At 45.5% G+C, this 71,595-nt stretch overlaps 3 protein-coding genes across 4 annotated transcripts; all 3 read left to right on the top strand.

The window, feature by feature from the left end:
* The first annotated feature begins 11,795 nt into the window (after positions 1-11,795).
* LOC119654142 lies at positions 11,796-38,280 on the top strand. Its single transcript, XM_038059306.1, is given in 7 exon segments — positions 11,796-12,025; positions 12,142-12,218; positions 28,624-29,008; positions 29,119-29,985; positions 36,968-37,104; positions 37,160-37,349; positions 37,408-38,280. Coding segments are annotated over 6 exon segments (2,439 nt in total). The 5' UTR covers positions 11,796-12,025; positions 12,142-12,207; the 3' UTR covers positions 38,257-38,280.
* Positions 38,281-42,349: 4,069 nt separating this feature from the next.
* On the top strand, positions 42,350-51,047 carry LOC119655985 (phenoloxidase-activating factor 2-like). Its single transcript, XM_038062223.1, has 3 exons — positions 42,350-42,454; positions 49,794-50,097; positions 50,178-51,047. Exons 2-3 carry the CDS (start codon positions 49,801-49,803, stop codon positions 51,000-51,002), a joined length of 1,122 nt encoding a protein of 373 aa, XP_037918151.1. The 5' UTR covers positions 42,350-42,454; positions 49,794-49,800; the 3' UTR covers positions 51,003-51,047.
* A 10,272-nt stretch (positions 51,048-61,319) lies between these two features.
* Positions 61,320-69,879, top strand: LOC119655224 (phenoloxidase-activating factor 2-like). Of its 2 annotated transcripts, none has more exons than XM_038061003.1 (3): positions 61,320-61,456; positions 68,560-68,872; positions 68,970-69,879. In XM_038061003.1, exons 2-3 carry the CDS (start codon positions 68,570-68,572, stop codon positions 69,843-69,845), a joined length of 1,179 nt encoding a protein of 392 aa, XP_037916931.1. In that variant the 5' UTR covers positions 61,320-61,456; positions 68,560-68,569; the 3' UTR covers positions 69,846-69,879. The 2 variants fall into 2 exon arrangements, with proteins under 2 accessions (XP_037916931.1, XP_037916932.1); XM_038061004.1 differs by lacking the exon at positions 61,320-61,456 and adding an exon at positions 61,638-61,776.
* Positions 69,880-71,595: the final 1,716 nt, after the last annotated feature.

Genomic DNA, 71,595 nt, shown 5'->3' with positions numbered 1-71,595 from the left:
GACCTAAAAAAATTCATGCGTGGATAGCGTTTTTCATAAGATGATGAGGTCATAACATTGAGGAAGCGTATTTTTCAGCCCTTACAGATTATCACTTCTGGGATGGAATTCATAAATTGAAATCTCGTTGGAACAAGTGCATTAATATTCCCTCTGTCAGCACTCCTCAGCATCTCCTCGAAAATGTTGTCTGGAGAGAAATTCCCTGTGTTTAAATAGAGCTGCTGACGAATTCCATCCCATCTTCCACAAGAAAAAAAGTGTGATGGGCGTCGTCCACAACTCCATTGCAAAACACATAATCCGGAGAGATGGTGCCTTTCCAATCTTGTGCAGGTAAGACTGAAAACCTCCATCCCCACTTAAGAACTGGGTAAGGAAATAGCCAGTCTCACCATGCTTCCGATTCAGTCACGCACCTAAGTTGCCGATGAGCCACGCAGTTCATCTGCCTCTAGTTTCATTTTGACAAGAGAGTTGCCAATTATCTAGGGTGCATTGCCGTTCTTTACCAGTCACCACTTCCCTTGGCTCGTATTCCTTGCGTATTGTATGTATTCCTTAGCAAGAAGGGTAACGGGGATCACTCCAGCAATCGCCATCACGGCCAGTTCAGAGATAGTGGGGTACACAGGCGCCACCAGCAAACCGTGAGACGCTTACTCATCAGGAGACCTCGCCTGCTAGACGTAGGGACCCCAATATTTTCTATTAACCTACTTAACGCGAAACTTCAGCAGCACCCTTATTCGCTGCTGCTTTGATTTACTCAAAAAAGCTCATCTTTGAGTCAAGAGTCACCCCGAGCTACTTTATCGCTGGTTTTGACTCGATCGACTCGTCGAACGATATGGGACGCAGAATCGGAATTCTCTTCTGAATCGGGACGACTACTTCAGTTTTTTCCAGTGCAAGGTTGAAACCATATATAGTCATCCATCCGCTTACCTGTGGCGTCAATATCCCGAAATCTGCTTTGCGCCTGTTCGACAGTGCTTCTGGCAACAAGCGCCGCGACATAAATTGCATAACCCACCAGGTGCGACTCTTTTGGCATGTCCAGTTTAAGTAGACTATCATAGGTAGCGCCCTAGAAGTCGGGCCGTAGGATGAATCTGTGTGTTACCCCCGACGTGGCCTCCATCCTCCTCCGACCCTCTAGCGTTTCATAGAGCAGGGAGCGATAGTCCCTCAATATCCGTAAGATACAGTTCGGCACGTGTAAAGTATTGTCTAGTGTGCCTAGAATGTCTTTCCATCTTACAGAATTAAAGGTGTTTCTAGCGTCGAGCGTTACGGCACCCACGACTTGCATGACAGCATCAACTGTGGATCTCCCTGCTCCAAAAGCGAACTGCAGTGGAGATAAGTCTCTGGCAGCGCGTATCGCTTCAGCTAGTCTATTTCTGATGAGCTTTTCGAGCACTTTTCCAGAAGTGTCAAGCATACAAAGTGGGCGGTATGAAGACGGCAATTTGGAGTCCCCCCCCCCCCCCCCCCCGCTTGTCGAGAAGTCTTCCACAACTTGCTTCCCTCGCAGCCTGGACGCTGAAACGTTGGGGTGGATCCGGTGTTTAGAACTACCAGTTCTGTTCTCGCCACCAGTTCGAGAATTCGTTTCCGTCTGGCGTCTGAGTGAGGCATGCCCCATTCAATCGCCCTGGCATTGGCGGCCTTGGTTAAGAACTCTAAGGAGGGTGTCGTCCCGAACCCAGATGGCAGTGGTACCTGATATGTCAGGATGCCAGCAGTGAACTACGTTAGCAACTCGTGAGCGGTTGTAGCATGCGAATCATGATGACCACGTCCTAGCTCTTTCCAGTTCTGTTAAAGGGAGAGTCCGAAGGGTGCGCAACGTTCTCATCAGACGCGCCACTGTCCCTGCATAGGACGCAGCTTTCCTTTTCATTGCAGGTGTTCGCTTTATGGCCTGACTGACCGCATTTATGGCATGTTGCCCTTCTGTCAGGTCCCCGACAGGTTGCAGACGTGTGCTGATAATCCAAACATCTGTAACATTTGGTTGGGGTGGCCCGGATTCGTATCCTACACATTACCTAACCAATTCTCATTTTCCTGCTGTTCAGGAGCTTCCTCGCGTATTTCTCGGCAACTTCCACCATAGCGAGTTTTTGGCCTTGGGACTTTGCAGAGGTGATTTGTCTTCTTTGTAGCCTACACAATGACGAAATCTATGAGCGATACCATGACCGTCCGGTTGTGGATAAAATCCGGCTCAATAGGTTACGGTGGGCGGGTCACTTAATCCGTATGGATGAAGATGATCCCACCCGGAAAGTCTATAAGGGCAATATCTATGGTAGGAAAAGAAGACGAGGCAGACCCTGCCTAAGATGGAGCGATGGCGTGGGTCAGGACACCAGACAGCTTTTAGGGATATCGAATTGGTGGACCTCGGCGCAAAACCGGGATGTCTGGAGTTCCTTATTAAGGCAGGGCTAGACCGGATACCGGTTGTTGCGCCGTTGATGATGATGATGATTTGTCTTCAGTACATTCCAAGCAAAGCTCTGAATCATAATTATTCTGGCTGACAGGAAATAGCATATGGACTAGCGGCTCTTGCGTTTCACTAAAAGATCTAGTTCAGGATCCTTCCAATGTTTTAAGAAAGGATGGGCTCCTAAATTCTCTGGCAAGAATTTAAAAAATTTCGCTAGAGTTTTCAATGTTTTGACGAACCGCCTCCTGGGAATCTTGATGGCCGATTTGCACCTCTTCTGGCAGGCCTTGTATGGCGGCCAGTATTTGTGCCTGTATTAGATGTTGGAGACCTCACTGGGGTTCTGTGATTGGACAGTTCTTCATTTCACCATCATGGCAATGCGTTTTTGCTGCATTTTCTAGGGCACGAGGCCTTGAAGGCAGTTCCGAACTCCTTTTCCAGAGCCCCGACCTGCGATTCCAATGTTATCATTTCAAGTGACCAAGCGTTTGCAATTGATGACATGATCAAAGTCCCCCAGCCGATCCTCCTGGGGGTTTTGAAAGGGTTGGCGACCTGAGCAGCGAGATTTTCGCTGAAAAGTATTCAACCGTGATCTGTGAAGGATCTCTGGTCTGACATTTAACAGTTCTTCACTCTGAAAGTTCCATTGTCAGTTAGTAGGCTAGTGTGAAGTGCCACCTCCCAGCCGTCACAGTTTTCCAAGCCAGGGTAATGGAAGGGTCGTGTACTACTTCTGCTATACCCAAATAGTATGGCGTCAGCTATCGCGTGGAACCTATGGACCACCTGGGAGGCTCTTAAGGCAATGCATTCCTCTGTGCATGTGATGCTCGATGATTACGTTCAACTACTTGGCCTCAACGTTAAGTCCTTAAAGCAAGTTTGCTGCTAACGGATGTCAATTCCCGTACCAGTAAGTGCAGTATGTGCCTTGTCGGCCGGTCGTTGCTGCTTCACTTTTTGGAGATATTGCTCGGCGTTCGAGCCTTTGCACTCTTTGCTCGTCTTGTTTGTGGTTTGATTGCGCTTGAAGACGGCAGGTTTCACGTTCTGCTGGCTTCCCAGGCGTTTGTTGTTGTATTCCTCGATAAAGGTTTGGTAGTTAGTGAGGTCATTTTCAGCAAGCTGGTCGACAGTACCGGGCTCCCTATTCTGCGTAATCATGGTCAGAATATGGATGGCCATCTGATACTGCTTTTTGAATAGGACTTCAACGGACCTGCGCTTCTCCGTGGCTGAGCTGATATTTGTTCCAGCATAGCGGTGCTACCCGTGACAACGACTGTTCTACTCTCGACGGATAGCGTCTCCAGACAGGATGCTTGCTGCTTATCTTTCGATGGTGCACCTGGAACCACCTTCTGTAAAGTTTGGGTCCATGCCTTGGTCCCATGAGCGATCAAGGGGAAATGTGTATTTCAGCTAGCTACTAGTGTCTTACTTGAAATCTAGGATGCCGAAAGTAGTCAGAGTTTGCATACTCGAAAGCAAGTACCCCATCGGTCGCGAACTCATTAGTGCAACCTGGATGAAGCGACACTTCACAACTGTCGTCCTTTGCGGTAAGTGCCTCAATGAATGTTTCAAATCTAAAATCTGCCTATGGTTTCGAGTGGTAGCTGACTATCATTGACAGTGAACGACGCCTCACGGTAATGAAGAAATGAGAATATTTCCGATTGTATTCACGGTAGGAAAATACAAGTGAGTCGTGTCATGAAAAAATTGTATAACTTACGGCTGTGTATTGATTGTGGTCTCCAAATAAATGCGTGTGTGAGGAGAACCTTGGATTTGCGCTTTTCCTCCCGAATCAACACCTACGGGTATAGGCAAGTGGACGTGAGTCTTGGCTTGCGTAGGACGTTTTCGTGGCGATTCATCCTGGCGGATATCGGCTTCCCCATACTAGGCGCAGACTTCTTGTGTCACTATGGGTTTGCTGGTGGACTTGCAAGACAAGTCTTTTATAGATTCCACAACCAACCTTAATTCGGCGGGACAAATGGCATCTCACCCAAAAAACAATTTTTCCGTACTTTTAGGAGACATTACCGACTCTCGTGTTCGGGTACTTCTCCAAAAGCTTAGCCAGATTACTACCGAGTGTAGTCTCTCTAAACCAGTGAAGCACAATGTGCAGCACCACATTAACACTACTGGTTCCCCGATCTTCTCGAAGGTGCGCCCTCTACCACCCCAGAAACTGGCTATTGCGCGGAAAGAATTTGAGCAATTTATTCAACAGGGTATCTGTAGACCTTGTTGGTCTTCCCTACTGCATACGTTCCCTAAGCCAAAAGGCGAAGACGGCAATATGCACACCCTTTGGACTCTTCGAGGTCACCCGGATGACTTTCGGATTCCTCATGGGCCTGATTTCGGACTACCTACTTTCCCATCTTTCTTCCTGCCTCTCTTAAGGAAGCAGCAGCAGGAAGAAACTGTACGTGAGATTTAAGGCAGATAAAGATATAGGAGTGATCCGTGATGCTGAGGTAAATGCAAGAGGTACGATCCTCTTTAAGTCCACCCAACTACTGGCCTATGCTGACGATATCAATGGGAAGAACTACTCGAGACGTAAAAACTGCCTTCATCCAAATCGAGCAGGCACTGATTGGCGCGAGATCGTGGGCTGCACATCAATGAAGGCAAGACAAACTTTGAGACCGTTGATAATTTCTCCTATCTAGGGTTGAAAATCACAACCGATAACGATCAGGAAATCCGCGCACGGTTGTTGTCAGCCAACAGAGCCTATTTCAGCTTACAAAAACTGTTCCGCTCGGAACGTCTTACCATAGGGTCAAAGCTCTTACTGTACAAGACAATGATTTTGCCAGTCCTCATGTATTCCTCGGAAACTTGGGTTCTTAGCAAGAAAAATTGCGAACTCTTGGCCGCGTTCGAGAGAAGAATCCTCCGAAGAATTTTTGGCCCCCTACATGAAGATGGAAGATTCCGTAGTCTACACAATAATGAAATCTATGAGCGATACCATGACCGTCCGGTTGTGGATAAAATCCGGCTCAACAGGTTACGGTGGGCGGGTCACTTAATCCGTATAGATGAGGACGATCCCACCCAGAAAGTCTATAAGAGCAATATCTGTGGTAGAAAAAGAAGACGAGGTAGACCCTACCTAAGATGGAGCAATGGCGTAGGTCAGGACGCCAGACAGCTTTTAGGGATATCGAATTGGTGGACCTCGGCGCAAAACCGGGATGTCTGGAGTTCCTTATTAAGGCAGGCCTAGACCGGATACCGGTTGTTGCGCCGTTGATGATGATGAATACCAAGGCGGTTTTAGGCCGGGCCGCTCCATAACCGACCAGTTAAGTTAATCCTGCGAAAGTGTTGGGAATATAAAGTGGACGTGCACCAAATTTTTGTTGACTTCAAGCAGGTATACGACAATATAGATCGTGGCGTACTGTATAACATAATGCTGCAATTTGGTATACCAGCTAAACTAGTACGGCTGATGAAGATTACTATGACTAACTCCATCTCTCAGATCAGGATCCAGAACAAGTTGACTGATCCTCAGTTGTTTGACTACGCATTAATGAGGATAAAACGAAAATAATGATGCACTGAATAAGTAGGACGCCAACTCGTTTGAGTATCAACGTAGGGAACTTCAATATCGAATTTGTAGACCGCTTTAGATATCTGGGTAGCAGTTTGTCAAAGGATGCCAATAAGATTGACGAGGTCAAGCGACGAATACAGCTAGCGAATAAGACTTTCTTCTCGGTCCTTCTCATAATGAAATCGAAGTATGCCCACAGAAACACGAAATTCCGCGTATACAACACCATTATACGACTAGTGCTATGCTATGGGTGCAAAACCGGGACCCTAACCCAAATCTCCGAAAATTCACTAAACACATTCCAAAGGAAAGTTCTTCGGCGAATTTTCGGAGCAGTGATGGATGGGGCATCCGGTATAACCTTGAGTTGTAAGAATTGTACGATGAGCTGAGGTCTCAAAATTCCTTAGACTACAATGCCTTTCTGTGGCAGGGAATATCCAATGAATGAGCACTGATCCCATGCCAACAAAGATTATGAACGGACGGAGCGAGACTACGAGGAAGAGGAAAGTACAATTTATTTGGACGCCGAGCAACTACTGGGGTTAGACGATTGGAAGACGCGGTCACATGACCGAGATAATTGGAGGATAACGATACGGGTCGCCAAGTCCCGCTGGCCCCCTTTCGCAAGAAGTGATCCTGGGTTATGGGGTTTCAACATACTAACCTCGGATTGGTTTCGGTTTGAAGGTTTGAAGAGGAAGAATTAGGCTATACGGGAGTGTTGTCAACATGTCGAAAAACCATTTCTCAAGACCGTGAGAGTCTCAGTACTATTACTTTCTGGACGTGCTGCGCAGTTGCATGGAGTATGAAAGGTTTTTCCAAAAATTTAGCCCGGGTTAAAAAACCCTACAAGGGCTCTCTAGATTCGAACCTCAGCCACATCATGGATGTTTGTGTTTGTCGGCAATGTCGCGGCACCGGGAAACGCTTTACTCACTATTGTTTGCTGGCCGTAATGCAGTAGGCGAATGCTTCAAGGCTTGATCAGGCGATCAGACCCGAGTCTGCAAGGGGAATCATCTGAAGTTGCTTTATGGTACGAAATCTTACCAGGGGTATACTGATACCATGGGAACCGGGATAGCCTCAGGGATGTCTCTGGAGAATTTCAACTTTATGCGCATTCGGCTCGGATGTTGTGGTTGGCTCTCTAGTGGCAGTTTCATGAGGGTTTTGGACGAAGATAGAGACCTTCAGGCCTCAAATGTGGTGTTGCGTTTCAATAAGGATGCCTACGGATACTTCAAAGTTCGGTAAAGATTTGATCGGTAGATTTTGCCTCCACCAGTATATTGTCGGAAAAATATTTGTGTATACTACTTACCTTGACCGTACGATGACCGAGATGAATGCAGTTTCTATACTACATATTGTCGCAAAGATGATAGCTAATCCTGGAACACATGAAGGAACATTTCAAAAGTTTGATCGACAGAGAGCAGGCTGGTTTCCGCTGTCGATTCTCCTGTATTGACCATATCAATACCCTTCGAATTATTTACCCTTCATTGATTTGAAGAAGGTTTTCGATAGCGTGCACAAGGAGTATATCCGGAGTGCTTTGTGCAAGAGAGGTACTCCCGAGAAATTAATTGCTATTATCAGAGAGACATATGATCGCGCAAAATGTGTCAGTATTGAGATAAAAACTCAAAGGAAGGTCCGAAGCGGAACCGGAGGATATCAATGGTAATTGACATCTGTTTCCACTCTCACCGAATCATGGATCTTGGTCAATTTGCTCTGGATATGGAAAGAAAACCGAGTAGAGTCGGACCGAAGAGAAACACTAATAAAACCAAGATTTTCACTGTTGTTCTAAGTTGTTTTTTTGTTGTCCATTAGTTCTCTGCAAGAAGGCAACATTTAAGTGGAGCAAATTGAGTTTCAAGGCGGCATGTCATTGCAAATACGCGAATTATTATTATGTATTGGTCTGTCAGTGTCGATTGCGCCTAGATAGTTTTCTTGTGCATGTTTCACCATACTGTGTTGGAGGTCATAAATAGTTGTGTGTCAGCCATGTGCTCGCCACTACGTGGCCGCACACCAATCCAATACATCACATAGTAAATACGCCAAATTTTTCACGAGCAACTGATTGAAGAACGTCGAACATGCGTTATGTTTGTCTTCTACCATACAAATTCAAGCAATATTCCTGGAGACGAATCTCTTGTATTTAGTCTTCTTGGCTCAATGGAAGAGCTACTTCCTCGGTAGAAAACTTTTATCCAAGGTGTCTATAAGTGTGTGTGGCTAAATGCGGAATGCGGAGGTTGAATATATTGCTTACACGGACGATTTCCTGGACTTGAATATATGACATGAAAAAGAGTACAAATATAGGAATCGGTAAAAGGGGGTCAGAAAAATTGGCATGCCAATTTCAACTTAGGTAGTTGTTACGATGATGCTGAAATGCATCTTACTCCGCGGCGAATGCTTAAGTTGAACGGCACATATCTTAAATAATATAAAGCAGTAAAATATTTGGAGGTTGCCATCGTACAACGCATGCATTTGAACCCTAATTTGGGTAAAAAACTTTCTTAAAGAATGTAGAGTATCGAGTGTTATGAATCATGGGCACTCGAGGTCTTGGAGGACCGAGGACCTTGTCGAAAATGTGTCCGCAGCAGTGACGTGCAGCCTGCGCAGATCGCACTTGCCTGGGACGAACCATTAAAAAGGATCTGATTTGACCGAAGAGTTAAAGTCAATTGATGTGCCAAAAATACTGGAATTATTTGAGAAATTTCTAGGCAAGGTTGGCGAAAACTAAACTCTTCTTTGGCAATAACGAGGGTTATTTCGATGTACATGGAAATGTCGACAAACAAGACATGCCCTACTACGCTGCTAAGAACCTGACAATCACGCAGGCAAACCTATATATTGCCCCTTACGTCACTGTGTGGTGTGTACTTTCGGTCAAGCTGATCATCGGACCTTACTTTGTCGAAGAGGAGGAGCTTATTTGTATTTCTTACTCTCCCTCTTTGTAGATGAATCTCTGTCGAAGCTTTAAATCTGCTGAAAGCGAAGTTTCCAAATCAGTTGATTTCCGTTTTGGCCCACTAACTGCTTAAGCGTCCCACCTACGGATAATATTTCTGTGCTAGCCTGGCTTTTGGATTTTCACCCTTTTTTGCCATCCTGAAGCTAGAAGGATGTATCAGTAGAAGCTTGCTTAACGCTACCCTTTTGTTCACATGGTATTATTTGCTTGGCAATACACATACAACAGGAACCTCATCGAAGAGCGGATCGGAAAGAAACTACCCTAGGCCTCAAGACAGCAATTTTCAACAATCTTCTACGAGGCGAACACAGAACCTAGGCAATGGATAACTTAGGACTTGGTTACAATCAGTTAAGGACAAAAAAGAGGGTACGGGAAAAAGCGTCATTTATAAGATTTTCTGCCCAGACTGCGACTAGATTTACGTAGGGCAAACAAAACGGTGTCCGGATAGTAGTGGGATTTGTATCGTGATTTGACGTCGGATGCCAGTCGACTCAGCTGCGAATGAGTACCTGAGTCAAATCAGGGTAATAATCTCGGGCGAGCGTAATGCTGACCACATTGCCTTCTACAGGCTATCCTCTAGTTTACCGTTACAGTCTTAAATGCCCTGATCCCATATGGATTGTTGCCCCAACGATTATTATTATAATATTATTAAACAAAACGGCTAGTCCACGCTAGGGTGTTAGAACACTTAAAGGAGGCCAAATCCGCTAAATGTGAGAATAACCTACGCGGTTGCCAAGCATATAATAGAACAGGGACATTATTTGTCGTTGAACAATGCCAATATCTTGAGAAATTGAACGACGTTAGGAGACTAGATTTCTCCACATCTCGAAAATCCTCCCGAAAAGAGGCTAAACACGGACATGGGCAACAATTTGTCTACCTTGGTGGAACTTTTAGACTAAGAGACTAACTAAGGTATTATAATCACAGGAATAGCTACAAAAACCCAAATGGTGAAAGGATTTTTCATAAGATAAAATACTGAAGATTTAATTGAAAAATTATTGGGCGTACTCCCATAACAATCGTCGGCGGAGCATTCCTTCAGCTGCTTCACAAAAACCGTGAAAACATTAATACTTCGCATTCCCGGGATGTACCGCTACGCAAAATGCATTTGCTAGTACACAGAATGGGCATGTATATGGTCGGACGATGCTATTATTGAATTATTATGAATTTGTGTATTATCATTGGATAATGTTTAAATATGTTTTGGGGTTTTTGGGAAATTATAGGCGGGAGGGTTTTGTGATGAAAACTTTTAAGGGGAGATATATTAATGTTTTCATGATGAAGTTGGGGGAGAATTAGGAATTGGAAAGAAGGATAGGGAAAGTGCTGAAGGATGCTAGATATGAGGGAAAGGAAAAATGTTGTGTACGAGTAAATGGATTTTCTCGTCAGTTAATTACAGGACAAAGGCAAAATGTGAAATTGTGAATATTTCTCTATTTTTCCATCTCTTTGTTTATATTTCTTAACTATTTTCCGATCAGCATACCATAGTTCAAATTCAAGGGACCGAATAGGAAGTTTTTGGAAGTACACTTAAGGCGGATGAAATGTCCTGCACGGATCAGCCCTCTAGTAATAGAGCAAAGAGATTCTTACGTTGTCAGCACTCTTGACTAGTATCTTCCAGTTGCTATGATTGTATCTGTGGGGGTTGTAGTTGTGAAGCATGACGCCAGTTATTTGGTTTTTGAACCTAAACAATTTCAGGGCCAGTTGTGGAAAGAAGCAAATGTTCCCAGAGTTTATTTATCAAAGCAATCAAAGATTCATTGACATCTTAAACCTACATCTAAGACTATTTTCGGATCTAGTATCTGCCGTTAGGTTTAGAATGAGTTCTGCTTAAGACCCCTAGTGGCATGGTAATCATCAACTACTCATTTGCATACTTTGTTTTCCTCAACTGATTAGTGGGTTGTCTCTTGTCTGGCTCTGGGTTTCCATATTTTTTATAACCTGTTACACTATTAAACTCCATTTTAATGCAGCGTTGATTGCCAAGGTTTTTTGCAAACCATTGGTTGTCATACCCATTATCTTCGTTTTGGAAATTACGTTGATAACCAGGCCAGGAGAGACCATACCAAATTTCCCGGAATTCCGAAAATATACACTCAAGTGTGGGTCATTTTCCAAGCAGCTGTAAGACGTTCCAGCTTAGCTTTTATGCTTTATTGAACGATCGGCTCGTGATTACTGCTAACGATAATAAATAGAAGCCACAGCTTTTGACTACTTTAAAGCATCTTTTGTGACCACTGGTCAGTCGACGTTCGACTGTAGCTCTATCAGTTCGGTGGAGTTTTCGACTACTGAACAAATCGACCCCCTACATATATAAGAAGTGTGTTGATCCCCAAGAGTTTATTTAGTGGTAAGTCAAGAATTTTTCTGTTTAAGGCTTAAGGAAATTTGTTTATACAGGAATTGATTTTTAAATTAGTTTTTTTGTACGAGCTCGCTGCGTGTCTCGCGGAAATTTGAAATTCTAACGAATCCATCTAATTGGATGGCGAACAATGGCAAGTGAATATCATTAACAGTTTACATAGAAACATGTATAGGTCTATGATTACGAGTGACTATGTGTAGTTGATTGGCCGTCTCGACCCGGTGGTTTTACTCGTTATTTGTTTCAAGTGCGCTGCATGGTACTGGTGAATATTCTTAGCGATTTTTTCTTGAAATCATATTAAATATTCAACTGAGAACTGGTTTATCAAGAAAAGAGAGTTAACAAGAAGACGGTGTAAGGCATAATTCGAATATTTCTTATTAAGCTGCCTGTTTGCCTGGCTCTGAGCTAGGGGTCTGCCATATTAGCCTTGAGGTTGGCAATTCAAATCCAGTCTTTATACAAGTTTGCCAGAGCAAGTTGAAGGTGAATAATATTATTTGCTTTTGTTTATAATTACGCTGAAGTATGAAGTGTTGTTTTCTCAACTCGATTTATACCTAAAATAAATTTTAAAAATTTTGGGTTTTTTTTGTGTCTAGTGCGATGGTGATGTTGAATATTAAACTCAAATCACGAAGTACTGAATGTCGTAATCAAATCTGTTAATGTATTTTCGGTATGAGACATATGCACTAACGCAATAAAAAAAAATAATATAAAAATATTTAACCTTGGTTCCGGTTGCGCCTTTCAGGTTATTCATAAAAGCAACTCCGGTCTTTCTAGATCCTTACTTCAGTGCAATCTTCCTCAGAGTGTTCCGTTCAAACAAATCTAGCCTTCTTTTGTGGATGTTTTTTTATATAAAAATTTTTATAATTCGAGTGCTCTTTACCTTTGAACTATCTCATCGCTGGTTCTGATAACACAGACATAGAATCTATCTCTCTTAACATTCATTTTCTATAAGAAAGCGAGGAGACCTATCATTGGGAGTATCAAATAAAGTGCCTTGATTAATACTTCTGAAAAACGACCCCTTGATCTTTCTGTGGAAAAAAACAAACCGGGGATCTAGGGAGACGATCTTACAGTGGTAATAAGATTTATGTTATTTAGCCATTTAGTGGAGATAGTTTGTTACTATGAATGTGAAGCAATTTTTTCGAAATTTTGAGAGATACCAGCTGTAACGGGCGTTATTTTTAGAAAAATTTATTTATTTTTTTCTGATTTGACGTATGTAAGAGAAACACATTTTGTCTGTCTGTTTTAATAGATGTGGAAAGCATCAAAACCCACAGTGTGGAACTTCAACCCACTAAAACTCCTACTCCTCCTTCATCCGCTATGCTGGCAGACTATCTAGAGACATTAAATCGTTGGGGGGGGGGGGTTAATGCCCTACTGACTTCTAGTTTAGTTTATTTTAATGGGAGGAGCCGCAGTTCCGAGCACTCAGGCCTTTGTTAGGTCTATTGAACTATCCCCATAAATCAGCTATTCAATAGTTTCCCGCTTACGGCATTCGCAGGCTGGTAGGTAGGGGGTAGAGGTAGGTATCAGTGGCCGCTCCGAGGAGCCCAATTAGCGCTTAGGTGCGCCGTTTTGATGCCACAAACTCCCAAGACCGTGACTGTTGTTATGGGAGCAGGGAGGCAGAGTCCAGCCTGCTCGGATCTTCAGAGCCAGCCCGTAGCATTCACGAAGGAAAGCAGCTCTCCCACCCTGCACCTAGAAATCTCTCTGAGGTCCCCAAAGAATGGTTTACCCAGTGTCCGCAGCCTGACTTTAGCCAGAACTGAGCAATCGCAGAGAAATGCGCAATGCGAGTTGTAGGGTATGCCGAGTCTAGCGACATGGTCCCCTATGGGCCAGTGCCCCGTGCAGACCGCCGTAATCTTGAATGCATTTGCACGCTTCTGGCTATGTTATAAGCAGGCTGAATTTTTCTTGACTTGGCACAGCTCGTAAGCCTTCGCCGTCTTAGGCCCGCGGCTGGTAGGTAGTATGAGTAGACTCGGCCCCCGACAGCCGCCAGCGGAACACCAACTGTTTTCGCCGAGGGAATGCCAAGAGCAGAGCCTTGCCTGGCCAATTCGTCAGCCCGCTCATTCCCCTCTATGCTCCTATGCCCGGGAACCCAGAGGAGAGTGACCTTGAGCGTGCCCCCCAGACGGTTGAGCGCGTCTCTGCACTGCCCCACCAGCCGGGAAGATGTCGTCGTTGAGTACAAGGCCTTGATGGCCGCTTGGCTGTCGGTCAGAATGGCTATGTTGTGCTTGGGGCTCGAATCACGCTCTAGCCATCGACAGACTTCCAATATCGCCAGTAGTTTCGCCTGGAATACACTGGCGAAGCCTGGGAGACCATACGACTTGGATACACCGTGTGTATTATAGAAAACCCCCGCGCCGACTCCATAGGCCATTTTTGATCCGTCCGTAAAGAATACTGTGTCATAGTCTTGCAACACGCCGCCGGTCTTCCACTTTGCCCTGGTTGGAAAGTCCACAGCAAATTTTCTCGTGGAGTTCAGCTTGCGTGTGACATAGTCCGTGGGGGATGCCCAGATTTGTCGAGGTATTTCATCTAGGATGTTGCTGTGGTCGTAGGATTTCGCAGCCCAGCATCCGGACTCACGTAGTCTGACGGCACTGCACGCTGCAACATATTTAATGTGGAGATGTAAGGCGAGGAGATGCAGGAGTACATTGAGAGCATCTGCCGGGCAGGACTGCAGAGCCCCAGTAGCACCTACACACGCGGTTCTTTGAATCCTATTAACCTTCGTTCTATTGTATTTTTTTTTCAAAGCCTGCCACCATACAATAGAGCTGTGCGTTAGGATTGGACGCACTACAGCGGTGTATATCCAGAGAACCATCCTCGGCCTTATCCTTGTCTTGGTGGTGAATAGCTTGAGTTGGTTTTGGAAACATCATCAAGTCGTCGGCATACACCACCACCTTCATCTCGCTGCTGTCCAATGTACGTAAAATTTTGTCCATTACTATTAACCAGAGCATCGGTGAGATGGCGCCACCCTGGGGCGTGCCTCTGTTCACAGCTCTGGTCAAGTGGTTGCCTTCCAGATCCAACTGGATTATCCTGGTACTCAACATGCGTAAGATACCTCTCCAATCCAATACCGGTCAAGGCTTCCTTGATGGCATTGGTACTGACGTTGTTAAAAGCTCCCTCTATATCCAAGAAGGCAGCAAGGGTATACTGCTTGTACTGCAGCGACCGCTCAACCGTGCCAATTACCTCGTGGAGGGCGGTTTCTGTGGATTTTCCTTTGAGGTAGGCATGCTGGGACTTAGAGAAAGGTGTTCTTTCCATAATCGTCCTTAAGTGAATGTCCAGGACGCGTTCTAGGGTCTTCAGCACGAAAGAGGTTAGGCTGATTGGTCGAAAGTCCTTCGCGGACTCATGACCGCGCCTGCCCGCTTTCGGTATGAAAACCACTCGTGCGCGCCTCCAGGACTGCGGAGACTTGTATGCGGAGAAGCTGTTTATAGCCCAGCTGATCCTATCCTCGCTAATTATCGATTTGATAGTCTCGCACAGCTGGGGTTGCCGCAAACCGTCCAAGCAAGGTTCTGCCTCACAGTCCTTCCGGTTGAACCAGCAGCTCCAAGGTTTCGCTAGAAGATTCCGTCCAGGAGCCTTCCGACTTTCTAAGGAAGGATGGGCTCTTATGTTCCTTGGACAGAATCTCACTGAGCCTCGCGGGTTCACTAGTGCTTTCGACGCTCTGACAATAGTCCAGCCAACAATTCGAAAAGACTCATGGCCATTTATCGAACATTCTTTTCATTTGATGAATACCACAGACTATGTCTTTTCAAAGGCGAATCTGAAAACCATACGATCGACTGACATCAGAACTACCGGATGTCTGTCAAGGAATTTCCAGCTGGACGTATGATAGGGTGTCTTTCCAGGCTCCAATGGTATCAAGTCCATATCTGTTGTTCGCTGTTTTCCGTTTCACCTCCAAATTAATGGAGGGTATATTTGGAATAGCTTCGAGTGCCGCAATCGGCGTACTTCTCATTGCTCTAGTAATATCTAGGCAATCGAGCCGCTGAATCTGTGTGAGTAGCTTTCTGCAGTTAACGAAGTTCAATCTCGGCAACCAGACGATGCACGCATCAATCAAAATGGATTTTATTATGGATGTCTATATCCAATGAATCCGTTTTGGTGAAAGTCCCCAGTCTGTGAGGTTATATATTGTCTTCTATTTGTAGTCAAGCCTAAAATTGATAGACCAATAGCTTACTCCAAAGCTAAGTAGCTTTGTGCTGATGAAGGGGATAAGTTGCTCCCAAAATATATATCTACACTGTAAAATAAAAATTGTAGTCTGGAGTAAGCTACTGGTCTATCAACTCCAGTCTGTGTCTGCGTCGTACCATCGAAATGCGCTGCCCTGACACTTCCTCAAACGAGCAACTTGGTCGGCGCACAGAACTGGCACTCGTGCGCACTGTGTTTGGAAGTAGAAGTGGAACTCCAGATTGCACTGTTTCTGGATAGGTCACACTTCAACGAGGGGCGGCATGCATGCATTGCGGTCTACACCCTGTAGTGGAATCCACTCTCCCAAGATGGCCGATGATCGCCCAAAGGCCACTTGGCGCAAAACAAAAGAAGAGGAGTGCGAGCATGTCGGGAAGGGGGGGGGAAGCTGAAGTACATTTCAGGTGACCGCGAATGATGGCGCGTAGGTGTGGTTGACGCGCTATACCCCACTAAGGGGTGAGTGGCAACCATATATGTCTAAGGAGGGTAGCGCGTAGCTGCCCCACTTGACGTTCCTAGTGAACATAACTAGTCCAGTCATCCTAGCGTTCACCGTGAGCCCATTGCGGGGGCACCAACTGCGAACTTCAGAATCTGACTTCTTTGGCTTTCATCGAAAGTTATTCACACGCCAGTTGTGATCATCTGGGTTGTGTTTTCAACTCCACCAATGGATTTGATGCGTCTCCCGGGGAACGTGACTCGGGCGCTCTATTTTATATGTTACCAAATCTGTCTTCCGCGAATTCCTAAATGGAGTGGCTGGAGGTAGATCCCCATGCCCATTACGAAATCAATGCGTCTGTGATCCAAGAGTGTGATACCGTGTGATAGTCTCCACTTCCCGACAAGAGCCGCAAAGTCAGGGGATGCTGCCGTGATATGGATGACTTCTCGCCTGACCACGTCGAAGAAAGATATCTGCAGATCGGTTCTTACTAGATACTTTAATAGTCTCAATCCTCTTGCATTGATGTTGAAAATTCGCCAACATATGTGGTGAGCGTTGATTAACATCCTGCTATGACCTCTATGCCTTTACTTTTGCCATATTGGATAGCTCTGATGAATGTTCACTGGGAACTTCTTAGGTAGATAACCTATTGACTTTTTATGGATAGTTTGGCCGTTGTGGTGTCGCCATCACATAGGTCGTTAATCAAATTAGCTTGGAGGGCTTTTGCGACTACCATGCAGAAGCGGGGTCGATCACTTCCATTGGCGTACAACTGGTACGAATAACGGAGGTTTAGGTCCTTGGCAGGTATTATTCCGACGACTGATAAGTGCAGTCGCCGTTTTACATTGCTGTGAATTTATTTGAGAAATATGGCACCTCATCTACCCTTCAGATGAAGATGCCATGGGCTCAACGTCCCCTTCAATGGTTTTAGGAGCCGACACTTGTAAAGTGACAGTCCCTAACCCATAATAGAGCCGACAGCCCGTTTGTTCCCGAACCTTCTTAATATCTGATTCGGGAACGCCGATAGTAAAGGAAGTTTCCGGCCTATCGGCTCTCTCTCCCCTGTTTTTCTGCCTAGCAGCATCCAAGTGGAGGCGTTGAGGTTATTTTGGACACCAAGTTGTTCCAAAACCTCAGCATTATTACGCTCTTTTTATGGAATCCAAAGTACCAAACCATGATAGTTCAGATACCTTTTTCAGGGTTAGTCGCGCACCCTCCCATATATCGTTGAGGGAGGAGTGGTACTGCCTGAGCCACTTGTTCGTGTTTTCATCTGGAAAGTTTAGCTGTAACGGTATACACCTACCAGCTTCGTTTTCTTAATGCCTTGCGAGGATGCAGTCCTTATAGTTTAGAGGGGTTTCCTCCTAAGCTGTTCGCATTGCTCAGTATCGTAATCAGATGGATTGGTATCGTCATACAAGACCCATCCCTTAGCTTCGATAGCTTTGGCTGCAAATGAAGGCTTAGTCGTTGGTGTCGAGCCTCCTTTGCTGCCTTTTTTGTCGAAGAGTGGGAATTGTCGAGGACTGCTGCTGCTTCGGTTCGCTCTTAGCCGCAGGTACTCCGAATGCTCCTTTCTACACAACTTTGGCACAGTCCGTGGGCTATGATTTGCCCCTAGACGGTTTGCTCAAAAGTTGCTGAGAATAATTCTCAGTCTGGTGCTTTTTCGTAAGCGCTCCAACCTACGAAGCTCCTCCTAAATACAGCTGATGGTGCTTCTAACTGCATTCTACATTTCTTGGAATTCGAGTATTTGTGGAATGATCGTTTCCACTTGTAAGGGTTACGTCAAAAGAAGTTCACGTTGTCCCCCCTCATTTACAAACCTCGGGAAAAGGCTAGTGTGCTCCGGGTTCACGTGTTCGTTTAGATGTTCAGGACGGAAGGGAGAATCGTCATGTCGAAAACAATGCAAATACCTGTGGTATCCACCATGACCAGTAAAAAACAGAGTCAAGTAACAGTGGACATCTCCATCGCTGCACATAATCCTAAGCTCCCTCCCTTTGTGCGAATTGTTCTAACGTTGCGGTCACACCCTGATTGTGCGTGTTCTCTTCTCTCGTCGGCGATCTTCGGTATTATGGTCATTGCGTGCTTTCCAAGTGCAAAATCTCGACTTCTCCTAAGCCGAAAAGTCAATAGGTACCATTCCCGCGACTACGAAAGCTATTTTGTCTGACGTTGTTCGGAATGCGCTAGCGACTCTTAACGCACTCAAAGGATATACTGAAGATAAGACGTGTAGGAGCTTGAATAACTGGTGATGCGTACAGCAAAATGGATGAATACATTTTGGCTAGCAACAGTCCCTTCGGTGGTTTAGGTCCTCCAGTATTGGGCATAATGCCAGTTAACGCTGCTGCAATTTTCCCTGCTTTCTCGCCCACATAGCTCAAGTGTTCCTTGAATGTCAATTGACGATCCAGCACAACGCCAAGGTATTTGATGAGTGGCGTGGCCTCTATTGCATTGCGACCCACACGACTACTGACTGGTTCAGCCTCAGTTTTTTGTTCCTCCAACTCTAATCCATGTGATATCAGTCTATCTTTTATCAGCCTAACCGATGTCTCACATGCCCAGACAACAACCTGGAGGTGTGTGCAATGTCGTCTGCATAGTAAAAAAGGGTAGTTTGCTGTGGGAGTTTGATGCGCAACACATGGTCATACATGATCATACATCATGTTCCAGAGCAATGGGCCCAGGACTGATCCTTGAGGCACTCCACTGGGTACCAAATATACAACTAGGCCTACGTCCGTGTCATAGAAGAGCTTTATATTTACGAAATAGTCCCCGATGATTAGCTGATTATGCGTAGGCACATTCATCTGGCTTAGGGATCTTACTATAATATATGCTGCTATTTCGCTGAGTTGAAAGCATTCCTCAGGTCGAAGGTATGATGGCATAGTATTTTTTGGTGCCGCTCCGCCACCTTATACCTGCAATTGTTTTCTTTGCCAGATTGACTATTGCGTTGATAGCATTCTCTGTCGATTGGGCAGCGTGAAAACTGTATTCTTGTGTGGACATGCTTCCTGTTTCCTCTACAATTGGGACCAGCCTATTGCATATAATGCGCTCCAGCAACTTTCCCATACTATTTTATCATTCTATTAAGGGAAGTTTCACTGCGTCCTTAGAGAACTATTGTACCCCTTTTATTGGTTATAATATTAAAGTATGCCAAGCAAGCCTATAACCGTCAGGAATTTTAAGATGCTCCTTACCTCGAAGTATTTCAGCTTGGCATCTGGTATTAAGTATTCTTCCAGTTGCCTCGAGCTACTTTGCACAAGTGCCGTAAACAGTCGCAGAACGTGTCTAACACAAAACCTGCAAGCAGTACAGTAGGTTCTCCAGGTGATAGTTTAGTAAGTAGTGACCAGTGAGGAGAGGGTGGTTCTTTTTGGTGAAGTTTAAACAGTCCTTTGTGCGCTTTTGTTCGTATTCCCCCATGAGCACTGTGGACCCCGGTAGGCTCGTCTAGTATAGTTCCCCCAGTCGTTCCTCTTCATTTTTTAATGTCATAGCCACGAACCTGTTTCCTATTCCACAGAAGGGCTCTGGGCCGTTTAAAGACGTCCCTGCTCCCTTCCTGGCAACTTCGTCCGCCGCCTCATTCGCAATGCCAATGACGACTTTGTTGAAGTCTTCTACCACTGTTTCCAGCTCCATTTCACTCCAGGTGTCACCGCCTACCTATAGTTGAATTATGCTGTCCTTAGGTGTCTTGTGTAGGAGCCCCAGTTTACTCCTGGAATTCTTTATTACTTCATCAACTTCGGAGTTGTCTTTAATGTCGAATCTGATTATTTTGTGATCCAAAATGGAGGGCTCATCCGACATCATCGAATTTTTGATCAAGCCACTCATCAGATGGTTCTATAGAGCTATGTTTAGTAGTTCTTGCCTGGTATTGGTTCTGAATGTTGACCCTTGCCTACGTTATGTACGAGTATTTCTAACTTATTGCTAAGGATGAAGGAATTAAACAGTAGTACCAGAGCTGAAGTAGTGTCTCCCTCTCACAAAACTTCATCAGCCTAAAGGCTAACTCCGATAGGATCCGGGTGCCGTCTCCTGGGAAGTGTCCTTGTGCCCTGACTGCCTCCTGAGTTCTTCCGCTGGCTTTCAGTGAGACTTGGACAGCCACGACCTTTTCAGTCAGGAACTCTGAAATGCATATATATCTTAAGTTTTGTTTGAGAAGAAGCGCGTGGTTTTTTTACAAGAGGAATTCCAAATTGACTTCGCCCCCCACAGGCTCTCCTTTTCGGTGGGCTGAAGGTCCACTTCCTTGCTCAGTCTCGCCTTTTCTGTTTCTATGATCTTTATGATTCCTTTGGGGATTTCGGTAGACTTTCCTCCCGATGTGTCCTCTGAAGTGTCCTTTCTTGGTTTCTCCCTGTGTGCGTGCACAGGTATACAAATCTGTAATTGATGTGGAAATTTTGTCGTTTGATTGCCTCTAGGGATTGATAATCTATCTCGATCGTGAGGAGTTTGCCTTTGCCCTTCACTTTGCGTCTGACGACTTTTTACACTCGCGTCTGAAAACTATTATTTTGATCAATTGGAAGGCACATAAGATCCCCCTTTGCTTGTGCTGCGGTTTTGAGAAAATAAATTGTCACCCTTCTATACCAAATTTTGGCCCTTTCTCGCCTGGCAATTTAGGGACTATCATTCCAAGCCGTTCCGCAGTGTCTGTCACGCAATCCATCAGTATGCGACCTGTTCGAAAGCGTATTTCGGTGGACAATAACGTCGGACTCTAACCCTCCCACATCTGCCTGATGACAAAATCTTCAATAATTTCCTGCTGCTCATGAGTGAGTATTTACTCGACAAATCTTTTCGGTAGTATGGCAAGTCAAGTGCCCTTGTTCGCACTCCAGTGTTTATGACGGACCTCCTGGTTCCTATCTTCACCCCTGAACTACCCAGCATTTTCCCCATCTTGTGTTCGAGTTTAGGTTTTTTGGAAGCATTTCTTTCCGGGTGGCTAATCTCCGCTGTCTGTTCTGAGCCTTCTTAGGACCTTTTCTGGTTTGAGGCCTTCCTACAGATAACGCAGGTATCGTTTACCATCTGTGCCACTGAGGTCTATCTCCTTTGTGACGTCTGATACCCTGATATCATATGGATTTTTGTTTGTTCCTGTTATTTGAGCGGTAGCCTTTGTCGGTTGCGGTCTTCACAATAGCAATATCGACCTTGGATCCACTGCTTGACTCACCAACTTCTCCCTTCTTGGCTTTAATCACCTGACTTTTAGTGTTTCGCAAGTACATCCACCTGATAGGTTAGGAGGGTCCCATTTGGTTGTTATTTTTGAAATTTTTGTTTTTAAATTGTTCCTTTATTTGATTCCTTAAGTATGGGGTTTAGGAGGTCCGCCGTGCCACAGTCTCAGTAGCACCATAAGGCCATACTCACTCACTGAGGCTACCAAGTATCAGTAAGGTTCCGTTCGAGTACAGTCATTTACCCCAAATCAAACTATCCAATGGGCACCATTCGCATGATACCCAGGATTGGGGCAGGTGTTTTTTTTATTCCTCAGTCTAGATCCGTAGCGGCTAGTTAATAGTAGGACCACCTCGTATACAATGTGGCTATCACCATCCACTAATGGTTTTGGTAGTTGTCCCATGCTTAACTCCCTGTTTCTATGGTTGCTGATCAAGACCGTCCCCGTCTTTTTTTCTGCTCGGCCATCTTGAGCCATGTTTTTATCATGCAGATGGTCTTAATAGTGCAAATTTCGACATTTTCAGGTTATTTCGTGATGACAATTGTGCTGAATTATCTATAAACGTACTTTGACATGGACGGTATGCCAAATCTATTATTTCACAAAAGAAACGCGGCATTGAACCTTGTGTCATTTCTGCTCTGAGGGTGCATACTTCGGGTCTCTCATTTGCATCGTACCAAAGTGTCTTTTTATAAAGACAATTGTAGATTACCTAAGTCAATAAGCTTGTAATCTCTCCGCAGTTGTTGTAGGTGACCCTTTTTATCATGATCTCTCTCTTCTCGTAGGGTAGGCCTCCCGATTGTTTATTGGGTTTCGGTAGCAAATCTAGTCTTTCCTTTTTACACTTAGCGGGAAAAACTCCATCCAATCAAGGTATGCCTAAAAAATGTTTAAACCAGATAGGTATGGTCGTAACGGTTGACAGGCGACCAGGCACGTCCTGGTATATGTCATCGTTCAAACAGGCAGGGCATATCTCGTCTTCTTTTACCTTAGACGCTATCTTTATAGGCTTTCTGAGCAGGGTCTTTCTTACCCGTTTAGCCCAATTACTTTACGTATTACATCCTGTCAGGCCTGATTTTGGGCTAGTATAATCACAATATCGCTCAAAGATTTTGTCGTTATACAGGTGCCGAAATCGTAGGCCGTAGGTGTGGCCTTTTCTTTTAAATTTTTTGGCATCCTTCTGTCCTGTCGTAGTACTGGTGCATAGATCTGAGATATCGTTTGAGGGATACCCGTTTTCTGAGCTTTTAAGGGCCCAGAGGATTTTTAGTTTGTCAACGTCAAAAGTTCGAACCGGCTCTGCGGGTAAATCATCGCTTCAGTACGCTTTCCTGAGTTCGGTGCATGTGGTTTAGCAGATATCTTCTTTCGTTGATATATTGTTGGTCCTAAGCTAATCAAAGATTTGATTTTGGCACGCTAAATACTTTGGTCCTCCTTCCCAATTAGTCTTACAAAATACATGGGTAAAACGATGAGGACTATTTGGGTAGTAGGGGAAGAATCCTTTTATTCCTCCTTAATTCGGATGGTACAGAGTAATGAGTAATGTCTTCTCTTAGTCTCAAGGACACGACTCTTTTTGGCATGACTTTATCCCATGTTCTTAAAGAAAAATCAGAAAACACGTTTTCCTTTCCAATGGCTTCGCATCTTTTTTAGGGTACACGAACCGTTGTTGGAAACTTTATTTTTTCAATTATTTTTTTTCTGATTTCTTCAAATGGAATTGTTATGTAACTCCTACACTAACCGCGGCGCGTGATGACTTCATTTATGCTTTTTGAAAATATCCTTGTGATTTCCACCGTATTTAAACCGATTTTCTTACTAAGTACTGTATGTTTGACTTCTGCCAACTTTATCTGTGTTTTTATCGGCTCGAAAACGTGTATGAAGGCTTCGAATGAAATCTTTTCCAATGGAGAGTCATAAATTTAATTTCTTGGCTTGAAAAGAAGATTTCAAAGCGTCAGACGGTTGAAGTTAAAAGTTTTTCATATTTCAATTCAATGAAATGCTAATTTTGTGGGTAAGCAAAACTTGGGGATTTCGATTTTCTTGGAAAACGCTAATAATTGTTCAATGGCTGGGGATTCTGCCAAGAGGTTTTATGTATTTATATTGCTATTCACGTACATTTGTAAATTAATTATTATTTATGGACGGAATTAGTGGCGCGGTACTCGAGTTGCTGCCCAGGGAATTTATTTGTAATCTTTAAATATATATATATATAGCGCTACAGTCTCTTGTCGGCCCTTGACCTCTTGAATTTTTGGTCTTTACTCTTCTTGATCAAGCCACTGTTCCCTCCCTTTTCCGGGTATTCCAAGTGGTCGTTTGCCTTTCAGAACTTGAAAAGGCGCCTGGAAATTTTTTGACATTCATGCGCTCTACACGCTCTACATTTCAATATGGGTGCTCAATATGGTCAGCTCACTCTAGCTTCATCACCTTTCTTCTATACGCGGTGTACGTAACTGCGGTTTTCTCCTCTTCTCTGCCTTTTTTGATCATGGAGTTGACCGCATCCCAATCTTCTTTACGTCCTACCATTCTCGGTATCATCACCTCTGCTAGATTCCTCCTTTCTTCCACAAATCTTGGACAGTGAAAGAATGCTTGCTCTGGGTCCTCTGGGACTCCACCACAATTGGGATAGTCGGGTGAGGTGTCCAGTTTAAACCTGTACAGGTACTGGCGATATCTTCCGTGCTTCGTGAGAAACTGGGTGAGATTATAATTAATCAGCAAGGATGAGCTTGTGATTCCACCGACCCTTTCCCGAAAATTCCCATTGCCCTTGCCATTTATTTAAGGATCTCTCTCAGCGCTCTTCGTCTACGTTAAGGAGGAGATTGGCTTTGCATTGTATATGTTCGCCATATTATCTGCCAAGATGTCAATTCCCAGGATGACAAATGCTGCATCATCTGAGACAATCCTGAAGGCAGAGGATACCCCCAGAGCTGTCCGCCTGTCTACTGCATTCAGTTTTTTTAGTGTCAACTGACATCCACCAAACCTTCCTCCAAATTGGGGTCGCATAGAGCATGGTTTTTAGGTCACCACCCTGGCTATAAGCAATCTAGAGGTATACCGTGGCCCCCACGTTCGGCATCATGGTTGCCAGGGCCATATTTGCAGCGGATGATTGGTCGCAAATATACTACACGTGTTACCTATAACTGAACTTCCTGTCTATTACCTACCTCAAGTATTTGATGATCGGGTTACAGGAGTAATTTCCCTTCCGTGCTTAGTGATGAGGACTGCTTCCGACTAGAGCTCTGTAGCCAACCCTTAACAGCACTGACTGCCTCGCCTGAGTAAAACTCAGCACCTTCAAGATGCTTTGCGACAACCACCAGCGCTATGTCGTCAGCGTAACCCACAACGGTAGCTTTCTCCGGGAGGGGAAAATTAAGTACACCCTTATACCCACAGTAGTGGGCCCAATATGGAGCCCTGTGGGGCACCCGCGGAAACAACGCACTCCTGGGGTGTCATACCAGAGCCGTCTTTCTGCTAAATAACTATCAAAGATAGCAGAGATATAGGCGGGAATACCAACCTTCGCTAGGGATTTGCGTATTAGATTCCAATTGGCCGAACTGAATGCATTTTTCACGTCCAGGGTTACTACCACGCAATATTTGCTGGTACTACCCTTTTCGTGAATTGCATTTTCGGCCAAAGCAGTAACTAATTTGTTGGCGTCAATGGTTGATCTGGCTTTACCGAACCCATCATGCCGATCGGAAAGGCCTCCTTGGCTTCCAAAATCAGGAGTAATTTGTGAGCGGGTAATCGTTCTAACACTTTTTCTCCAGCGCTCAGAAGACATATGGGTCTGTTTGAGCATGATTCACCTGGAGGTTTACCAGGATTAGGCAGAAGAGGTAAACGTTGCCTCTTCCATGCCGCTGGAAATACCCCTTCGGACCAGCACGCTTTGAATAAGTCAGCGAACATGTCCGGTCTGGAGTATATTTTATGCGGCACTCCGTTCAGGCTTTATTGCCCCCTATTCTACTGCTGATCTCCAGCAGCTCGTCTCCGGTGACTGGCGGAACTGCCATCACACATTCAGAGGTCGTTGGAATGGATGGGTGGTTTTTAGCAAGAAAGTAGGACACGTGATGAATGTGTGGATAACGAGTTTGAGGGTTTTGGGCGCTGCCTTCTAGGCGCACTGTTTTGGCTTCTGATCGACTCTACTTACCGTCCTCTGAGCCGCTCTTCTAGCTCGCTGATGGCAGGCTGATCGAAGGCCGGCCAGTTCGCATTCCACCAGTAGTTTGGTCTTCTACTGGGGAATGGCCATCTTCTAGGCATGGACGCGTCACATGCTTTGGCAATGCATTGCGCCAAATGGTAAGCTTTTTCCGTAGAGGCGCCTGCGTTATCAGGTTTGTCTAACCATACCTCTATGGAGGTCTGCTCATCCAAAGCTTTTGCAGACCAGCCAGAATTTTTCCTCGGTTTTGGGCATCATAGTTCTTTGCGCTGAGGATCCAGACACACCTCAAAGAGGATTGCCTGGTGATCGCTGTGGGTATAGCGTTCGCTGACGCATCAGGAAATACCACGCGCCAGCGCAGAGCTGACAAAGGTCAGGTCTACAACCGAGTACGACTCTCCCTTCTGAGGTGGTAAATGCTTCGGGATCAGTTTCCCTGCATAGGTCTCGGATATAGATAGATTGTGCTCTACGAGATGGAGGGCTCTTTGTAGTGACGTTGATGAGCGAACATTTACCGTGGTTCTTTGTAGATTCCGCAAAATGAAGGTTCTGTCTCCCCTCCTGTTTTTTAGGACCATTTTAAGCTCTTGTCCTTCAGAGATTTTAGTAGTTGCGGGACATTAATGTAATGTGCTGGAATTGGAGGAACATTTCTTTTTTCGGCTTTGAAATGCGACAAGTAGGTAGGCACCTTACATCAACCTGCCACTTTTTTAGTATTTTTCCACCGGCACACGAAATTGAATGGGTGGTCTTGTTGTTCATCCTCGATGACCTCAAGAATATCTTCTCCGCTTTTGATGTCTCCTTTGAATCACTTGCAGGCCACGATGGATGGGATGACGAAGTCGCTGTTGGCGTGGCTCCGAAGTCCGCTGGTGCTTCCGTTGAATGCAGACGACATCTAAATATTGGTACAGGTTTGCACTTGGTGTTTTCCCTAATTACTTCTAATGCGGCGATATACCTGAAGGCTCGAAACATGGTTCATGCATGCTAATACAGCGATGCAAAGTTGTATATATCGGTCAGCAATGGAGAGCCATAAAAAGTGTGTAGAGATCTTGATATGTCAACGCGTATCGCCTGCATGTGCGGACGAAGCTGCCAGCGCTAGATTGCTGTGCCTTCACATCACCCTGCCCCCGCTGTGAAAGCGTTGGGCCGAAGACGTTTAGTTCTTAAAACGAACTAGATAGCGTGATTTACGATCGTGGCGAGTCTTTGTGGTCGAATCAACTTGCTCGACAGGACCGACGCCGAAGGCGTTGTCCAATGGAAAAGTTCCTACCAGATCGATGTTGATGTCCAGGATTCGCTTATTTGGCTTGTCTTATCTGTACACTGATGACTTGGTGTGATATTCAACTTTGTTTGCTGTCAGTCTAGGCAATCACGGAAAAACGCATTGATATATTTGTTCATCTCGGTTCAGAACTCGCTAGCATTGTTATGAGCTTCTGATTGGATTATATGCCTGGGTATGCAGGTCTTCGGAGGACGCGCATTACCGGTGGTCGAAACTGGCATATAATGCTCTGTGACCACGCCCTTCAATGGCATAGATGAACCGGGAACTTGTTGCTTCCTCTACTCAAGTGGTTTACCGTCACCCGGAAGCAGGGTTTAGATCACATCGTTATCTTGCTGACCTGAAGGGAGAGCGGAAAAATTGAGAGTAACCATGGAGCTTACCCTTGAAAGATAGCCTACCATAGAGTTGTCTACGCCAGGGGTATGACAGATGTCGACATTGAACTAGGAAATATAGTCCAGTTGACGTCATTGTAGTGGGCTTACTTTCTCAGGGAGCTGTCGAAAGCAAATTGCAGAGTCTTGTGGACCGAAAATATAGTGAAGGCTCTACTTAAAAGCATGTGCTGAAAATGGTATCCCGAGGAGTTCCCTGTCGTAGGTGTTTACTTCTACTGGGATCTTGAGAGTTTTCTTGAGAAAATTCCATGTGGCATCGTCGGGTCTTTATTAGTTTGCTCCGCGCCAATTTTAATGTCAGATGCACTCTAAGGGACCTAAGGGACCTCTAAAGGAACAAGTAACTCTGATAAGGGTATCAATCCGGTAGTTGATACTAGATGTCTGGGAAATTGAACTTTTCTTTGCCCGAATTGACATTTACCGAGGTTTGGTGCTAGTCCATACTCTTTAAGTCGGTGAAAGTGTCAACAATGTCAAACGAATTTGAATAATCCGAATGATGTAATAATCGCCATTTTGGGGATATCGTCTGGTTTTGCAAGAAGGTTTTGTATAGGTTCAGCACAACATACAGTCATTCCATGCTAAGAGGCCGTGCAGTCTTGTCAAGAATTGACTGGGATCCAGATCCGAAGTCGTTCAAACGTGAAGCGCACGATGGTCTCCACACGGTCACCAAGCACCATTTGCTTCCCGTACGATATGTAAGGGACTGTAGGTGGAAGCCTGCGCGTTTTAGGGCAGACTGTGGTACTTTTCGTCAGCATAAACCGTAAGTGTCGGGCACATGATGGAGGAGCCTTGAGAACCTTGAGTAAATTTTATCAAATCCGAAACTCAGTTAAGAACAATTGTTGGCATGCGAGTCTTTAAATATTTACGTGATAATTTAAAGGAAAATTATTTCATGTTGAAAATAGGGCGGCTTTAGTAAATTTGCTAATTGTGGTATTTTGCGAACCAAATTTTTCAATTTTACAACTTACAGTCATAGTTTCACGAAGTTAAACTTCACCTTCTAAAGTTATCTTTTTCGATTTCAGCATCATCAATATGCGTGCTTTCTTGGTTTTCGCTCTCATTGCCGTTTCTTCGGTGTATTGCGCTCCTCAATCTCCTCCAAGCGGCAGTTTAACCGATCTAATAGATTCGGTTTTTGGTAACAACAAAAACGGCCCAGGACCTGCACCAGGACCAGCACCAGGATCAGGACCAGCACCGGGGCCGGGACCTGCACCTGGTTCTGGTCCAGATACTTTCCCACAAGTTTCTGGCTGTCCAGCAGGATCAGAATGTGTCGCTCACTATCTTTGCAAGGGTAGCAACGTCATCAGAGATGGTGTTGGCATCATTGATATCCGTTTCGATGGTGAAACTCCACAGCAGTGCGCTAACTATTTGGAAGAGTGCTGTCAAGTAACTCAAACGGTGAGTATGCTAGCGGTGTCAGATTATGGGTTCTGTCGTGGAAAATTCATCTTTAAAAACTAAGTCTCCCGGCTCTCATCGCTTTATCATAATGTTAATTTCATTCTCAGACAACTGATCCCATCATTCATCCCATACCAACACCAGATGGTTGCGGTTACAGAAATGTTGATGGAGTTGGCTTCAAGATTACTGGTGATAAGGATAACGAGACCCAGTACGGAGAGTTTCCATGGATGGTTGCTATTTTGAAGGAAGAAAAAGCTGCTGATCAGACTTTAAATATTTACCAGTGTGGCGGGTCACTAATCCACCCTAACGTTGTGCTGACTGCTGCTCATTGTGTATTTGGCAAACCTGCTGATATCCTTAAAATCCGAGCTGGCGAATGGGACACTCAGACCAAAAATGAATTGTTCCCTCATCAAGACAGAGGTGTAGCTGAAGTTATTACCCACGAACATTACAACAAGGGAGCGTTGTTCAACGATATCGCCTTGCTTATCCTGAAGAGCCCAGTGGAACTTGCTGAGAACGTCAAAACTGTCTGCTTGCCACCTGCAAATACCAATTTTGATTTGTCACGATGCATCGCCACCGGGTGGGGTAAGGACGTTTTTGGTCAAGTTGGCAAGTATCAAGTAATTTTGAAGAAGATCGATTTGCCGGTTGTGCCAAGGGACCAATGTCAGGCTTCTCTGCGTAACACTCGTTTGGGCAAACACTTCGAATTGCATCGTTCCTTCTTGTGCGCTGGTGGAGAATTGGGTAAGGATACCTGCAAAGGAGACGGTGGTTCACCTTTAGTTTGTCCAATTCCTGGTAAACGTGAACAATATTATCAAGCTGGTATCGTTGCATGGGGTATCGGGTGTGGTGATGAGATTCCTGGAGTATATGCCAGCATTCCAGAATTGAGAAGTTGGTTAGATGAACAGCTGGCGTATCAGAGAGTTGACAATAAATTCTATACTGCTTAAATTTAAGTGAGATCTGTGTAACGAAATGTTAGACACAAAATTGATGATTTTTAATAAAATATGTTTGAAAAGAGAAGTGTTTTCCTTCATTCAATTTCATCGTCGGCAAGGAAAGGGACAAGCTGTTCCTGAAATAATGGCATATGCAGGGTCGGGATTCTCTTTTTAGTCAGGATGACTACTTCGGTTTTTTTCCAGTGCAAGGTTGAAACTATGGGTATTCATCCATCCGCTTACCCGTCGCATCAATATGACGAGTCTGCTTTACGCCTGTTCGACAGTGCGTCCAGCAACAAGCCCCGTGACATCACCTGCATAACCGACCAGGCGCAACTCTTCTGGCATGTCGAGTTTAAGTAGATTATTACAGGTAGCGTTCCAGAGGTCCGGTCCTAGGATGGATCCCTGTGCTACCCCCGACATGACCTCCATCCTCCTCTGACCCTTAAGTGTTTCATAGGACAGGGAGCGGTTCCTCAGATAGTCCCTCAATATCCGTAAGAGATAGACCGACACGTGGAAAGTATTGTCTAGTGTGCCTAGAATGTCTTTCCATCTTTCGGAATTAAAGGCGTTTCTGATGTCAAGCGTTACGAGGAGCACCACCCGTTGAATTCGGCGACTATGTGCCTCCGCTCATCGAATGGCATCCACGACTTGCATGACAGCATCAACTGTTTATCTCCCTGCTGTAAAACCAAACTGCTGTGGAGATAAATCTCCTGCAGCGCGTATCGCTTCAGCGAGTCTACTTCTGATGAGCTTTTCGAACACTTTTCCAGCAGTGTAAAGCATATATAGTGGGCGGTATGAAGACGGCAACTCGGGGTCGCCTTTTCCTTTATGGATCAGCGCAAGCCTTACTACCTTCCAACGAGCAAGGAAAGTGCCCTTTTTCAGGCAAGCGTTAAATGCGCCGAGCCGGTGTTGGAATACCAGTTTGAATACCTCTGCTGGAATACCATCGGGTCTTGGCGCCTTCTTGCTTTTCATAGAGAGGACTGCCTGTTCCAACTCTTTTATAGAGAAAGTGTACAGTCCTCCGCGTGTGGAGCGCGCAGGGAATAGTGCCCTTACTATGCGGTCCATCTGCTCTGCCTTAAGTGAACAGGGTTTCCGCAGAGCCCCGATTTTTCGGGTTACCAGTTTGTAACCGAGTCCCCACGGGTCCCCATTTACCCCGTCGACCAGATCCTGCTGGCAGCGACCAAATCCTGCAGGAGCGAATTTTTCTCTTGTTTATTGATCCGCGGAGTCTCCTTCTGGCTGATTTGCACTCTGTCATTATGGTACATGCCTCCTCCCGGTCTCTTACACGTTGTGGCACTCCTTCCGGACCTATGCGATTTCCACCGTTCGTCAATACATAACCACGTCTCGATGCCCTCCTGGGCATGGAGGCTCCGTAGGCCATCGTTATCAGGTTCATAACTGAATTTACGACAGTGTTCGGCTGCAGCACCTCCCGGTGTTCACTTTCGCAACGTTTCATTCACGGAAAGAGCACTGGAGTAGAGCACACCGGGAATTTGTGTCCACCGCTTCGAAGGCAATGTATTGACGGTCACTTGCCAAGAAGTCTTCCAGAACTTGCCACCAGTCCACCAGCGACACCAGTGATTTCGACGCTAGGTTAGGTCTGAAATGCTTCCCTCGCAGCCTGGGCGCCGGATCGTTCGGGGGAATCCGGTGTTTAGAACTACCAGTCCCGTTCTCGCCGCTATTTCCAGAATTCGTTTCCCTCTGGAGTTGGTAAGAGGCATGACCCATTCAGGTGCCCTGCCATTGAAACCAGCCCAACCAGGATCCGCTCATCCGTGCCTAAGATAGCGTTCTCCAAAGTATTAAGCCTGTGTCAAAAGGTAGACACTGAAAAACGTCATCCCTGAACACCGAATTCAGATAAAGCCGTCCCCTCGGCTTCGGGTAAGAACCCTAAGGAGATGCCGTTCCGAATCCATATGGCAGCGGTACCTGATATGTCAGGGTGCCAGCAGTGAACTGCGTTAGCAACTCGTGAGCGGTCGCACTCCGCTGCATATTGATTTGTAGAATGCGAATCATATTGACCGCGTGCGAGCTCTTTCCAATTCTTCTCTGAAGACTGGATACCCGAGCCCGCAACCTTCTCATCATACGCGCCACGGTTCCAGCATAGGACGCAGCTTTTCTTTTCATTGCAGGTGCTCACTTTATGACCTGATTGACCGCTTTTGCGGCATGTTGCCCTTATGTCAGGTTTCCGGCAGGCTGCAGACGTACGCCCATTATCCAAACATCTGTAATATTTGGTTGAGGTGGCCTGGATTGGTATCCTACTCACTACCCAACCAATTCTTATTTTCCCGCTGTCTAGAACCTTCCTCGCGTATTGTTCGGCAACTTCCATCACAGCGAGTTTTTGGCCTTGGGAGTTCGCAGAGGTGATACCAATCCGGGTATTTGTCACTTTCGGACATTCGGGTTTGATGGCCTTCTCTACTTCTTTCTTTTCTGTGAGGCAGTCAAGGTCTCGGATTTCCTGAGAACATGTGGGTTCCAGACTGGAAACCAAAGCTTCCTCTCCCAGAAGTCCTTTGATTGCTTCACAGAAAGTAACTTTATTTGTCTAGTTCGGGCCTAGTTCGACTAGGATTCCACCACCCTTCGTTTTACGAATGGGTTTGATCTCATAACTGAGGACTCCCGCAAAAGTCTTGCCTTCCGTCGGCTTAATGAGTAGAGCTGGTGGTCTAGTCCTCCTTCGTCTCCCCACTTTTTCTTTTGGTACTCTTTCCCGGTGTTCGTCTTAATTTCAGGCAGAGGTTTTTCTGATGACACGGCGTGTTTTTGTCCCTTGTTCCTCTTCGCCTCCTTCTTTTGAACCCTGAAGAGTACCTCAGTGAAGTCTCTTTCAGATGTCCCTTCCTCTTTTCGTTTTTCCCCAGTTCGATCTGCAATAAACTGTCAGCGATCCGTTTGGTACTCGTAGTGTTCTGGAGGAACGTCGCAGATCGCATGCGCTTCTCAACTGCCTCGCATTTCTTAATGAGCCTTTCCTCTTCAGCTTGCGCTAGGGTAGTCGACAACCCTCCCACTTTGCTTATATTCTAAGTCATTTGGTTAGTTTCGGCAGTTTCCACTGTGCCTCTTTCCGCAATTATAGCTCTGCGTGGTAAGGTCTGGGTTTCTGTCTTCGTTGCAGGTGCCGCATCGCTTTCCGATGTCTCATCGGGTATTTCAGCCCTTGTGGCGTTCTTCGTTGGGCGCTGGGGCGAGCGGCGCATATTCGTGCTGCGTATAAACGCAGCCAGCTCATTCCCCATTTTCACTATCTTCTCGTTTGTTTCGTTTTTGTTCGCCATTTACGTTGTTTGCCAGTGCATCGTGTGCAAGCGAGCGGGCCAGAATAGTCAGGAACAGGTCTACCCTTGCAGACAAAGCCCCTACTCCAGTTCCCTGAGGCCTCACCTACGATTACGAGCGCTAATCCGTCCGTCAGTTCCGGGATCAATTCACGCACGGATTAGCGCTCGCTTGGGGCAACGCGGGCTACTAATTCCGGTTCAATGCACACTACCCGACCAGGGTCCCGAAGGGGCTGGCTTCTGAAACACGCCACAACCACCACATTGGCAGAGTTAGGATTACATCACCTCATCGACGTCGATAAGGAGTTGTCGACGGTTCCGGAAACTCCCAGTGTGCCGCGGCGTGTATCGGTCATTAGCAGTTCGCTCTTCACTGAGAAACTTTCTCGAGGCTACTACCTTGGATGCAGGTATTATGTCAACTAGATGGTCAGAACTACTTGTTCAGGCACCTTGGGAACGCCGCTCTCCGTATCGTAAGCGACCGGTTAAGGATCGTTGACGACTTCTGAGGACTGAAGAAATGCTGCCTAGTGTGGAGTGTTGTCAGATCAAGTGAGTCCGGATGCTGGTCATAGCGACATCCTAGACAAAATACCTCTGGGCATTCCCTACAGACTACGCCATACGCAAGCCGAACTTAACGAGAAATTCTGCTGTGGACTTTCCAACCAAGGCAAAATAGAAGACCGACGGCGTGTTGCAAGGCTATGACAAATTATTCTTCACCGACGGATCAAAGATGATCTGTGGAGTCTATGCGGGAGTTTTCTCGGGCAAACATAGTGTATCCAAGTTGTACGGTCTTCCAGGGAAGTTTGCCGATGGCTGGGGCGTGATCCGAGCCCCATACCCTAGAATTCGCATTCCCGAAGCTTCGGAGAAAAGGGAGAAACCCTCAGGCATTTCCTTTGCGATTGCCCAGCTATAGTTAGAGCCAGGCGACGGATATCATCCTTTGAGGACCTCAGAGAGATCTCCAGCTGCAGGCCGGGAGAGCTGCTTCCTTCGTGAATGCTGTGGACTGATCCTAAAGATCTGAGCTGGCTGGACTCTGCTTCCTTGCTCTTATCACAGTGGTTACGGTCTTGGAGTTTGTAGCATCAAAACGGCCACTGATACCTACTTACCTACCAACTAAAGTTAAGGGGATAACATAGTATAGTTCTCACCTCGGGGACAGATTTTCGCGCCACGGTGCTGCACATGGAGTTTGGAAATCAAGGTCGGTTCTTGTACATAACTGAATTTCGGGATTCTATTTTTGATACTCAATTTTGGGTCCCCTGGTTCGTGCCTTCATCCTTGGTCCCTTAGAGATTTACCCTCTCGTGGGCTCAGGTTTAGGTCTCTTAGGAGCATTTCCCTTTTGCAGGCTGATTTTCGCTCCTCAGCACTAAGCACACTAAGATCTCAGGTTAGTCTGGCCTGAGTCTTCTTAAGGGCGTCCTCTAGTTTCAGACTGTCTTTCAGATAGCGCAGATACCATTCAGCACCTGGGTAGGTGCATGCGTTTACGCACAAAGTGTTGGACTCGCGCAACAGCAATTAAACACCTCCCTGTCATCAGAGAACTAGCCTGGAACTGTTTGACACATTTCTTCGGGCTAGCCCTCCCATTTTCCCGGCTTTGGAAGCCTTCAAGTCAGGGAATCCCTTTCACCAACGAGAAGGGAGGGGAGGAAGGGAGGAAGCTGCTGACGAAACTCGTCCCATCGCAGTCGCAAGAGAAAAAGGTGTGTTTAGCGTAGTCTGCACTCCATTGTAGAACACACAATCAGGCGATCGCGCCTTCCCCATCCTGTACAGGTAAGACTGAAAACCTTAATGCCGCTTAGTAGTTCGGTTCAATCACGGGTCTAAATTGTCGATGAGCCCGCCATCTGCCCCTTGGCTCATTTTGCCAGAAGAGTTGCCACTCGGTAAGGGTGCGTTGACGTTCTTCACGACGGTAGATAACTTTGCGCTCATTGGCAAGGAGTGCAACGGGGATCAATTCTATGGTCGCCATCACGGCCGGCTCGGAGACAGTGCGGTAAGCAGATGCCACTCGCAAAGCCCCCCGTCTCTGCATTTGAGCAAGGCGTCTACGATGCACCTCCTTGTCAAGGGCATACCTCCGCGTCATAGAGCAGAACCGACTGCATTGCTCCCTTAAGGAGACGTCTCCTAGAAGATATAGGACCCCCTAACATTCGCCATTAGCCGACTCAAGGCCGCTACTCCAGCTGCAGCACTGTCCGTTGCTTTGATTTGCTCGAAGAAGCTCATTTTCGAGTCGAGCATTAAACCAAGGTATTTAATCGCTGGTCCTATATGGACTCTATAGTCAACCCGCCGATCGATATGGGACGTAGGGTTGGGATTCTCCTTCTGGTTAAGATGACTACTTCGGTTTTTTTCAGCGCAAGGCTGAATCCTTGAGCTTACCCGTTGGATCAATATGCCAAGTCTGCTTTGCGCTTGTCCAATAGTGCGTCCGGTAACAAGTGCCGCAACGTGGTCTGCATAATCGACCAGGCCCGACTCTTCGGGCATATCGAGTCTTAGCAGACTATCGTAGGAAGCGTTCCAGAGGTCAGGCCCTAGGATGGATCCCTGTGCTACTCCCGACGTGATTTCCATCCTCCTCTGGCTCTCTGGCGTCTCATAGAGCAGGGAGTGGTCTTTCAGATCCAGTCCATCTTACGGAATTGAAGGCATTTCTGACATCAAGTGTTATGAGAAGCACTATCCGTCGGGATCGGCGACTGCGTGCCTCGGCTGGATGAACCGCATCTACGACCTCCATTATAGCATCCACTGAGGATCTCCTTGTTTTGAACACGAACTGCCTTGGGGATACGTCTCGCTTCCGCGAGTTTACACTTGATGAGCTTCTCGAGCATTTTCCCGGCCGTGTCAAGTATACACAGTGGTCGATATGCAGACGGGAGTTCCGGGTTTCCTTCACTCTTGCTGATCAGCGCGAGCCCGGCCACTTTCCAGTGACAAGGAAAAATGCCCTCCTTCAAGCAAGCGTTGAAGGCCTCAAGCAGCAATTCTGGCCGTTGGTGGAACACGAGTTTGTAAACTTCCGCCGGGATGCCATAAAGACCTGGCGTCTACTTGGTTTTCATCCAGCTCTCTCATTGTGAAAAGGGGGCAATTGCCGAGTATAGGGGTTAGGAGGTGCGCCTTGCCAGAACTCCCACCGCTAGGATGCTAAAGTCAGGCTTACTCAGTGAGGCGACCAGGTAACAGTAAGGCTCCGTTCGGATGCAGTCAGTTACCTCCGACGGCAAACTATCCAATGGGCACGGTTCGCATAACACCCTGGATTGGGAGAGGTGTTTTTCGACTCCGCGGTCTAGATCCGTAGTGTTTTGTTAATAGTAGGGCTACCTCGTATAGGGTGTGGCTATCACCACTCACTAACGGTCTTGGTAGAAGAGAGGCTTTGCTCCTGAGAGCTATACATTAACTCCATTGAGAGATAGGTCTGCTCACAGAAGGCTGGATTCCAAAGTCGGTTTTTGAACATAACTGAATTTCGGGATTCTATTTTTAACTCTCAGTTCACTGTGACTACTAAGCTAAGATGCGTAATATTTGCTCCATGTCGCAACCGCCTAGCAAGATGAATTTTTCATGGTTACTATATTCCAAGATTATATTTGATAGCAACCTATCGCAGTGACGACTCCAGAGCTTTGATAATCTCAATGGTCCATTCGCGAAGTTTATTCTGTCGAGCGTCGTCGTTATCACTGAAGATTCTCGATATGTTTGTATTTGTGTATATTTTCCGATGATCAACTAATTTTCTATTTTCACTCCAGGATCAGAACATTCATTTTCCTTCTATTCTGCATAACTACTGCTATTCAGACGATTGTCTTCCCAGATTCGAGAGAATATTTTCCCAAAGTAACCAATGAAACATGTGAGGAATGTGAGCCATGTAAAGATAAAGATGGCATGAGTGCGTGCCCTCTTTTCTGTGAAGTATGTAACCACACTGTTGAAGCGGTACGTAAGGGTGTGACAAAGTATTTCACTACTAAAATTACTTTCATATTATTTCAAGTCCACTGAAGCAATCCCAACGGCATGTCCGTGTGGTCACAGAAACAAGGATGACTTCCACAGCAAGTGTCCTAGCGCGGAACCTGGCAAGGCGCAATATGCTGAGTTTCCTTGGATGGTTGCAATCATGGAATCTAACAACAATAAGACCGGGTCTTACGTATGTGGTGGATCGCTGATCAACCCTAAAGTCATTCTGACAGCGGCTCATTGCATTTTTGGTTAACCTGCTGACAGCTTGATGGTTCGTCTTGGCGAATGGGACATGAGATCTTCACGGGAGCCGTTTTTACCTGAGGAAGTTCATGTGCAAGAAGTTGTAACACATGAGCGTTTCGAGAGAAAACGTTTACTCAACGACATTGGACTCCTGCTTCTAACCAAAGAAGTTACCCTGAATGACCAAGTCAATACCGTTTGTTTGCCTCCAGCAAATCTTGCGCTTAACTTGTCAGATTGCACTGCTACCGGCTGGGGTAAACATGCCTACGGGGAAGCTGTAACATATCCTTCCGTTTTGAAAAAAATAAATTTGCCGGTGATTCCAAAGGATCAATGTGAAACTTCGTTACGCTCGCACTTGACTGAATATTTCAAATTGCACAGTTCATTTATTTGTGCTGGAGGTGGCGCAGGTATGGACACCTGTACAGGTGACGGAGGATCTCCATTAGTTTGCCCGGCCGTCGGAAGTGCAGACCAATTCTATCAGGTTGGAATTACGTCTTGGGGCATTAAATGTGAATCTGGATATCCAGGAGTGTACGCCCACGTGGCTAAGTTTCGCAGTTGGATAGATGAGAAATTCGCGGAAAGGGAAATCGAATTTTGTCCTTTGCTATATAAATAATGGAGTAATGTAGAGTGAAGTTGGAAATACATACAAATTGTTAGTGACCTTGTTGTGTTTCAGTCCTAATTTAATATCATAACTCCGTGGAAAGTTTATGTATGTGTTGCTGACAGCTGGTAGCACTGCATCTTTTATAACCTTCACCCAATTTTGTACCAGTGGAATGGTCCCGATCTAGGTGCAACCTTGAGGCTTTTAAATCCTCATCAAGCGTATCAAGCCACCGTTTATTCGGCCTGTCTTTTGGTCGTTTACCATCGACTTCGATGTTCAGATCAATTTTGGCAAGTGAATTCTTGTTAGCACGGATTGCGTGACTATACCATCGAAGACGTCTCTAGCGCAAATTTTCACCGATCGGAGCAACCCCATAACGACACGGATATCCTCATTCCGGATGTGATCAAACCGTGTCACGCCACTAGTCCAACGCAACATCTTCGTCTTCATTACCGCAAGACGTCGTTCATTGTCTTTTATAGTCGGCCAACATTCAGAACCATAGAGGGCAACAGGACGGACGATTTGAGACGTTCGTTGATACGTCGGTCACAAAGAACATCAGTTGTGGAACGCCACTTCATCTATGCTTGCCGAAATGTTTCTCCACTTGTCTTTAGTTTTATAGTGAAAAAAAAAAGGGGAAATGGTCAAATATAAGTTTTTGCGGTCTCTTATCTGGAAGCTCCGCAAAAGGCACCCTCCTCAAAGTCCCAACGAAGAATGATATGACAATGGAGTCAGCTATGTGATCCGATGACGAGACCGATTCAGCGAGTAACTCCGACTCCTCATCATCCAGCGACAGTGTCTTACCTTCCAAAACTCAAAAACTCGCACCCTCCAATGTAGCGCCAACCAACACGTGCTCCTCCGCTGTGCATGCACATCCACCAACCAAACCGCCAAGGTTAGCAAAATACCTCCCTTTGTCAAAGTCGGCCCTCCACGAATTTCTCGTTAAGAAATCAGGCCCTGAATCCCACCGAACCCCGTTAAAACGAAAGAGGACTTTGAATCCACTAAAAAGCTCCTGGTTGAGAGGAAGTATGGTGGGGGAGAAGCTACAGCTTCTGTGCACTCAGGCCGTGTTGGCCCATTGTACTCGAGGAGAGGAAGACTAAGATTTATACTTACACCTTTCCGTTCGAGAAGATAACGAGTTTGTGGCGGCTGTCAGGGCGTTCAAAATGTTATCTCAGTCAAGCCCTATACAACCATTCGAGCCAAGGGTCACACTTTCAATCTTTGGCTCATCACTTTCGATACGACCTTATCAGATGAGCCGCTTAAGGAACTCAGGGTCATACAATGCACAATCGTTCATTTTGAAGAAATTCGAAATAAACAAATTCTGCCGTGTAAAAACTGCAAAAGAATTGGCCACGTCACCCCCGATTATAACCTTGGCTAACGCTGTGTGAAATTCGGTCAAGTATATCCAACGGTGGTATGCCTAAAAACCGTAGAAAATAAGCCTAAATTCGTTAACTGCGTCCTCACGAACATTCGGCAAACTGCGGGAAAAGCTCGACTTTCACTAAGGTCGTCTCTAAGTAAAACGCACAAAGCGTCCACACAACCCTCAGTCAGCCCATCAACACTTCTTCTCTGCTTTGTCCGTCCTTCGGTGTAGTAAGCTAACAACACCCGTACATCTTCCACTCCCCGATCCGCCATTATACAGCATTAACTATTCTCAACTTCCAAACAACGTCAATATGCAGCAACTTCTCGAACTGTTCTCAATGATGGTCAATGGTCTATTCCTTGGTTTCCAATAGAGGACATTCGATTTATTGAGTTAAACATTAACTCGATAGTCGGAAGAGCCTGCCGCCACGATTTTGAACTTTTTCAAGAAGCACAAACCCGAGGTTGTCCTCCAATGCAAGACCAAATTCAACAACCGCTACAACCCCTGTTTCTTCCCATATGACAATCTTTCTCGAGGAGACCGCTTCCAACAGCTAAAACCCGGGCCCACTGTCGCTGGTGGAATCGCAGTGCTCATTTTCGATAAATTTTTCTTCACACTACCCTCCAGTGGACTTGTTCAAACCCATTGAAGTCGCCCTTATCTCCATATATACTGTACACCCCATATAAAGGGTACTCTCATCAAGGAACTGTCAGTAAGTGAGTTAGCAAAGCTGAGAGCCAGGTGACCACACCTAAAAAGGGAGAAGCAGTGGAGCCAGCGCCAACATTGGTCTACTGCGAAGACCACAACCAAAAAAGGTCCTCAAAAAACAGGGACGAGCAAAGGAACGTTTGAGTTTACCTTATCACCCGCTAGGAACGGGACAGACCTCAGTGATGCAGGTCCTGAATGGTATCTGCGCTATCTGAAGGAAAGCCTGAAACCAGAGGAGGCGCTTAAGAAGGCTCAGGTTAGACCTAAGCCTTCAGTATTAAAGCTAAGAAAGCGGCGAGCAGTGAAAATCAGCCCCCCAAGGCAATGCCCCTAAGAGACCTAAATCCGAGCTCACGAGAGGGTAAATCTCGAGGGGATCAAGGGTCAAGGCAGAAACCAGGAGACCCGCCGTTAGCTTTGCTAATGTGGTAAAGAGCGTTCGACTAAAAGTAAATACTCACTGGTGAAGAGCAGACAATAATTGAGAACCTCATCGCCATGACGATGTGTAAGAGATGAAACAAGGAGCTCGTGTTCACCGGCATACGCTTTACACCAGATCTAACACTGGTAGAGTGTGCGACGGAGGACAAAGCGGACTCACTTAGAGCTAATACCTAAATTGTCAGGTTGGATGGCCTAGAAGCAACTAAAAGTCGAAACTACTAGGACTAGGTTTACAGGGGGAAATCAAGGTACGATACTTCGGAGAATAATCGAGGTCCCCGAAGGAATCATGGAAGCTATACAGGTGGAGGGGGTAGCACCGAGTAGGAAAGTGGATCTGCTTTCCATAGAAAAGGAGCAGCTGGAGACCCTAATCTAGGCCTCCTACAGCCCAAGTCGGGGAGGGATGTGCTATATTGAAGGTGGAGGGGAATGCTTCGATATTGGAGAAGGGCTCCAAGTAGAAAAGGACGAGGTAATTCCCAACAACATCCGGCGATTTTGCATTTTTCGTCATATTTCCGACCCGGGTACCCTGAGAATTTTCTATTTTCTTCGATATTGGTCAGGGCTCACCAGGCCCACATCACCTCCCATATCACGTGTTTCCGACATTGCAGCGTCGAAATTCTTGCATTTCCTCCTCTCTTCTTCTTTCGCCTCCCTCTTCCGATGAGGTATCTCCCACGAACATCCGACGATTTTGCATTTTTCGTCAGTTTTCCGACGCGTGTATCGTCAGAATTTTCAATTTTCTTTGATTTTAGTAAGGGTCGCCAGCCCCACATTTCCCATGAGACAATACTTCTGGCCGACATTTTTGGACAAACTCGCGCCGACGGTCTTTGTCGGAAATGGATCCTAGGCCTTGGAGTTCTAGCCGAAGGCATTACTGACCAGGAAATGCAGTTCGAGCCTACCCTGTTCTCGGAGTTAGGCAGATTCTTAGGCTTCGCATGACTGCGTACCACCCGTAATATAAGGGGATGCTAGAACGCTGGCATAGGACTCTGAAGGCCGCTGTAATGGCACACGATGACTCTTCGTTTCTCAAGTCTTGCCTTTCGTTCTACTTGGTCCGGGGACAGCTCATCGTGAAAAGTTTGCCGTCAGCTCCACCGAGCTGGTATTCCGGGAGAGTTCGAGACCTAGCGACCCTGTGTTCGACACCAGGTCAGCCCTTGACACCACTGAGTTTTTGCGCTTGCTCCGGGACGCCGTGCCCAAACTAAAATCACCCCCGCCATCCCGCCATTCTTCGACGAAGGTTTACCAGGATTTTTATTGCAAATTCGTCTTTTTTTTTGCTGGGTTGGGATAGAGAGATTTTCAGGGGGGAAAGAATAGTTTTAGCTTCAGCTATGCATACAAAGTTTATTTTCTTTCATGGTGCACTTCGATTCTACAAACTAAACTTGTTATTTTATTGAAATTTAATTAGACATTGCAGCAAAATACCAGTTGTTGGGCTTTCCCACTTTCTGAGATAAACTCCTTTCCAAGTAGCTCATCACATTGCAGAAATCTTCTGACCATTCCAACAGTACACTTCTAAATCTCAAGTAGTGAGTTTGGTTTGTTCCGTGTCACGACAGTTTCTATAATTTATTGGTGAGATCTATAAATTCTTATCTAAGCATCTTAGTCAATTGCAACTTATAATCGTCTTAAGCAAAATGAGTCTTTAGTTCGATCGAGAACATGTTAATTTTACAATGGACCGTTGTGCCGTGGTACCCTGCGTGTGAAACACCAATCTCGGTTGTGATTCCGCCGTTCAGATATTGGCGAAAGTTGGGTGACCTTTGTAGCCTCATTGTTGTCTACTAAAATTCTTGTAAGTAAAGCCCACTCGCAATATTTACCGAGGTTTGAAAGCTCACTTGAAAGTCGCGAGTTCCGGCCATTCTGGGCACAGGCTCTCACTTCTTGGTCCTCGCCAGTTCCGACCGTTGCTACTATTAAATTTCTACTCCTACGTCCTGCTCCTTTTCCCGGGTAGATGATCCTTCCACAGTCATCGTCATCCCATCTTCCATCCCTCTTCTAAGTCCTTTCATTCCCGAATTTCTTATTGACAGTTCTGATGTAATCGACGGTTGTGGTCCTGACGGCATGTCAAAACTGTGTTTAGGGATTGAGAAGTCCTAAGTCCGCATCCATTGATGTTGGACCGTACCAAATGGAGAGCAACTTATTCCCACCCTTCATGGTCCACGGACCGTTCTTTTTGGGCTTAACACGCAAAGTTCAAAAATCAAAAGAGGGACGAAGACGCTATGATTTCGTACCAGAGCAAAGGCAACTCATCAGACGCTGCCTCACCCCTGTCCTAGGAGCAACGTGACCGAAGCGAGTCGCAGGTGATATACGCTCCCCTTTATAATTCGCAAAACAAGGGTGTGAATTATATCCAAGCTAAATGCGCACACAGTTCGGACCAAAGCTTGGCCGGAGCCAGACAATTGAGGAGTCCTAAGTTCGCATTCCCTCGATGTTAGGCCGCACCTTTGTCGCGATTTGCGAATTATAATAGGGGAGGGTAAAACACCTGTGGGTCGTTTTGGTCACGCTGCTCCCAGGGCAGAGGTGAGGCAACGTTTGATGAGTTGCCTCTGCCCTGGTACGAAACCGTAGGCGTCTTCGTCCCTCTTTTGATTTATGCCAAAACTTCTTTTCTATAATTTTTAATAATAGTTTGACCGAGGGTATCATTCCCGACAAATATCATCCCTTTACATAAAAAAGGAGGATCGGAAATTATCACCCGATATATATTCTAGCTTCGATCTTCAAGATTCTGGAGAAGTATGTAAAAGGTTGCCTCTCCTGTCGTTTTGGATACTCCATTATAAAAGAAGAGTATGGATTTCAAATGAAACCCTCAACTGTCAATAATTTGCTTAGCTAGGTAAATTTTATCGCGAAGACTCTGGATGATAGAAAAGAGCTACACATCTGACTTTTCCAAAGCATTTGATTTCATTGACAATTCTGTACTTCTCAACAAACTCCGATTCAACTGGTTGCGATCATACCTAACTGGTAGGTTATGTACAGCCTCTTTCAATGGTACTGTCTCAACTCGTTTCTTTCCTTTATCAAGGGTTCCCCAAGGCTCCATGGCCTTCCTTCATTATTTACTTTTCCCTGTCTACTATCTGCTGACGATCTAAAATGATTTTTTGCCGTTGATTCCCAAATTTCTATGGTGTGCTTACAATTTGTTAGCACCGAAGATGAGCTGATGTTATAGGTTACGTTAGTCGTTGAAAACTTCCCCTCCGGTATCTAATTATTACCTTGATGGTGAACCGTTAATGCCAATTGAATCTGACAAAGGTCTTGGGGTAACGTCTGATAGCAGGATTCGTTTTAATCTTTTTTATGTCAACGACCTCAGTTCAGCTTCCATAATGTCTGGTTTTGTCCTTTGTTTTTGCCACTAGTTCACTGGTCTTCCTGGTCATCCTTTTTAATTCCTTTCGGTAAGCGTGTTGATAGCGATGTAGGGGAATACGCTTTAGAACGCTTTAGATGTTATACAAATCGGTCTGAAAGGATCCTTTTTACCCGCTTTCGAAATGAAGACCATTATTGCCCGCCTCCATGCCCTTGATATATACCCTAGAGCTATACTAGTCCTAACCACCCTCAGAAGAGACTCTAAGATGATTTCTAGCCCTCTCTGGATTAGTGGTGGGAAGATGCCATCTACTCCGGGTGATTTCAATGGTTCACACAGCCCCACTTACCCTAGCTTCCGATCATACCTCTTTTGCTAGTTTCCAGTTCTCCTTTCTTCCCCTTTTATTCGTTGTAGGGGTGTCAGGCAGAATGTTATCGTCCCCGTGAGGTAGGACCCCGGGAAATGAGTTCAGAGAAGCAGGTATACTCTGTCCTCCTCATTCTCCGTAAATTTCCCATCTTTCTTCTTCAAACAGGTAGAAGACATTGCCCCATCTTTGGCTACAGCTTTTTAAAGCCTGGCTGCTTCAGTGATTTGTTCGATCCCTTCACAGACTTCCCTGAAACTGTTCCGTTTTGCTTCCCAGATCACGTTGCTGTACGCAGTCAGTGCATGTTTGTACCCGGTTTGTTTTGCTCGTTTGAAGAATTTCCGTACCCCTGTTCTCATTCTGGCCAGGTTCCTGTTTCACCGTGGTACGTCCCTTGATGACTTAACTGTCTAGGCCGGACAACTGGCTTCATATGCGTCAATGACGACTGTGTTGAGGTTTTTTACCACTAATTCTAGTTCCAGTTCGCTCCTGATGTCACCGATCCCCTGTATGTGCGTTAGGTTGTTGCTCAAGTGCGTTGCGTAGGATTCCCAATCCGTTCTCCTGGGATTCTTTATTATTCCTTTCATTTTGCAGTTACCCTCAATGTCAAATTATTCTGTGATAGAGGGCTCATCCAACACCCTCCAACTCATGACCAGCCCGTCCATTGGAGTCTTCCCTAGAGTTATGTTTAGTACGTCTTGTCTAGTGCTGGTCACAAATGTTCAAGAAAGTACTCATCTCATCGAGCCGAGGAGAACTGATGATGCCCTATTCTCACAGTACTTCACCAGTTTAGCGACTAGCTCCGGTGGAATCCGGATGTTGTCTCTTGGAAAGTAGCCCCACGTGACGACACAAGGTCCCCGACCAGGAACTCTAAAAGGCATATATATTTTAAATTACGTTTGATAATTATGCCTGTTCTTGGTTTTTCACAAGAGTAGTCCCAAATCACCTGCATGCTTCCTCCTTGCAAACCGCGAATCTACCCCCGGTATACCCAGGGCTCCTGAGCCAGCGTTATTCTAATGTTCTGCTTGGAATTTGCCCTTGCAATTACCACAGATGCAGCTTTCGCATGGTGGAGGTTTATCTGGGCTTGTTTGGAGCTCTTCTCCATTGTCATAGTAACTATCGCCATCCTCGTCCGACATGACGCTAGCCCTAGAAGCTCTAGGTCTAGGTCGTCCAGCTTCTGCTCTTCACTGGGCAGCAGGTCTACTTCCCTGGCAGATACAGCATGTGTGTTCCTGGTATATCATCCAGTTCTACTCCTTCCCAGCCTGGGAATTTAGGAACTATGATCCTAAGCACTCTGCAGTGTTGTCCGTCGCGCAGACTACCGAAAGCGTATCCCGGTGAACACAAGTTGCGCAGTCCATCCCTTACACAACTACCTGACGACAAGGTCTTCGATAGTTTCCTGCTCCTCACGAGTGAGTTTTTTTAGCATAGCTAACGGCGGGCTTCCTGATTCCTCCCTTCACCCCAGATCCGTTCGGGTTGTCTCACCTCTTGGGTTCAGGTTTGGATTTTTTGGAGCATTCCCTTCATGCGGGCTAATCTCCGCAGCTTCCCGCTTTCTTGGCTCCGATAAAAATGGTTTAAGTCTTTCCTGAGCCTTCTTAAGGGCTTCTTCTGGTTTCAGGCCTTCCTTCAGATAACGCAGGTACAATTTAGCACCTGCGCTAACTAACGGAAAAGAATAAACTAAGCCTGCCTAAGAAAAGAAAGGAAATGGGAGTTAAAGATGCAATTGTGCTAGAAAAAGAAAAGATTTCAACTCATCCGTAAGAATCACGGACGGCAAAGTGGACGTGATGGAGCAAGAGAACCATGCACATCATACCATACTAAAGAACAACCGATCAATATCTTCAGAGCAAGCTCGTAGTATTCACGAAGGATAGCAGTTCTTTCACTTTGCAAGTTGAGATCTCTTGTTGTGGTCCCCTAAGAATTGTCTATCTAGAGGCTGTAGACGCTAGATAGACAATATAGGCTTTGGCTAGAGGTAGACAATAGCAAAGGAGGTGCCTGAGGGTTTTTACCGCCTCTCCGTAGCTTCCCGCTATCAGGTGCCAAGAGCAGAGTCTAGCCTAGCCAGTCCGTCAGCCGCTCCTTCCCCTCTCTATCTTCTTCTGATCGAGAATCCAGAGGAAGGTGACTGCCACTCAAACTATTTATGATAGCACGTCCTTGCACCGCTCCTCTCACCTGGAGGATATCTCCACTGAGTAGGAAGCTTTAATGGCCGCCTGACTGCCGGTCAGGATGGCTATGTTACGCCTGGTTCGCGGATAATGCCCTAGCCAACGATAGACCCCCAATATCGCCAATATTTCCGTCTGGAGTTCACTGGCGAATCCTTCAAGATATTGCGACCGACACCGTGTGTTTTCCAGAAAACCTTAGCACCGAATCAATAGACTCCCTTTGATCCACCGATGGCCAATACTGTGTCATAAGCTTGCAATATGTCGTCGGTCTTCCACTTTGTTTTGGTTGGAAGTTTAGTTTGAATATTAGACTAGACTGGGGGAAGCCGCAGCTCTGAGCACTCAGGCCATTGGTAGGCCCATTATACTATCCGCGTAAATCGCCTTTCAGTGATTCGGCTTTAGTGCATCTGAGAACATTCTCCAGAGGCAGAGAGTGTGCAGATTCTTCATTGAAGAAAACCTTACCATTGTATCTTCATCTGAGATCTGAGGAAGCCGGGCAGCTGCATATGAAGTGCAGGGGTTTCTTCCATCTCCTCACATTGGTTGCATATAGCCGAACCCACCACCTGGATCTTTCCCGTATGGTAGTTTAAGGAGCAGTTTTTCATTAAAAGTCCTGCAAGGGGTTTCATGTCCCACTTCTTGAGGGACAACAAAAATGCCACTCTAGCGGCCCCAAGTTCTTTCACAGGGAGTTTTGCCTGCCGGAATGAGTTCAAATTTCTCAACTCGGCTGCGTGAATTCTTGCAGTTTCACACTTCAGAGTAGACTTGACAATGGATGGCCGGATACCAAAAGCTGGTTCTGGCCCTATCGGGTCCAGACTCTTAGCCAGTCTGTCAGCCTGCTCATTACTAGCGATGTTTGAATGTCCTGGCACCTACATCAGGAGTGTTTCGTTCAGTCGGCCAAGCTTCAGCAGTGCTGATGACAACCAGACACCAACTGGCTTGATATGTCTTTGCTGTTTGGTGCTGATAATGCTGCCCGACAGTTAAAACAGATTCGAATAGTGTGGTCCTTCCATTTCTGTCCCAGACACTTTGCTGTCAATGAAATGGCATATATCTCCGCCTGGAATATGGACGTCATTTTTCCGAGGGGTCAGGCCATTCTCATAATCGGATTACTTGAGAACACCCCTGCGTCCAATTCATCTTCCCCGTCGGTGAAGATTATTAAGTCTGCAATTTGAAAAGATTCTTGGCCATTTGTCGACCATTCTCTTCTTCTCTTTTGATGATTACGACAGTGGATGCAACTTTAGCTTTGAGGTTGCCTCAAGAGAGTTACTTTCCTCACAGAAGCGTCTCCCTGGTGATCATTTAGCTGAACTCATGTTCTTCTTTAGAGCTTTTTGTGCGTCTTTATACCGATTCCATCCAGCGCTGAATCAGACTTCAGAGTATGATTGAGGAGCACCCTTGTCGTTCTCCCCTATTGCCAAATCGGAGTTCCACCAAGGTGTTTTACCATTCTTTGGCGTCTTGAGCGGACAGCTTTCTTCGTAAGTTTCGCTCATGCTAGTTGTGATCATCCTTGATGTCTTCCCAATTTTATCAACGGATTTAATGCGTTTCTCGCCTAATCTGTCTTTTGGGGATTCCGAAGTGGAGTGGCCGGAGGTGGATCCATGACCATTACAAAATCAATGCGCCTGTGGTCCGAGAGTGTGATACCGTTTGATACTTTCCTCTCTCCGACCAGAGCCGCAATATCAGGGCATGTCACTGTGATGTCGATGAACTCTCGCCTGACCATGTTGATGAAAATGGGTTCATTACCCAAATTGAGGATCTCTAAATCGGTTCATACCAGATACTCTAACAGTTTCGATCTGCTTGCATGGATGTTGGAACTTCCTCAGAATATGTGGTGGGCGTTGACATCACATCCTGCTATTACCTCCACGCCTCTACTTTTGACATATTGGATAGCTCTGATGAGTGTTCCATTGGGAACTTCAATGTCATAGGGGAAATATGCAAAGCACCATAGAATCTTTTTATCTCTCTGTTAACTTTTTATGGCTAGTTTGACCGTTGTGATGCCGCCATCACATAGATGGTTAACCAAATTGGTCTGGACGTCTTTTGAGACCACCATGCAGGCGCGGGGTCGATCACTTTCATTGATATACAACAGGTCAGCATGTTGGAAGTTTAGGCCCCTAACTAAGCCACCAACAATCCACGGTTCTGGAATGAGGTATATAACTGTCATACAGCTGTCGATCCGACGACTTATAAGTGCAGTCACCGCTTTACCATGCTGCAAATGTCCTGGTTGCAAAGTTCGCACCAAAGTTCTTCGTAAAAGTCGGCTTGCATCCGTTGGGAATGCTTAGGATTGCCGAGGTACCTCGAGCAGGGTACTCCTATGACTGCAGGTTTTTGCTGTTTAACATTCGGACTCACGTACTCTGACACCATTGCACGCTATAGCGTATTATTGTTTAGAACTAGGAGGAAAAGTTGCTGGAATACATTGAGACCATTTGCAAGGCAGGACTTCGTGGCACCAGTAGCGCAGGTCTTCCTCTGAATGCTATTAGGCTTTGGTCTATTGTATTGCTTGTTCAGTGGCTACCACCACACAATAGAACCATAAATTAGGATGGGAGGAACCAACGCTGTGTAAATCCAGAGAAACCTGATGGGCCCCATTTCCTTACAATGGTCCTTTTGCAAGCCTTCGTAAAACTCAGTTCTGGGGTTAGTCTTCAATTTAATTTAGTATTCTGGGTAACACCCCCATTTGGGAAAAGTGCTAATTTTTTTTCATCTATTTGGGGTAGGGACAATTCGGGTACCTATGACTTGGTGGTGGGGGTAGTATTAGCTCCATTTTGTTTGGATGTGTTTTGTGTGTCTATTCGTAGTTATAGTTCCTCGCTTTACTATAAAGTACCTGATTTTCCATTCCTTTTTTTTCAGAGTCAGAATGCAGGTCTTCCTGCCAGCTTTTTTCGTTTCCATAGCGGCAGTTTTTTGTGTACCTCATGTTGAAAATGGGACACATTTGGATAAACACTATTCAGAGAGCGGTCAAAGTGACATGAAGATACATGTGAGTTCTGATGTAGCTAAAAATCCATGCAAGCCAGGATTCAAGTGCCTTCCTGCCTCTCTTTGTGTTGAAAAATTTGATGACGATTATGGCATGATTGATCTACACTTCGATGAAAATCCTTGCCCCGATTATCGGGAAAAGTGTTGCGAAGTTGTTGCATTTGAAAAGGTAAGTCGTCAACGATGAGGCTCTGAGCCTAGTCTTCCCTGTTCTTCCCCAGATTTTTACTGAATATACCATATTTCTAGCCAAAACCAAAACAAATGCCGCAGAAGTGTGGTCACAGAAACGTCCATGGGATCGGTTTCAAGATTGGCAGCAGTGATGAAACATATGCACAATACGGTGAATTCCCGTGGACTGTTGCGATTATGAAAAATGAGAATGATACCAACATTTATCATTGCGGTGGTTCCCTGATACATCCCCAAGTGGTCCTAACTTCAGCTCACTCTGTTAGTGGAAGGCAGCCTGGAAGTTTGACGGTTCGAGCTGGTGAATGGGATCCGCTGACAGACAAAGAAATTTTTCCCCATCAAGATAGACATGTCACTGAGATTCGAATTCATGAAGAGTTTACCAAAAGCACGTTGTATAACAATATAGCACTCCTGCTCCTGGAAAGCCCTGTTGAACTAGCGGAAAATGTACAAACCATCTGTTTACCACCTGCAAATACCACTTTCGATCATTCACGTTGCATTGCTACAGGTTGGGGTAGAGAACAAAAAGCATATCAGGACATCATGAAGATGATCGAATTACCAGTTGTCCCATTCGATGACTGTCAGACTTCCTTGCAAAGGACTCGCCTCGGAAAACGATTCCAACTGCATTCATCATTCTTGTGTGCAGGAGGAGAACCGGATAAGGATGCTTGCAGGGTTACCGGTGGTTCCCCATTGGTTTGCCCAACATCTGGGAAAGAAAATCAATATTCCCAAGTTGGCATTCTTGCTTGGGGACTAGGATGTAGTGATGAAATACCGACAGTTTTTGTTAATGTAGGTTTATTCAGAGAGTGGTTGGATAGACAGCTAGCATCCATTGATAGTGAAGGCAAATTTGATTAAAAGCTCTTTACGTAAGGATAATAAATGTCTTGTCTAGTTTGTAAAGTTGACGTTTCATTTCTATAGAGTGGCGAGAAGGAGTTTGTTTTTCAAAACGGTTGAAATAGGTTATATTGACGGTTCTGTCATTCTGTCTTAGAGTCACCAAATATCACACAAAGAAGGACAAATTTGCTGATGTCATACTCCCCGCATTCGAGTTTTACCAGAACGGAATCGATACCTTCAGTTGGTCAAGTTGAAGAAAGTTCTGTAAAATTGTCCGTTTGATTGGCTTCACTGGAAACATCATTCGTGACTTTGTGTGAAGTCAGAAAGAAGGTCAATGACAACGTGAGAAATTGGAGCGTGAAGAGTTCTCTCGCCTCAAGAAGATCCAAGACACAAAAAACACGCATTAGCAAAAAAGATGAGAGAGAGATTCTCAAAGAAGAGCTGTTGTTCGTCGTGATCGGTCTCGCCGTTTTGTTCTATCAAAGGCCTAATCATGCAGTCGCGAGGCTTTCAAATTTCCGTTTAGCGTATCAAGCCACCGTTGTTTCGGCCTTACAAAAGTGAATTCTTGTCCCAGATGTACCCCTAGCTGTGTTCGTCGGCGCCTCAGATACAACGGTAGGCGCCACTCTTCACCAACGGGTCAATCAAATTTGGCAACCGTTGAGCTTCTTTTCAACCATTACATTACATGTATCTTGCCATTAAATACTTCCGTTTCTCCCTTGAGGGCAGGTCGTTCACCGTGTTCACGGATCAGAGAATGTAATTTGAGTCTACTCTTCTTTCGGAGCTCCTTGGCTTCAAGCGTCACAGGACTTCTGCATACCATCCGCAGTACAATGGGAGGCTGGAACGTTGGCATCGGACACAAAAGGCTGCCCTAATGGTTCGCGACGATCTGTCGTGGTCACATTCCTTGCCTTTTGTTCTTCTCGGCATCCGCACAACTCACCGAGAGGAGTTCACGGCCAGCCCCGAGGAGATGGTGTACGGGAAGAATTTGCGACTTCCCGCCAACCTTGTGCTAGATATCAAAGCAGGATTAAGTGACTCCAGCATGCTCCGCCTGCTCAGGGACCCGGTTTCGAAACTGCGGCAACTCCACCTCCACGATACACGACCCTAGAGGTCGACACCCCCAGTTACCTCGAGACATGTTCATTTATTTATTTATTTATTTATTTAATGAGGACAATACACGGAAAACAAATTCCTTGTTACATATTGTCCTCAGAGGGAGGAGCAAGTGAATGGCTTATTTTATGCGTAAAACTTGAGAAGGAAATAGAGTCAAAGGACCCAAGCTGTAGGGCGTTGTAGGACCGGCATAGCCTCGGGATCGGGGAGTGAAAGTAGATCTCGAGCTCCGCGAAGGGTACATAAAAAATGTCTGCACTACGTTGGTTATGAGACGAGGCGATAGGGAAAGTGATATCCGAGCTAGCGGAGCAGTCCATCAGACAATGGCAGAGTTTGAAAAGAGTACACATATCAAGCAAGATACGGCGTTGTTGCAGGGAGGGGAGTTTGAGGGTCCGGAGTCGTGACGGAGGTTATTTTTGTAAAAGAGTGTCCAGGTGAATTTGCGTTGTACAACTTCAAGAGCACGGCAGTCATAAATGCGGAAGGGGGACCAAACTACACAGAAATATTCAAGGATGTTTTTGACAAGGGAATAGAAGAATGTTAAGGAGGGCTGAATTGAGGTAAAGTCGGAGGAGGAACGTAGGATAAAACCAGACATTTTGGAAGCTCTATTGATGATGTCAATTGAAACGAAGTTTATCGTCGAATATTACACCCAGGTCTTTGATGGAGGTCAGTAGTGAAGGGGTTTGTCCACTGAGAGAAGAGGAAAGTGATGTTGGGGAGGGTTTAAGCGAACAGCATATCCAGTGGCATTTATTCATATTCAGTGTTAGCTTGTTGACCGAATATCAACGGACCAAATTATCAGGCCGACCCTGACCAATGTGCGAGCCCAGATAAAAGCAGCAGGAACACTCTCGAGACCATTCAACATCAACAGCGGTCTACGACAAGGGGTCCTATCATGGGTCCTCTTTAACCTGGCCCTCGAGAAAGTGATCCGTGATGCTGAGGTAAATGCAAGAGGTACGATCCTCTTTAAGTCCACCCAACTACTGGCCTATGTTGACGATATCGACATCATGGGAAGAACTACCTTCATCCAGATCGAGCAGGCGGCTTATGGGGCGAGATCTTGGGCTGCACATCAATGAAGGCAAGACAAAATATATGGTGGCAACGTCAGCACCGAAAACCAACCAACCAACAACATCAAACCGGATTGGTCAAACAGGAAGAAGAATAAGGATAGGAGAATACAACTTTGAGACCGTTGACAATTTCTCCTATCTAGGGTCGAAAATCACAACCGATAATAGTTACGATGATGAAATCCGCGGACGGTTATTGTCAGCCAACAGAGCCTATTTCAGCTTACAAAAACTGTTCCGCTCGAAACGTCTCATCATAGGGTCAAAGCTCTTACTGTACAAAACAATGATCTTGCCAGTCCTCATGTATTCCTCGGAAACTTGGGTTCTTAGCAAGAAGAATTGCGAACTCTTGGCTGCGTTCGAGAAAAGAATCCTCCGGAAAATTTTTGGTCCGTTACATGAGGATGAGCGATTCTAGGGATATCGAATTGGTGGACCTCGGCGCAAAACCGGCATGTCTGGAGTTCTTTATTAAGGCAGGCCTAGACCGGATACCGGTTGTTGCGCCGTTGATGATGATGAAGTTATCAAGGTTGGACTGTAAGAGAGCACAGTCTAGCGGAGATGAAACAGAGGCAAACAATTTAAGGTCGTTTGCGTAAAGCAAATTCGGACAGGTGAGGATGGAGCCCATTGATAAAGAAGAGGAAGAGTAGTAGGCCAAGTATAGAGCTTTGGGGAAGACCAGAGAAAGGAGAGAAGGAACGAGATGAGTAACCATGAAAAGAAACTTTGCAGCAACAGTATAAGAGATAGGAGGAAAGCCAGGAGATGACTGAGGGAGGGAAGTCTAGTAATGAAAGTTTAGAGAGGAGAATATTATGGTCAACGGTATCAAAGGCTTTGGAGAAGTTGTTATAAATAGCATGTACTTCCTGTCGTGAATTGAAGCATTTAGCAAAAAAGTTGGTAAAGACCAGAAGGTTTGAAGCCGCAGATCTATGTTTCACGAAATCATGCTGCTTTTTGACAATGAGGTGATCGAAGTGCGCGGTCAATCGGTCGTTGACGTATCTTTCGACGATTTTGGGGCAAGATAAATGGGGCGGTAGTCCACAGCAACAGAAGGGTCTCCGCTCTTGAGGATGGGGATGATAAGGGTCTTTTTACAGAGATGGGGAAAGTAGTATTCTTCTAGACTTTTGCTGTAGATTATAATCAGTGGGAGGGAAATGTGCTTTCTACAGTTAAGAAGGAAGAGGTTAGGAATCCCATCGGGGCCAGGTCCGACATTGGGGTCAAGATAACCAATCAGGAACTCAACTAAAGAAGGTGTAAGGCGAGGAATAGCCAGAGATTCGGAGCAGTCTGCAGTTATGACGACGCTCAATAAGTACCTTTTACGCGCTTTTCTAACCATTGACTTCACCCTAGAGGCTATAACCTTAAAGTGAGCAAGGTCGGCGTCATTCTTAGAAGCCCAAAACTTCTTCCGCAGTGTATGTTTCAGGCGAATGTTACTAAGAATTTCCGTTGTGAACCAAGTTGGGTACGAACATAGGCAGGGAGGCGAAGAAGGGACATAAAAAAAGAGAGGAGATCGGATAGGATATTGTAAAGAGTGTTTAGAGCTTGATCACACGATAAGTTGCTTAATATATGTACGCAGTTGGAAGACGCTAAAGCTGAGTTAAGACCGTCAAAATTGGCTTTGCGAAAGTTGAACTTAGTAGATTTACGCTTGGTTTTGGGTTTTGAACGAGGGAGCTCCGCTTCAAGTTCAACTGCGGAGTGGTGTGGGTCAGTTTTGACATGCGGGAATGTGCAAGGAAAAAAAGAGAGGTGGCGTCCGGGGAGGCTGGAAAGGAAGAGATGGAGAGTGCGACCCAAGGAGTTTTTGGTGGTATTGAAATTCAGTGCAGAGCAAGTATTCATAAGGGAAGAGAGTAGAAGGGAAGAATAGGAGATGTTGTTGGAATAAATTGGAAGGCTAGGATGATTAGACCAGTGGGTAAACGATTTTCGGAGGCCGTTGCACCCACCATACTAGGGCCCTTTTTAAGTCCTGGACTGATGGGAACACTCGTGCAAGCTCGACGTTCGGGGCCAGCCCAAGTGGGTTTCCTTGTTGAGGCTGAAGGCTTTCGCCGAACCGGGGAATACTCACACATCACATCCCGGGTTTCTCCGCTGAATCCACGCGGTTTCAGCTGGGGGTGGAGTGATGTGGCGACATATCGTAGATATGAACCACAACCGCATTGCAGTGGTGATTTCGCCGATGCACGGCCATCGCCGCGGCTCGTGGCTTGGTACGAGGCCGGAATGAAAACGTTTCATCTTTTGGGCCAAACTGTCGGCGTACAGGAACCGGTAAAAATGTCAACTGGAAATGGAAAGTGCTAGCGTCCGTTTGCACGGGTAACAGAGTGTCTGTGCACAAAAATCGTCCTAAATTGCCAGTCAAAACTGATTATAAAGGTTAAACTAGCATGTGAGGAGGACTGGGGTGCGATAAAATCCATGATTACATCTATCCTGGACAAACTGAGAAAGGCAGGCCGACCCCTAATGTAATACCTTAAGGTAGTCCCACGGGGCATGTTGGGGTGCGGGGCTGGTTTTAGTGGGTGATGCAAGTGGTGGATGCAATTCACCGAGCGGAGGCACATAATCGCAGAGTTTGGCGAGGGGTGCTCCTCGTGACGCTTGACGTCATAAATGCCTTTATTTCCGCAACATGGAAAGGCATTCTAGGCACACTAGACAATACTTTTCACGTGCAGAACTGTCTCTTACGGATATTGGGGGGTTATCTAAGGAACCGCTTTCTGCCCTATGAGACGCTAGAGGGTCAGAGAAGGATGGAGGTCACGTTGGGGCTAGCGCAGGCACCCATCCAAGGGCCGGATTTTTGGAACATTTCCTATGATGACCGGCTTAGACACGAAAAAACAGAAGATCGGCGCTTGGTCGGTTATGCAGATGATGTTAAGGCACTTGTAGCGGACGTATTGTCGAACAGGCGGAAAGTAGACTTGACAGACAGACTGATGCGACGGGTAAGCGGATGAATGTTGAGAGTTTCAACATTGCATTAAAAAAAACTGAAATAGTTATCCTAACTAAAAAAGGAATCTCGACCCTGAGTCCCATAGCTACCGAGTCCAACGGATAAGTACCTTGGACTGACGCTTGACTCAAAAATGAGTCTTTTCGAGCAAATCAAAACAGCGGTGGACAAGGCTGCACCTGGAGTTTCGGTTTTAAGTCGGCTAATGGTAAATATTAGGGGTCCTACGTCTAGCAGGCGCATCTCCTAATGAGTTCATCGCAGTTTGTTTTGCTCTAGGGCGCAGAGGTATGGGCTCACGCTCTTGACAAGGAGGTATATCGTAAGCACCTTGCACAAGTACAGAGACGGGGAGTTTTTCTGAACCGGCCGAGATGGTGATCACGGGAGTTATTTGCGTTGCCTGTCTTGCTATACACAAGCGCAAAGGAGAAGAGCGAACGGAGGTGATTGCTTCGGCAACATACTTTTGGCACACTGAGACAGGAGGTAGATGGACTACACGGCTCATTGTCAATTTAGGTGCGGGGCTGAATCGCAAGCATGGTTCGACTTCGTGTTCTTGCCGAAGGCCGGGGGGACGGATTTGTCTGGATCCGGTGTTTGGGGATAACGTTTTTTAACGTTTACCTGACGCCGAATGAGTCGATTCCGGACTTTCAGCGCCGGCTTGATGCTCTGGAGGACGCCGTTTCGAGCACGGAGGGACGAATCCTGGTTGGCGGTGATTTTAATGCCAGGGCTCTTGAATGGGGCATGCCTCAATCAGACTCCAGAGGGAAACGGATTCTGGAAACGGCGGCGAGAACCGGGCTCGTAATTTTAAACACCGGATCCACGCCAACGTTTTGGCGCCCAGGTTGTGAAGGAAGCATTCCCGACATCACTTTTGCATCGGAATCTCTGGCATCATCGGTGGACGGGTGGCGAGTCCTAGAAGACTTCTCGGCAAGTGATCATCAGTACATTGCGTTCGAAGTGTTTGACGCTACTTGCCGGCGAGCACCAACACGACGTTCCCCCTGCGTGTGGAATGTCACGAGGGTGAACATCGGAAGGTTCGTCGAAGCTCTTGGAGCAGGTAGGGCCGCGCTGGGGGGCACTCCGGGGAGTGGTGGTGTCGCAGCTGACACCGTCGTAAATTCAGTGATGAATCTGATAACGACGGCGTGTGAGGTTTCCATGCCCCGGAGAGGCCCCAGGCGCGACAAGCCTTCTATGTACTGGTGGACGGCGGAAATTGCCGACCTACGGAAGGAGTGTCATAAGCTCCGCCGTTTGGCACAACGTTTGTACGCCAACGAGGAGGCATGTGCCATAAAGGCACAATAAAGATCAGCAAAAGGAGACTCCGCAGCGCTATAAATAAAAGCAAAGCTCGCGGCTGGCAAAATCTTGTTAATGAGGTGAATGATGACCCGTGGGGACTTGGCTATAAGCTTGTCACTCGGAAAATCGGGGCTATGCGGAAGCCCTGCATACTGAGCACCGACCAGATGGATCGCATTGTGCGGGCATTGTTCCCCAGACACCCTGTACGGGTTGATGTAAACAGCGCGGAAAGCCTCGTGGATTGCCCCCTTTTCACAATGGGAGAACTCGAAGAAGCGGTTTTCACTATGAAAAACAGGAAGGCGCCAGGTCCTGATGGCATTCCGGCGGAAGTTTACAAACTGGTGTTCCGCCAACGGCCAGAATTGCTGCTCGAAGCGTTCAACGCGCGCTTGAAGGAGGGCATTTTTCCTTGTCGCTGGAAAGTGGCCAGACTCGCGTTGATCAGTAAGGGTAAAGGAGACCCGGAGCTCCCGTCTGCATACCGACCGCTGTGTATGCTTGACACGGCCGGAAAAGTGCTCGAGAAGCTCATCAGGGGTAGACTCGTTGAAGCGATACGTGCTGCCGGGGACTTATTCCCAAGACAGTTCGGGTTTAGAACAGGGAAATCTACAGTGGATGCTGTTATGGAGGTCGTAAATGCGTTTAATCGAGCCGGGGCACACAGCCGCCGATCTCGACGGATAGTGCTCCTCATAACGCTTGATGTCAGAAATGCCTTCAATTCCGTAAGATGGACAGATATGCTGGGCACACTAGAGAACTCCTTTCACGTGTCAAGCAATCTCTTGCGGATATTGAGGGATTATCTGAAAGACCGCTCCTTGTTCTATGAGACGCTAGAGGGCCAGAGGAGGATGGAAATCACGTCGGGAGTAGCGCAGGGATCCCTAGGGCCGGGCCTCTGGAACGCTTCCTACGATAGTCTGCTGAGACTCGATATGCCTGAAGAGTCGCGCCTGGTCGGTTATGCAGACGACGTTGCGGCACTTGTTGCCGGACGCACTGTTGAACAGGCGCAAAGCAGACTTGGCATATTGATGCGACGGGTAAGCGGATGGATGACTGCTCACGGTTTCAACCCTGCGCTGAAAAAACCGAAGTAGTCATCCTGACCAGAAGGAGAATCCCGACCTTGCGTCCCATATCGATCGGCGAGTTGACTATAGAGTCAAAACCAGCGATTAAATACCTTGGTTTAATGCTCGATTCGAAGATGAGCTTCTTCGAGCAAATCAAAGCAGCCGCGGACAGGGCTGCAGCACGAGTCGCGGCCTTGAGTCGGCTAATGGCGAATGTCGGCGGCCCTATATCAACTAGGAGACGTCTCCTCATGGGAGCAACGCAGTCCGTCCTTCTCTATGGTGCGGAGGTATGGGCTGATGCCCTTGACAAGGAGGTGCATCGTAAACGCCTCGCTCAAGTGCAGAGGCGGGGAGTTTTGCGAGTGGCGTCTGCTTATCGCACCGTCTCCGAACCGGCTGTGATGGTGATTGCGGGAGTGATCCCCGTTGCCCTCCTTGCCAAGGAGCGCAAAGCTATCTATCGCCGTAAGAGCGAAAACTTAAGAGAAGTGGTTGCCCGTGAAGAACGTCAATGCACCCTTAACGAGTGGCAACTTTCTTGGCAAAATGAGCCAAGGGGTAAGTGGACTGCGCGGCTCATCGACAAATTAGACCCGTGGTTGAACAGAAAGCACGGTGAGATTGATTACTTCCTTTATCCTTTATCCCAACTTCTAAGTGGGCATGGAGGTTTTCAGTCTTACCTGAACAGGGTTGGGAAGGCGCGATCTCCTGATTGTGTGTTCTGCAATTCTGCAATAGAGTGGCGGATGACGCTGAACACACCTTTTTCTCTTGCGAGAGGTGGGACGGCCTCCGCCAGCAGCTTTATGCAGACACAGGGGAGCTCTCTCCAGACAACATTGTCAGAGAGATGCTGAAGAGCGCTGGCAGCTGGAATCGTATTGCGCATTATGTTCGGGCTCTTCTTACTACGAAGAAGATTGAACTCGACCGGCAGAGGGATCGGACGGTAAGGGGTTCCCTGAGCTAACAACTCCCTTCCTCCCCTCCCCTCCCGTTGGTGAAAGGAATTCCCTGACTTGAAGGCTCCCAAAGCCGGGAGAGCGGGAGGGCTAGCCCGAAGTAATGTGTCAAACGGTTCCAGGCTAGTTCTCTGATGACAGGGAGGTGTTTAGTTGGTAGTCCGTCAGCGTGCTGTTGCGGGAGTCCAACACTCTGTGCGTAAACGCACTCACCTACTCTACTCCCAAAAAGAAAAAAAAAAAGGATGGTGAGACTGACTATTTTCTTATCCAGGTCTTAAGTGGGTATGGAGGTTTTCAGTCTTACCTGCACAAGATTGATGAGGCTCCTGATTGTGTGTTTTGGAATGGAGTTGTGGACGACGCTCATCACATCTTTCTTTCTTGTGGAAGGTGGACTGGGATATGTCAACAACTTCATTAGAGCACAGGGAATCTCTCATCAGACAGCATTGTCGGGGAAATGCTGAGGGGCGCTGACTGGTGAAACCGTTTTGCGCATTACGTTCGGGTTCGTCTCGGTGCAAAGAAGATAGAGCTCGACCGTTGGAGAGTCCTTTAAACTAACAGTTCGCTTCTTTTTCTTCCCTCCGGTTTGTGAATTGAATCCCCTAATTTGGAAGCTCCTCAAGGCGAGAGGACTCTGGTCCCTGCGCCCTTCTAGTCCGAAGTAATATGACAACCAGTTCCAGGCTAGCTCTCAGACGATGGGGAGGTGTTTTCTTGGTAGTCCGATGGCATTCCTTCGCAGGAGTCCAACACTCTGTGCGTAAGCGCATTGACCTATGTTTCCTTTAGAAAAAGGCTACCCCTAGAGGGTGTAACCTTGTCAAGTTAAAGACGATCAAGAATTTTGCGTTGAAGATAGGTAGATGTGATTATGTAATTGTCTGTTATATTACAACTTGATGTAAGCGAGGGGGTTGTTCTATTCATCAAGCGTTTTTGTATAGGAAAACAAGGGGGAAAGCATATAATAGTTAATAAGGGGCTGAAAGAATAATCATCTTATCAGTGACCTCAGAGAGAAGCTGTGGAGGCAAGTAATTATTAATTTATTATTAACTTGGTCCATAGTTTACATAGTTGATTTCCTGAATTGCACTATCAGCGTAGACCTTTACTGGCATAATGGGAAAACCCATAATCATTAAAATGGCCGCATCTTCATGGCTTATCTATCGTACAAAATAACAAGCAATGAACGCCAAAGTATTAGTCATTTTTAGCTGTTCAGGTTGAACTTGCACTTTCCGCCGACTTCATTTAAATTTCAATGCCACAACGCAATATTTGCATGATAAATGGTCGGTGGTGGTCATTACCGTGGAAACACACACACAGTCCCCCCAGCATCTGTCTGTCAGTAAATAACTAGCAAAAATAAAGATTTTTATATCTACTATTTATGCATACAATATCGATGGAACGGCTTGGACGACTCGGTTGGGATTCCCAAGAGATTCCCCGGAAACTTGTTTTCCCGGCGCCGTATCAGATGGAGTGCGACAGTTGTGAATAGCTTGGTATGTTGTCGTCTCATGGCTAAAGATTTCAGCTTGGATTGCTGAAGCTCATTTTGAACCTCGACTGGAACCCAGCGGGTTTCCATTGAAATGAGTTTTCCAAAGTAACAAAACTTGAAAATTGTTTGCATTGGCCGGTAACGTGATTTTGGTGGCCATTTCAGTATAAACGCGAATACTTCACGGACTTCTGATTGGGACTTAGTGTATCTTAATTGTTGTGATCAGATACACGGAATTCATTTAGGAAATCCGTTAATCCTTCCTTTTTGTCATCTGGAAAGTTCAAGGTAATTGTTTAATTATTTTCCTTAAGATTACCTATCGAGTTCTATCCCTTCATAGTAAGTTAATTTTTCCCGGTTTGTTATTCTGAATTATTCGGGGTGGTCGTTTCGTAATCATTGTCTTATCAGTGGAAACTTTAAACTGATTGGAGACTACATACATATATTAGCGGTATGCTGACAACTTCCTCAGTGTAAAAAAATTGTGGCTTCTTAAATTTTCGTTATCAGCGTTAGCTCCATTTGGTTGTTTCATCTATTATTGTTCAGTTCACTCCGTTTAAGATACTTTTTTTGGTGAATGATTTGGTGAAGTTCACAAGGTTTGATCAAATAATCTCGTATTTCATAAGTTCGAATACAGAAAAATCGAAAATATTTCTCCAGTATCTATTATCTGTTTTCATATATCTGATGTTGCTTGATAGTTGTATGAAACGTCCAAACATAAGTGCGCTTTAGTCCAATAGTGAAGCCAGATAACCTGCTGTTCAGAGTTCCGAGAAAGTACCATTAAATTGCTACCACGGCCTTGATCGAAAATGGGGATTCCTAGATCACATCCAATTTAATAAATTCAGTGCGTCATGTGTAGATTTAATGCATCAGATAGTGCCTGCATGCCGAGAAGCCATGATCGGGGCAGAGGGTTTTCCTGGGGCTCGGAATAACAAAATTTCGTTTAATTCTGGAGTGCTTTTAAGATTTCGTAGAAAACAAGTTAATAAAATTGGTTTAATGTTTGTCCGTCTGTCTGTCATACCTTCAAGAGATACTGTCTCAGACACGCTAATGTGTGGGATTTTAACAAAGCCTGTAGCCTTTAGGTATACCGTGGTCCTCCGACATTCGGCATTATCCTTGCCAGAGCTATACTTGAAGTGAATGGCTTCTCACAAGCCTACCACACATCTTGCTTATAACTGAGCTCTATTCAGCATACCATCCAGTCGCGGATCCTTACTGTCTCCCATTCGATGGTAGATTTGTATGCGGTCTCATTCAGAACACGGAATAACCTGTAACTGATTCTCAATAAGTTGGTAGGGCACGTGATCTGTGGAGATGAACGTGCTATCACGATTGTATAGGCGGTTCCTAATGAGCTCCTTAAAATGTTGTCTCTTGCTTCGCTTGATGGCCAGCTTGAGGGCTTCCTTATAGGCATGCTTTTGTTGACACAGATCCATCCTATTTACTGTCCTCTCCTAGTCTCCTCTTCCTCTGGTCTGGATTGAAGTTCGCTATTCTATTGGAAAATGTGCATTTTGTAGGTATGGACGCGTCACATATTTTAGGAATGCATTGTGTTACTTAGAGAGCGCTTTTCCGTGCAGCCGCTTGCTTTTTTAGGTTTAGGTCCCAATATAGTGCAAAATAAATTGCCATGTCATCACTGTTGCGTCAGAACATACAAAGGTTGCCTTTCATTTTCTAGCCAACTCGAGGACCAAGCGTTGATAACACCGGCAATCAACTTTGGATTGTCAAGCATTTCTTCGAATTTAGACAGTGTAAGACTTGGTGGGACTTAGCATTGTACACATGTACTCGTTTTCACTTATTTTCACCCACATACTTGGCATATTGGAAGACTTGGCGACCGTATGCCCATGTGGTCAACCTCACCGGCCGAATCTATGACCCATACCCCAACGTCATGGTTTCTGTCATGTTCACTTATGATGGCAATTTTCACCTCAGATTCATAGGAAGTTCATTCAAGTAAATCCTAAGCGACCCTAAAATGATTGAAGTTTATTTGAGTAAACCTTATTTTTTTCTTGCAGTTAATGCCTTCCTAAATTCCAGGTTTTTTTCACTTCTGGCAATATGTCGGTTATCCCCTCTCTCCCTTTCATACCTTTGCTCCATAGGCATTTGGAGTCCCTATTGCACTCTTTGGAAATATGACCTTCTATACACCTTCTCCAGCGATCGGACCGATCAATACGGCCTCTGTGAGACACATATGACACTGACAAACATGAGGCATTTGAAGAATTTCTTTAATAATATCTGCTCTCTTAAAAGACAATCCGAACTTCAATACGAAAGCCATCGATTTTGCTCATGCTGAACATTTTCAGCTTGAATACGGGATCCCCTTTCTGGGTCCTTCGAAACGTGTTAACATTTCCGCTCATGTCTTTTGGGTCGGGATTAGTTTTAAGATTTTTAAATATCTCGTCGTATTGGAGGTCACAATCGTGTCTGTGCGAATGCCCAGTTTGGTTTTCCTTCTTGTTTTTTATAGGAAACTTTGGTCTATCCATTGCTTTTGTTTCCTTTGGATTTCGGAGCGCTAGTTGACGCCAAATGCTTTCCCCTTGTGAACTTTTTGTCCCGTTTTTCAGGACTATTTGTTTGGTTTTTTTCTACTTAAGTGTTCATTTCTTATAGATCCTTCTTGATCCCATCTTTTTCCTGTATTCTTTCATTTGGCCGTAATTCGATGGCAATCTGATTAGGTATCCCTTGGATCGCCTGTGACACTGTTGGGGCAGCAGGTTTCGGCTTTACTTGCACTTGCTGGTGCTGGTGGCTTGGTGCACTTGTGCTTATTCTTGATAACTCTGGATAGCTCAACTATTTATTGTCCAAGCTAGATGGTGAATAGTTCCTCCGGATCAGAATTCTGTTCTTTTATTCGTGTTGTGCCGGTGTGCAGCATTAAGTATGATTATAATGAAACTGGACCACAGCCTCCATTAAACCTGAGATTATGTGGATGCCCTATACTCCAGCAAGGAGTAAAGAGGAGAAATACAAATATATTTGGTACTACGGTGACCTAGTTGTTAATCGCTGAGGTACTGTTTTCGACGGATATCGACAACCGGGGTCTCTTTAAGAGTAGCTCAAGTCTAATGGTTTTAGCAGGTTGTTACCACGCCTGCTCTCTTAAAGAAACAAACTCAGAGCAGTAGGAGATCGAATACGTAATTTGTGTAGCTGCAATCCCCCCATTACAACCCGGTAGGTGCTTCCCCATGGGCTTAAAATCACCGTTCCACAGACTTTTTTAAAGCAATCCCTCTTGCGTGGCTTGTTCTTTAGATTAAAATTGATTGCCTAGTGATTGGTGTGGGTCTAATGTTCCCTGAAGTTCCAAGATATATCGCAAGCTAGTGAAGGATTAACAAAAGTCAGTTCCACAACCTAACTGGAGCCTCCATTTTTACATGTGCAGCAACCAACGGGACAAGCACTCCCAAGAGACAACGCACTCTTGCATTCGTCAGTGAACTTCCTATGATTGGAAAGGTACGTCGTACGGAAGGTCGCGGTTCAAATCGCACTGCTGCTAATGGAATTTGCATCGTGATTTGACGTCGGATACCAGTCGACCCAGCTGTGAATGAATACCTGAGTCAAATCAGGGTAATAATCTCGGGCGAGCGCAATGCTGACTACATTGCCTCCTACAGTCGACTGTGGTGTACCGTTACGGTCTTGAATGAAGTTCTCTAACACACTTCAAGGCTCTGATCCAATTGGACATCAGTTGGCATTTTTTCCAACTTATTACACTTACCGCTGCTGACAGTATATTTTCTGTCCAGGTCCTCCTTTTTTTGGGAACTTGTTGGTTTCCTGGGTGTTCCTTTTCCTTTTCTCGTATCCCCTTATTTAGCTGGAAATCTACCAGGTTATGGTTATGCCTTGACTATGTTACCATCCAAGCTTTTCCTCACACCTACTCCCTTCAAGGGAGTCATGTCCATCGCAGCAATTTTCTCAGAAACTGCTGTGTGTGAATGCGCAGTTGCAGTCAGTGCCCCATCATAACACCCTTTATTTATTTACTTACCATATTTTGGTAGTTTACTTGGTAAGGTATTGGTAAGTATTTACTTACCATATTTTGGTAGTTGAGAGTCCTGCTCTTTTGGAGGTCAAGACAAGTTTCTCCTTTTGCGTTTTCCCATTTTCCATTTTCCACTTTCAACTTGGGCTTGCTTGAGTGGCTCATTCCATGCGTTTGGTAACAAAAGGTAGCTGTCGTGTGAGGTCGTCTTTAGAGTTTGCATTAGGCCTGCATTTGGATGTGGAGATCAACTCGCACATGACCTTTTCTCCGTAAACTTGAAGGTTTCGTACCACCACTTTACTTTAACGATGGACATTGTGCTTTGTTCTGACGAACTAGTGGAGCGTATTCAGGATATTACCCATAGCCTTTAGGCAGTATTCCATTTTTTCATCATTACATTTACAACTTCTTCCTTACTGTACTCTGTACATTCGTTTCTATTATTAATACCTGGCCTTCCATCCATCTGTATGGATCTAGGTGAAGAGCGAATAATTTCATCATCTCGCCTAAAAGGACATTGATTTCTCCCTTCTTCTGCCTTCGAATGGTAAGGTAATTCGCTTCTTACATCCATATCCACATATCCATGTGATCTAAATTTAGGCACAGGTTCACAGAATCTCCCTGCACATCTCCTGGGTTAGCTGGACTAACTTAGGTGTTTTTCCTAGCAACTGTCTTTCGCCAGAGCTACTAAAAGTGTGGGCCTGTGCCACTGTCAGATGTATCAAAGGCCAGATATGAGAACAATTATTCTACTTACTCTGGCGATGTCTGTGAACGAGGTTGGCCCGGCAAAGTATTCTGCTGTTGGAGAGGGCAAGACCGTGTGGCTGGAGTCTGGTATTACCCTATGGACTGGGTGCTGTAAAACATCGCATAGTGTTTTTTCCCATAATTTCGACGGTGATTAGAAATAATGTTCCGGCCCGAGATCGTTTATTCAAAGGCCAAGCCTCAGAGTACCTCGACCGTTCCAGTCACAAAACATTAGCCGGAACCGTTGGGAATGACTGATGTGACGCGAACTTTGGTAGAGGGTGTACAACCACGAGTTCACTCTAGCTAATTTGTATCGTCCGAAGCGTTGTTCAGATGTTATATAGCTCTTTCGCAGATGACCGAGGAATTTGTATCTTATCAGGATGTGGGATACCAGCATAATAATCTCCGGCATCCCCACGCTTGAAGGGCTGAGCTCACGATTGATTATTAAAGTCCGCCGACGGGAGCTTGTCAGCTTGTCCGCTCAGAACACATGTTAGTAATGGTGATTAAGTTAAATATGTCCTTATAGGTCAGCCAGTTGTGTAAAGACCCATCGCAAGGTGAAGTTAATTAAACTTGAACTCTTGACGTCGAGGTATATTTTGCCTTGATTCCACTCAAGGGCTGATTATGCGTCTGGCACTCATATCACTAAGTGCCTCTGTCAGTAGCACTGTTTGCACGGTCATCATTGCCACTACCAGAGAATTTTGTGACTAAGGAGCAGCTCCTCTATCTAGAAGCAATCTATTTTTTTGTTTCGCTTGTACGAGAGTAATCCATATCAGCTTTGATGCATGGGTCAAACGTCAATAGACTAAAGGCAAAGGAGCTTATCTACGAAGTGTGGTTAGACCAAATAAATTGCTTGATGACCGTATCCAAACTGGATCCGTTCGCAGAGATCGAATTCCGATAACCGATTTCTGAATTAATCATTGAGAGCGTTTCGATGATTCAGCCAGCTAACATCACCTTTGTACTGGTGATACTCCCAGGACGAATTAGTCACATCGGCTCCAAATAGCACACATGCCTATTTCGTCAGAATGGACACGTTTTCTTAACACAGTGGAGTTTTTCCACAGGAAATAAACTGTTTGATTCGTTGAATTTAGTTCCCTATGAGTAACAAGACAATATACAGGAGAAGCAACTCCAGCGGCAAAGGAGTACGGAATCTCATTGTGCATTTTTCGGCTAGGGACGAGGTAGGTAAGTGGCCATTTAGGTGGCTTTCTTGTGTGTGTTTCCTCATCTTATCCCATCAAGCAACGAATGAAAGATTGATATTGGATCTATCTTCTTATTTCCTCCTCACTTCCTAGGGGAACAAACATATAGATCAACACCGAGAATGCTGCGCGTGTTGGCTTCCACGAGGCTTCCCATAGAGAAATTTTGATGCATCATTCGCTCACTGATTCCATCAAAATTCATTACCATTAATCCGAAATGAATTTTTAAGGAAACTCTGCCTTTGGTGCCGCTTGGAAGTTGGGAAGCCATAAACCGCTGGGCAATGTCTATTGTTATGACAAATGTTGCCCCACGAACGCAACCAATACACTGCATCACACACGGGATTAACACCAGCCCTTATGCATGAAATTTTCGTCGCGCAACTCCCATCCCGGTAGAAGATGTGCAATAATTTTCCGTTTCCATAAAATTTCAAGTTTCCTTGCCTATGAGTTTAGAATATACATCATTTGGTCGTAGAAGAAAGATCTATCCATTCAAAGAAACGTTGTAGGCTTATTAGAAAGGTAAGAGGCGAGCTGCATAAATTAGTGAAACGAGGGAATGTTGAGGAAGCTGAATTTAGACGGAGGCATGTGTAGCTCGCGACTCAAGCCGAGAATTAAGCCATTTAGCGACAAAGTTGATGAAATTTATTGGGTGTGGATCTACCTTATACAGATATTGTGGAGGTTGTACAGGTGACCAAAGTCAGTGGTCTACCAAATTTCAGGCCAGAGAAACGATCCCTTTCGAAGTTATTGTTAAAAATTATTTAGAAAGAGGTTAGGTTGACCATCAGGACTATGTCCAACATTACTCAATTAAGGAATGAGCTAGGAGTGGAATTGCGGAAGATATTCGCTACGTATACATTGAGGAATCATATGATAGTTGAGTTGGTTGAAGTTGTAGAGGACGCTGGATTGTGTGAGTTGCTGAGGTGAGATTAGAAAGGCTTGAACACACGAGGGAAATCATCATAGTTTTCAGAAGGCTACCGTTTTGCTTCCTTCGAGGTTGGGACGAAGTTTTTTACGTATTTCAGATTTGAACCACATTGGATGGAATGTAAGAATGAAGCAGGTAAAAAATCAAGGTAGAAAGGATACAAAGGTTTGGTCTATGAAAGCAAGAAGCAAGTAACTAGTAGTTAAGCTTCATAAATATCAAAAAATGTTATCTCCTTTTGTCCCCTCTAGACTTATATGCAAAATAGTAGGTTTTGTCAAAATTAAACAGTTTTTTAAGATGAAGATATTTTCGTGTCTTCCAGATAAATAAAGATGAAGTTGATTTTTCTGGTGGTGCCAATTCTTGCAGTAACAGCTTTGCCTCAAAGTCATATTCGTGAAGTTACAACATCGAATTCCTTTCGTCAGCCTGTTGTAGTGCCAGTTGCTTCGCAAAGAGCATCCCTAGATGATTTGCTTGATGGTTCCGCTGGCTGTGGAGGTCCTAATACAGAATGTGTTCCTTATCATTTGTGCAACAATCAAGTTCCCACGGAGAATTTAGTGGATATTACACTTTCTGACAGTGGTCCATGCCCTGGATCTTTGGACGTTTGCTGTGTCAGTGCCAATAAGGTAAATTGGTTAAATGCTAACTTCTCCTCTTTTTCCTTAAAATGGAACCTTGCTGTTCATGGAACTCACATAACATTATGTTTTCATCTTGTTACAGGTAACAGAGCCTCTTTTTGAACCTCCAAAGTTGACATCGCAAGGGTGTGGCTTTCGCAGTACAGAGGGTATTGGATTTCGTATAAGTGGTGGGAAGGACAATGAAGCACAATTCGGTGAATTCCCTTGGATGACTGCTATTTTGCACAAACAGTTACGTCAGGGACAGGAAATAAATGTTTACCTTTGCGGAGGGTCGTTGATTCACCCTCGAGTAGTTTTGACAGCTGCTCACTGTGTCGCCGAGAAGCCTAACAATGTCCTTAAAGTACGTCTTGGGGAATGGGACACACAAACCACATCGGAGCCGCTTCCATTCCAAGATCGGGATGTCGTTGAAGTCAACATCCACCCTGGTTTCAAGAGTCAAGCCTTAGCTAATGATGTAGCCTTACTTTTTTTGGATTCGCCAGTTACAATAGCCGAAAATGTGAAAACTGTGTGTTTACCCGAAATATCAGAAAATTTCGATCATAGACGATGCTTCGCTACTGGATGGGGAAAAGATAAATTTGGAGTTGAAGGCAAATACCAGGTCATATTGAAGAAAATCGATTTACCTATTATACCACAGGATGTTTGCCAGGATAAGCTTAGGACAACCCGATTGAGTCAGTATTTCGAACTTCATAATAGCTTTATTTGTGCTGGTGGTGAGAAGGACAAGGATACTTGTAAGGGTGACGGAGGATCGCCATTGGTTTGCCCGATATCTCCCAATTCTAACCGGTACTATCAGGCTGGTATTGTTGCGTGGGGAATTGGATGTGGACAAAGTGATGTTCCTGGTGTTTATGTTAAGGTTTCGGAATTTAAGGAATGGATTGACAAGAGTCTAAGAGAAAAGGACATCAATCAAATTAGCTACACGCCTTGATATATGTTTTTGTGATGAAAAATAAATATTTTTTTATAAAAAGTATTTCTAGTTTTTGGTTAATTTTTTTGTGGAGTTCTAAAAGGGTTTGAAGAAGTGACTTTCCCTTCTATATTTAGTTTTTTTTAAAACGTGCAGTATTAACAGCTTGGACTAACTTACGTTAATATATTAGGGGAGGTCATGTCTCCAAACATCTAGGAATTTTAAGGCTCATTTTGCAATCTCTTGCAATTGCCTCTTTTGGAGAATCTGGTATGGATGGTATGGCACTCTAGTACTAATATGTTCCAGCCCCCTCCATGACCTAAGAAGTTCCTTACACCCTTCTGCGGCATGTGTTTATGGGACGACCCACTCGTCGGCTATCTTGGGGTAGTTGCTCCAGACGCATATCATGGCCAGTAATAGAGTGTTTCGAAGATGTTAACTAGTTGAGACTAGGTGTGGTATTTGGCGTCATTCTATCCGCTGTCACCACTTTTCCGAAAGCCGAGTTCGCAAGTATAGATGCAGCCGAATGGAGTAATTTGAACTCCTGTCGAGGACTGAAACTTTTCAAACTGCTCTGAAGCCGCCAGACCTCTTTAAACTAGCACCTTTCGAAAATCACGGTGGTAGACCCGGAGTAAGCCGTCCTGGCTTCTATTTGCTAATGTGGGAAATCTTTAGTTCTTACACGGAGATGCCTAGGGACGACTCTGGAACAAAAGTGTACTCTGCTAGCAAGAGGCATCCTTAAAATATTAAAAGTCGACGGAATGAAACAGTCTGTATAGGTGGACCAGAGGGTGGCTTAATGACCTATTGTGCCTTGAACGGGTGGAACTACGTTTTTCTCCCCTAGACCAGACATGGATCAATAGTGATATCATTTTCTTTTTAAAAATGTGCTAATCCATGCTAATTTATGTGTGTTCGCGATGCAAACATCAGTCAAAAACAAATCATTATCGATTGATCTACCATCATTGTTCCAATGGGAGACTATGAACGATTGAGTACTCTACTCATGAGAGAAAAACTGCGTTGGAAAGAGAGAAGCTTGGTTCTGGAATAATTTTAAAGGGGGTTCCTATGTATCGGAGAGAAGGCTTGGGGATTTTTCTAAGAATTGCTCAACAACTAGAATATCAGGGAGTTAGAAGTCGTGTCAACCAAAAAATCAAAGTCGCCTGGAGCCGATGGAGTTTTAGCCGAAGTGGTTAAATATGGAGACAACTTACTACACTAAGTGACTCAACATGTGCTCAAGGTTTGAGATAGCGAACCAATGTCTGATGAGGGAGAGAAAGTTTATAAATATCAACACTCAATGCTCGGGGGCTGCACAAGGGACCTAATGACGCGATGGAACCGGCTAGATATGAGTTTGTGGAATTAAAACTGTGCTGAATGGACACCGCCAACCAAAGGAGGCAAAAACGAAAACAGAAAATAGAAAAACGTTTTCTTTGAAGAAAAATATGTAGGCAATGCTCCATCGCCGAATGCCAATCTCAGAGAAATCGACTTTACGGAGACCGACTCTTTGACGGTAGAGTGTGACGTGAAGCTGATGACAGATCCGTCTGTGGGTGAGTCAAATCGACCTCTAGCAATCCAAAGCTCACAGCATTCCCTTCTGCTGGCATGACGACTGACAAAGTTTTTTGTGGTAAAAGAGCCAAACTCGCTATGTTTAGAATTACATCATTTAAGACGAAAAGGAGAAATTCAAAAACTAAGTAAATCAACAATGTGACTTCCA

The sequence above is a fragment of the Hermetia illucens genome, chromosome 4 (genome assembly GCF_905115235.1).
Source record: "Hermetia illucens chromosome 4, iHerIll2.2.curated.20191125, whole genome shotgun sequence".
Classification (NCBI taxonomy): Eukaryota; Metazoa; Arthropoda; class Insecta; order Diptera; family Stratiomyidae; genus Hermetia; species Hermetia illucens.
This window is presented reverse-complemented; position numbering and strand designations above follow the sequence as displayed.

What these genes read in the sequence shown, in the direction of transcription:
- LOC119655985 (XM_038062223.1), top strand. Translation starts at nt 49,801, where the DNA reads ATGCAGGTCTTCCTGCCAGCTTTTTTCGTTTCCATAGCGGCAGTTTTT. An exon ending in AAGTTGTTGCATTTGAAAAG is followed by an intron (nt 50,098 to 50,177) that starts GTAAGTCGTCAA and finishes CCATATTTCTAG; the next exon opens with CCAAAACCAAAACAAATGCC.
- LOC119655224 (XM_038061003.1), top strand. Translation starts at nt 68,570, where the DNA reads ATGAAGTTGATTTTTCTGGTGGTGCCAATTCTTGCAGTAACAGCTTTG. An exon ending in GCTGTGTCAGTGCCAATAAG is followed by an intron (nt 68,873 to 68,969) that starts GTAAATTGGTTA and finishes ATCTTGTTACAG; the next exon opens with GTAACAGAGCCTCTTTTTGA.